We start from the raw sequence: 50,791 nt of genomic DNA on the forward strand, positions 1-50,791 counted from the left end.
GATTGCTATTTTCAACATGTAGTGGGGGAAGGATAACAGAATAGAAAAAAGGTATAAGAGAGGAGAGGAAAGTATGAGAAAGGAAGGAAGGAAGAAAGGAATGAAAGAAGGGCGGGAAGAAAGAAAAAAGTGAAGAGAAAGGAAAAAAGGAAGAGGGGAGGGGAGGATAGTAAAGAAAGGAAGAGAAGAAAGAAGCATGAGGGGGAAAAAAGGAAGAGCAAGCAAATAAAAGCGAAGATGTATGAGAAAAAGCAAGAGAAGAAGGAAAGGGAGATGGACAAGGCATATGAGGCAAAAGGAAGAAGAAAAGAAAAAGCCACAAAGAAAATGCAAATATATATGGGAGTATGTTGTCAAAGGCTTTGATGGCCGGAATCACTGGTTTGCTATGAATTTTCTGGGCAGTACAGCCCTGTTCCAGAAGCATTTTCTCTTGATGTTTCGCCCACATCTATGGCAGGCACTATTTATTTATTTTAATTATTTTGAATGTTTTTACCCTGCCCTTCTCAACCTCAACTCAGGGCAGCTTCCAACTGGCAACAATTCGATGCCGCATAATAAAATACAAAACACCAATAATTATAATAGTTAAAAGCATAAAAACATAAAACATTAAAACAATATACTTAGAGTCCACTGAGTTATTACCAGTCTGGTGGTCATTTAACTAGCTGTATACTATGATTGAGTACTCTGTTTAACTTATCCATAATCCATTTCCAAGCCATTGTCAACATTGTCAATTGTCATTTCTGCTTAATTACCCGAAGGCTTGGTCCCACATCCACGTTTTTATCTTCTTTCTAAAGGTGAGGAGGGATGATGATGACCTAATTTCCCCGGGGAGTGAATTCCACAGGCGGGGGGCCACCACCGAGAAGGCCCTGTCCCTCATCTCCACCAAACGTGTTTGAGACAGAGGCGGGGCCGAGAGCAGAGCCTGCCCAGAAGATCTTAAACTCCAAGGTGGGATGTAGGAGATACTTTCGGACAGGTACGCTGGACCAGAGCTGTATATTGTTTTGAGGATGTGTACCTCACAATCTCTGAGGATACCTAGAATAATAGAATCATACAGTTGGAAGAGACCTCATGGGCCATCCAGTCCAACCCCCTGCCAAGAAGCAGGAATATTGCATTCAAAGCACCCCCCAACTGATGGCCATCCAGCCTGTTTAAAAGCCTCCAAAGATGAGGGCAAAATGTCAGGAGAGAATGCTTCCAGAAAATTGCCATACAGCCCGGAAAACTCACAGCAATCCAATATACACAAGTAGGTTTTTTTAATTTCAGAAATTGATTGTGAAAAAAGCATTTTATTGCCATTGTTATTAGCATTATTAAAGAATCAGTCGTAGAAATAAAAAAAAACTTTACTTCAGCTGCGGATGAACTATACAAAAACCAAGTCTGAGTTCCTTAGAAACAAGGAGAAACCAGTCATCCTGGCTACAGACACAAATATATAACTCGGCTGCTTTTTCTGGGATTGTTTCACTGATTGATGTATCAAAGCACATTAATAGCTAGACAGAAGTGAACTTAAATGTACAGACTTTCTGTATTTTTGAAGGGCCAAACAGAGAAAGCTGGGGGTGAAGTCTCCATATCTTCCTTTGTGGCCTAAGTCTAAGAGAACAGTTCATTGTTCCACAAAGCCGGTCCCGCCTCTTGCCTGTCCAGTTGGAAGTTAGTATTCTTTAAACAAAAATACGCTACAGAGAGTGCGGAGTTGTGCTCCTTCCCAGCAGTTCCTACGCCGGAAACTAGTTTCTTTACGCTAAAACCGGCACAGGGAGCTTACGCAGATTGCGGAGGCGGTTGTGTTTCTTCCGGGGTTCGATGATTCGAGAATAGGCAGAAAGGTGGCGTTAGCCTGGACTTTGTCAGCGTATCTTAGGGGCAACTTGGCGAAAGTGCCGTTGAATGCGCAATTAGCGCACAATTGGCTATTCAGAGACGCGCTTTACGCAAGAGTGGGCTGGGCTGATAACGTAAAGTGAGGCGAGCTCGGGCGGCGGCGGCCATTTTGTGTCAGCAGGCCGGAGAAGAAAGACAGGGGAGGTTCTCCTCAGCGGCGCCTGGCTCGAGTCGGCCCGGAATTTGACCCCAAGCGCCTCTCGAGTCAAGGAAATAAAGCTCCGAAGGCTGCTTCTGAAAGGATTTAGACAGAAGCTGCTTGTTGGTTCCTTCGAGGCCGGCCTGTTGTCCTTTTCTCAACCCCCGCGCCGGCGACTGACTCTCGGCCTTCGAGGATGCGAGGCTTCGGGGACCGAGGCCGCGACCGAGACCGCGGCGGGTGAGTGGATGAGGCCTAGCAAAGGACGCCACGCGAAAGCTCCCTTTAGGGGGCCTCCCAGGCTGAACGTTAGGCCTTTCTTGGTCACTATCAAAGCAGAGGGAAATAAGGGGTCGTCTACACTGTCGATTTAATCCAGTTTGCGTCACTATTGCTGTGGAATCCAGGGATTTGTCGCACTCTCCCCCCCCCCCCCGGCTATGTCCCTGGAGAAACTACAGCGCCCAAAGAATAATAATAATAATCATACAAATACAATATATACCATTATTATTATTATTATTATTATTATTATTATTCTTTGGGCGTTGTAGTTTCTCCAGGGAATAATAATAATAATAATGGTATATATTGTATTTGTATGATTATTATTATTATTCTTTGGGCGCTGTAGTTTTATTATTATTATTATTATTATTATTATTCTTTGGGCGTTGTAGTTTCTCCAGGGAATAATAATAATAATAATGGTATATATTGTATTTGTATGATTATTATTATTATTATTCTTTGGGCGTTGTAGTTTCTCCAGGGAATAATAATAATAATAATAATGGTATATATTTATTATTATATAATAATAATAATTATTATTATTATTCCCTGGAGAAACTACAACGCCCAAAGAAGAAGAAGAATAATCATACAAATACAATATACACCATTATTATTATTATTCCCTGGAGAAACTACAATGCCCAAAGAATAATAATAATAATTCTTATTCCCTGGAGAAACTACAATGCCAATTATTATTATTATTATTATTTGGCATTGTAGTTTCTCCAGGGATTTAGCCCTGGAGAGACTAATAATAAAAAACCACACTTTAAACATAAATCATATTAAAAACAGTGCATCAGCAAATATCAAAACAGTTAGAAGGCGCGTTTACAATAAAATTAAACTAGCTTCATCTGCTCTGGCTCAATGTTATGGTATCCAGGGAGTTGTAGTTCTATAAAGGGATTTCCAGCCAAAGAGGGGTTGGTGCCTCTGCAGCTGCTACAATTCTATAGCATTGAGCCCTGGCAGTTGAAGTTTTGTCAAACTCTAAAGTAGGTAGGGAGCCAACTTGGGCCCTCCAGGTGTTTTGGACTCCAACTCCCACCATTCCTAACAGCCTCAGGCCCCTTCCTTTTCCCCCTCAGCCGCTTAAGCAGGAAAGGGCCTGAGGCTGTTAGGAATGGTGGGAGTTGAAGTCCAAAACACCTGGAGGGCCCGAGTTTGCCCACATCCGCTCTACAATGTAAGTCAGTTGAGGTCACACTTACAATAAACTTTATTTATATCCCATCCTCTCTCCCCAAGGTCTCATGGCGGCTCACAATGGACTCTTTTAAGTCACAATACTGTGGACTCTTTTAAGTCACATTATGAATTATGACTTTGAATCTTGTGTTGTGTTAATGTACTGATATGTTTACTATTTTTTCTGCTTTTCTCCTGATTTTAATGTATGGTGTATATTGTATTTGTATGATTATGTTTGTTATGGCATTGAATTATTGCCAATCTGGAAGCCGCTCTGAGTCCCCTTTGGAGTGAGATAGAGTGGGGTAAAAATATAGAAAATTATAAGCAGAAGACATCATGTACAACCTATAATCATAAACCAAAAGTTTGAAAAACGAATCACAATAAAATAAATGTACTTCTAAAGTGCCATCTACACTAGTGGTTCTCAACCTATGGGTCCCCAGGTGTTATGGCCTACAACTCCCAAAAATCCCAGGCAGTTTACCAGCTGTTAGGATTTCTTGGAGTTGAAGGCCAAAACATCTGGGGACCCAGAAGTTGAGAACCACTGATCAACACTGACCATTTAAGGCAGTTTGGATTCTATTTATCTCCTAATATATCAAGTTAGAATTGCAGCCTAGTTGTTTTGGAACTCATAAAATTTCTTTCTGGATCAGAAAAAAATATGTATTGTGACATTCCTGAAAATGGCCTAGCCTTAGGCTGAATCTTTATTCAGCAGGATTTGGAAAATCACAAGACAGTGAATGATACCTTTCTGAATGGGAGCAACGAGATTTTATTATGCTTTTAAGTAATTATTTTATATTGCTTTCATTTATTAACTTTGGTTAGTTATTATAAGTGATGTTATCGTATTATTGGTTTGAATTGGTTTGTGTGTTTTCATTAATGGCATTGAATGTTTGCCACTTTTTTGTGTGGAAACTACCCTGAGTCCACTTGGGGAGATAGAGCAGATTATAAATAAAGTGTTGTTGTTGTTAGATACACAACAAGATTAGTACACAGCAAATAAGATCACTAAGCTGACTTTTATATTTGATCACACGTCAAGACACTTCCCAAGTGTCTAGAACTGTGTAATGTATTGGGGTTTTGTTTTGTTTTTTTGCCGTGTCAGGAGCGACTTGAGAAACTGTAAGTTGCTTTTGACGTGAGAGAATTGGACGTCTGCAAGGACGTTGCCCAGGGGACGCCTGGATGTTTTGATGTTTTATCATCCTTGTTGGGAGGGTTCTCTCATATCCCTGCATGAGGAGCTGGAGCTGATAGAGGGAGCTCATCCGCATTCTCCTGGGGTTTGAACCTGCGACCTATCAGTCTTTAGCCCTGTCAGCACAAGGGTTTAACCCACTGCGCCACCGGGGGCTCCTAATTGTATTGGTGAATAATGTGTACAAATCCAGGTAGGGTGGCCTCCTGACAATTTTGTCAGCGCAGATTGTTTTTAAGTGCAGGCCAAGGTCTTTGGCACTGCACCAGGAAGGGGCATTATTATTATCTGCAATGACCACCTAAATCATTTTCAAACCATTATTTGCTGTGTAGATTATTAAATAAGAAAGCCTAGGTTCCAGTTTGATGCCCCGATGGTGAATGCCCAAACTGATGCCATATGGAAGGGTGCGGAATTAGTAGGGGTTGACACAGCTTGCACTGCTATGGAATTGTGTTAATTGCCACTTTGCAAGGTCTTTAGCCTTCTCTGCCAAAGAGTGCTACCACTCCCCTGAGTCCATAGCATTGAGCCACGGCAGTTATAGCAGTGTCAAACTGCATTAATTCTACAGTGTGGATGCACCCTAAGGGCTTTCTTGGACGCTTTCGTGGGAATGTGTCACCTGGCCACCGCAGCTTCGAACTGCATTAAGTGGTCTGCATAAATAGGGCCTGAACTGACGTGGCCGAGCTGAAGCTGAAATGGGGGAAGGCCCCAGCTCTTTGCCACGAAGCCAGGTTTGATCTCGCTCCTTGGCAGCCGTGGTGGAGGCGCCCTATCTTCATCCGGGGACTTGTTCCCTATGTTCTGCAGCCCCAACCGCTCTAGTAGGCTGAGTCGAATAGAATAACTTGAGTGATCAGGAAATGGCGTCCCGGCATGGAGGGGAGAGGGAGAGAGAGAGAGAGAGAGAGAGCGAGCGGCTGCGGAAGGGACTGTGGGCCTACAGGAAGGGGGGGGGGGAGCCGAAGGCCTCTGGAAGGGAGGACAGAAGAGACTCGCTTTCGTTTTCCCACTCTCAGCTTAGAGGCCCCACCCACATTGGTCGTTCCATGCACACAAATTCCCACAAAAGCATGCAAAAGAAAGTTCTTAATGTACACATGTGCTCAGTGGTTTGTGTCATCACCGTCCTTGCCTCAATCTGGGTTTGTTTGTTTTTGTGGCAGAAAAGACTCAAGACCTTACAAAGCTACACCTCCCAGGATTCCATAGCATTGAGCCATGGCAGTTAAAGTGGGGCTAAACTATGGGTGCATCTACACTGTGGAATTAATGCAGTTTGACACCGCTAATTGCTGTGGCCTAAAGCAGACATAGGCCAACTTCAGCCCTCACGACTGGCTGTTAGGAATTGTGGTAGTTGAAGTCCAAAACACTTGGGAGTGCAGACGTTGGCTCAAGCCTGGCTTGGTGCTATGGAATCCTGGGATGTGTAGTTTTGCAAGGCCTTCAGCCATGACAGTTAAACTGAGTTAAGTTCGCAGTGTAGATCCACACTTTCTCAGTCTAATGGAATACCTTGTAGAACCTGATGCAGTGCTTCTCATCAATGTCTCTTGTAAAAGCAGCAAAGCACAGCTGCAGAAGCAAAGTTACTAATCTTGTTAGAATGGAGGTGTTCTGTTACATCATAAACCAGATTTAGCTAATCTAAGATAATGGGGAAAGCACTTGTGTTTTAATATTATTATTATTATTATTATTATTATTTTCATACCCCACCACCATTTCCCCAAGGGGACTCAGAGCGGTTTACAAAGGGACAAGCCCAGTACAGATAAAAACAAAACACAATAAAATCAATTAGAACGTAACACAATAACAGACACCATCATAAAACAATCTTATGGCTGAGATTCAAATCATGGTTAAGTATTTCATTATGTTTGTGATTTGCTGCTTATGTTTCATGTTAGCAGCAATCCTAATTGGGCATGTTTACTTGTTTTATGTCCTGTTGAAATTAAGGAGATTTATCTTAATAAATATGGTTTAGATTCGTATCCAGTTAGGGATGATTAGTGTTCATCTTACTGCAGTCCTTTAAAATACAACAATTCCAGGGGCAACATCATCAACCACTACAACATCAATTCAAGTATTATTCTGAGAGCTGCTTTTTATATTTATTGAAGTGTGATAATACTTCAGGAAACATGTTTTGAATCAAGTTTTAAACAGAGGCTGGATGGCCATCTGTCAGGGGTGATTTGAATGCAATATTCCTGCTTCTTGGCAGGGGGTTGGACTGGATGGCCCATGAGGTCTCTTCCAACTCTTTGATTCTATGATTCTATAAGTTGATTGTGCTACTGATAACTTACTTTGGTTTTTTAATAACAGCATAGTCTTATAGATATTTATTTTAAATCAAATTCCACTACATTCAGAAAGTTTTACCTTTGGTTATGATCCTGTGCATACTTGGAAATAAGTCCTCAATAATTTCTCAAATTTGTTAATTAAATTAATTGTTTGAGGGGTTTTACAAACAATTATATCATGGTAGCATCTTTATTTTCTGAAGCATAACTTTTTTGTTTACGTAAATAACAATTTATGTTTTGTCTCACATTTGTTGTTAGAGGTATTGCAGGTCAAATGGTTAGAGAGATAGTTTTGTGGTTTTAAGTTCAGTCACTAAATGAAGAAATGTGACATTTTCCACACATTTTTCCTCAGATCAATGCACAATAAAGAAACTAAAATGTCTTTGTCAAAACTTTTTTCTTTGTTTGTAATTCCTAAAGGTTTGGCAGTCCTCTTCCTCCCAAAAAGTTTGGAAACCCTGGGGAACGTCTGCGTAAGAAAAAGTGGGACTTGAGTGAGCTGCCCAAATTTGAGAAAAACTTCTATTCCGAACATCCAGAAGTAGCAAGACTCACTCCAGTATGTTTTCCCGTTCTTCTCTTTGTTACTAATTAAGGGGACTTTTCCTAATTCTGATACTTGCAGTTGAGTGTTGCCAGGTATATGAAAAGTAAATAGAATTATTTCTGCAGTTAGCATTGCCATTCTCTACATTGCACTAGCCATGGTTTCGCCAGTTTATTTTACAAGGTGATTTCTATTCCATTCTTTTTATGGTAGAGTGAATACAGAAAAAAGGTAGTTTGCAAGACCTGTAAGCTTAGTCACTTGAAGTCTGATTTTGACCCAAATTGCCACTGCCTCTACAGTCCGTGCTTGGAATCTGTTTATTATATGTGTGATTCATATTCCAAGATATGATGTGGTTGCATCATGAGCTGTTTTAACTTTTCTAAATCAACATTTTGAATGTGCTCAAATTGTTTTCCATAAGATGATAAACATTGTGTTGATAGAAAAAAACTTTCTAAACCATGGGTCCTCAGACTTTTTAAACAGAGGGCCAGGTCACGGTCCCTCAAATTGTTGAAGGGCCAGATTATAATTTGAAAAAAAAAGAATGAATTCCTATGCACACTGCACATATCTTATTTGTAGTGCAAAAAACACTTAAAAACAATACAATAATTAAAATTAAGAACAATGTTAATAAATATAAACTTATTAGTATTTCAATGGGAAGTTTGGGGCTGCTTTTGGCTGATGAAATAGGGTTGTTGTTGTTGTGTGCTTTCAAGTTGTTTCAGACTTAGGTTGACCCTGAGCGAAGGCCGGGTAAATGACCTTGGAGGGCTGTATCCGGCCCTCGGGCCTTAGTTTGGGGACCCCTGGTCTAAACTGTCATATTTATCATATTTCTACTTTTTAAATGTGACTTGAACTACATTTGTGTCTTAAATATAATAGTTCTAATTTTTTGGTGGCAGTAATTCAGAGAAGTAATTTATAGATAATGACCAAGTGAACCAAGAACTATGATGAATAAATGTGTCATGCTTACTAGTATAGTTTTTTTATTTAATGAATTTATTCATTGGTACGTTCAGTAGAATTTTCAACATGAATTCTAATTCCAGTTTAAGAATGAATTTGATAACTTTGTGAAAAGAAAACTTAACAGTGAGAAAAAATATTTGTATCAGAGCAGTCTGTTTTGAGTAGAACTTTATTATTGTAGAAGGTTTGTGCCTACTTAGAGAGCATAAGAAATATTTGTGCTTCTCGAAATGAAGGGAATCACCTGCTTCTTAATGACTGCCAACATAAAGAAAGACTGTTGTTACTTTTCACAAGGTTTTTCTTGACTTTTTCTCTCATCTAACTAGTATGAGATGGATGAACTGAGAAGAAAGAAAGAGATTACAATTCGAGGATCAGATGGTTGCCCCAAGCCAGTATTTGCCTTCCACCAGTGTAACTTTCCACGTGAGTATTTTGTTGTGTGGCTAAGCTTTAGTGTTGGATGGTAGAAACAAACAAATTGCTTGGGGAAACTACTTTCTGGAACTAATTGGCACATAATTGTTAGAATGAATTGTCACAAGTGCTTTGTATTTTTCTGTCCTAATTTTGTATGTACATTTCTGTTTTAACTTTTAGAATATGTAATGGATGTCCTGATCGACCAACATTTTACAGAGCCCACTCCAATTCAGTGTCAGGGTTTCCCATTGGCTCTTAGTGGTCGTGATATGGTGGGAATTGCACAGACTGGCTCTGGAAAAACCTTGGCAGTATGTATTTTTGTAATTTTTTTGTAGAATAATTTTGTTTACATGTTTCTTTAAAGTGGAAATTGATGACTGTACAGAAGTGTTTATTATAATGTGTTTATAACTGTATTTATGTTTTACATTGGTTGCCTAAGGCTGGAGCGGCCTGGCTGTGAGAGATGTGTTGCCATGGAGACAAGGCAGAAGAGGAGGTGGGAGGAGCTTAGAGAGAAAAAGGTTTTAGAAAGTGACAGTTAAAGTTCAGTCAGGAGAAGAGACTCTGAGAGAGTAGCAGAGTTAGGAAGAGAGACTCTGAGAGAGTAGCAGAGTCAGGAAAGGGACTCTGAGAGAGCAGCAGAGTCAGAGTGAGAGACTCAGAGAGTAGCAGAGTCAGGGAAGAGACTCTGAGGAGTGAAGAAGTGTAGAGTTAGGTTTAGTGTTCGTGAATAGTGAATATTTCTTCAGCTAGGGAGCTGAAGGGGAAAACTCTGTTAGATTGCTTTGGTTGGAAAGAACTAACAGAGGCTTGCTAGGATCGCCAGTCGGTGGAAGACTGGGGATCTGTGATTTGATCCAGTATAGATCAAACAGAGAGTATATTCACAGCAGGGAACACTGGCTAATAAAGCGCTTCACCACAGCAAGAGTTTATAAGTTGTAACATCGAAAGTCTGAATTGTATCACAACCCAGTTACATGTAACCATCAAGTATATGCCAAGCTAAACATCTTCATATTGCAACCATTCGCTTTGTTTAAAAATAAACTTGTTCTCTTTGGTTTTTAAAACTGCCTCATCTCCATCAATTTTACGTTCGGTGCACCCACTCTACCAAAATTACCTCACAACATAAACAGAGACTTTAATACCAGAGCCTTTTACAAATCGTATGGCTTCTCTCTCCCAAACTCAGGCGTTTCCTCACTAGTTGGTAGCGTTTATTTACACTTTGGTGGCAGTTTCATTAGCATTGTCGGAGGTTCTTTACAATGACCTTTAGAGATCTAAGGATTACATACACCACTAGAATCTAAGAATTCTGACCAAAACCAGTTAGTTCAGTCCTTGGGGCTGGGAGGGGGGACATGGGTATAGCATTTTACCACAACCCTGTCCTAGCAAGAGATGGGAATTCTTCAAAGGCAGAAGTCAAAACGGGGCAAAATGCTGTATTGAACTTCAGAGAGTGTATTTGTACATTTTTGCCCAAAGCATAGCAAGTAGGAATGGGGCTTCCTGGGCCATGCTGAACTCATCCCTGCTATGAAGCAAGAAGCAGTTTTACCCCCTTTCAGCTATGGCTAACATGTCATTTGTGAGAGTAAATTCAAAAGCTCATCATTCCTAACTATAAATCCTCCAGAAGCCTGCATGCTGAATTTGTATGTAAATCTTAAATTGTGTATTGACTATGGAACCTCCTATGAAGATTGCCCATATGCCTGAAAGATAGAAGGGTGAAATCCTTCCTGTTTTGTATCCTGTGGCCTTGTGCTGCATGTATTTACCTAAACAATTAAGTCCCACTTTTTATTGAAATTTGTGTCCATGAAAGTATAGACAGGCTGCAGTCCTAGACTTCTACCATATTTTAACTAAGGAAGCATTCACAAACATCCCCATTAATCCTGAGTGGTGCAGTGCAGATTGTATAATATTCATCATTGTTTATGGTTGAATAGTGTCAGTGAACAAAAGACATGTTCATAGTACATATGTTCCTTTGTATATCAGTGTCATATGCATGTACGTGTGACTATACCAGCAGCACCCTAGGCTCTGCTGATAAAACATCTTACTCCTGCTCTGCTGCTTGACTGTTTTAGTCTAATCGGCTGAATGATGATGTTGCTGTTTTGCCTGTGTTCACAGTCTATTTAGTGAAAGAATTAACAAACTTAGTGCAAAATGTATGTAGGACTGAAGATATTGGGAACCATAAACATTAGAACATGGAACGCTTCTCCTTCCTCCCATCTTCCATTAAAGGAGTCCTCTGACAATCGGTTTGATTGCTTTTTGAAATATTTCTCAACCAGGGTCCCCTAGAACTCTTGAGTTTTGACAAGAAGATGTAATGGGAAGGAGGGGAAAAGCTGCATATTCCGGTTGTGAACATTTTATGTAGAAGCTTCCTGAGATCTGGAAATAGTTTCCTCCAGCTTAATAGGGTTGAGAAAAGCTGGCGTGAGTTCTTCTTTAAACTTTATTCATGGACAACTGCAATTATATATCAGTTCTTAAAAAATATCAATAAACTATTGGCTTAAATCAGCTGTCTTATTTATCTCCTCTAATAAATATATATTCTTTTTTATTTTAGTACTTATTGCCAGCAATTGTTCACATCAATCACCAGCCATATTTGGAAAGAGGAGATGGTCCAATTGTGAGTACTTTACTTTTGCTTTCCTTTCTGTGTATACTCTGCTCATCATATTACACACATTAGCCTTGAATCAATTGCCACTCAATATTTTTGATGCCCTTCCTTTGCAGTGCTTGGTTTTAGCTCCTACCCGAGAGTTGGCCCAGCAAGTCCAACAGGTGGCTGATGATTATGGTAAATGTTCAAGACTGAAGAGCACCTGCATATATGGAGGAGCACCCAAGGGTCCCCAAATCAGGGACTTAGAAAGAGGTAATACATTGTAGATTCATATTACATATTATGGCTGTAACATACCAATTATTTCAGCTTTAATACATCATTTAAAAATTTAAAATAAATGATAAGTTAAAGTGGGGTGAAGGCTTTTTCATGCTCCCACTGAAGTTAATAGAATGTCATGTCTGGTTCTTGAAACTAGTTGAAAAGGAGCTGATTTCCTCCAAATTTCCTTTTCTTTAGGGGTAGTGCAGTACCAAGGGAATAAAATCAATTATATTTTGTTTGCAATTGTTTTTAACTATGTATTGACCATACTTTGTATCAGGAGGATGTTCCTGAAACCCCCCCCCCCCAAAGTCTCCCTTGGAGTATGAAAGGATGAACATTGGAAATATCAGATTTTATCCCTAAGTCTCCTCGGAGAGTTCACTGCCATCATCTTTTCCTAAAATTTTGGACCTTTCCTGGCTCCCTGGAAAGCATTTTAGGATGTTTTAAGTTAAAATGCTTAAAACATTTTGATAATATTTATTTAGATACTTGGAGAGCTCCAGAAAAGGTTTAGACATGGTGAAAGGGATTTTCACCATGTCTAAACCTTTTCTGGAGCTCTCCGGGCCTCCTGGAGGCCATTTTGAACATAAGAACACAAACCTCTTCTCCCCCTCCCCATTTGCTTCAGTACCTGTGTTGCAGAGCCTGGGTTAGGGTTTGGGTAAGCAAAAACATTAGGAAAAGTTATGGTTTAGTTTTGGGTTGTATGAATGGCCCCATTAGGAAATGCATTAAGGATGTGTGTGAACTACAATCCCCATCATCCTCTGTCATTGCCCGCAAACTAAATCAGTCATTGAAGTTGGTCACGGTGGATCTCTGTATCAAGTTTGGTCTTGATCTGTTATTGGCTGAAGTCACAGGGCCCTCTGGGTGTGGGTGGACTACAATTCCCACTGTCCAGGTCAATCCCCCAGTACTTAAAGTTATCCACGTTGGGCCTGGGTGCCACATTTGGCCCAGAGCCATCATTTGGGTTGGGGGGGGGCGGGCACAGGCCTATCCAGATGTGGGTGGACTACGGTTCTCATCTTCCTATCTCCCATTCAGTATTTTCTGTTGGTCATTGTGTGGGGGGGGGGGGGCTGTAAGCTTTCATTGTCAATTATTTTGTTTGTTATTAAGTTGAAATCAGGTTATTTTCATATTGCTGGATGTGGTCTGTCCAGATGTAATTTGTTTCTATGTCTTCCCTTTTGACACTGAATATTGAATGTCTGCTATACATGTTGGTAACTGCCCTGAGTCCCTTTGGGGAAATAGAGCGGTCTACAAATAATAATAACAATAACAACAACAATATGGTTAAATTGTTGTTGTGGTAATTCTTAGTTTAGTGGACGGACTCTTCATGGCATTGTGGACCTGTAGGAGTCCCTGAAAGTCACATCGGTTATTGTGAAAAAAACTGAGGAACAGGACATGAAAGTTGCAATACTGATCGTAGCTGGCTGCTTTGTTCAGCTATTTGTTATGATTTTTAACCTGAAAAGTCTAAAAACGATTAAAATATTTGCTTTTTCTCTTTCCCAAATGTTGCTTGGAAGGTGTTGAAATTTGCATTGCTACACCTGGACGTCTAATTGATTTCTTGGAAGCAGGGAAAACTAACCTTCGTCGATGTACATACCTTGTACTGGACGAGGCTGACAGAATGCTAGATATGGGTTTTGAACCTCAAATTCGTAAAATAGTTGATCAAATACGGGTAAGTAAAGCATTGCTGTATTAATTTCTATTGGAGTCTCATTTTAAAGAGCATCACCCAAATAATACAATTTTCCTCTCAGCCTGACAGACAGACTCTAATGTGGAGTGCCACTTGGCCAAAGGAGGTGCGCCAGTTGGCTGAGGATTTCTTGCATGACTATGTCCAGATCAACGTGGGCAATCTGGAATTGAGCGCCAATCATAATATCCTGCAAATAGTGGATGTATGCATGGAAAGCGAGAAGGATCATAAGTATGGATGCTCTTACATTCTGCTCAGTTTGCTTGCAAATTAATCCCTTTTAAGTGTAGCACTGTGTGGTGAGATTTGATAGTGTCAGATACAACTTGGTATTCATTTTACTTGTTTTCTTTCCTAATTATGTGCATTTAAGGCACACAGGGAAGAACAGTGGCCCATATACAGTGTTCATTAAAACTAGAAATTGAAAATAATGCATTGCATCAATTTACTAGATATAATTCTTACATGCCATTTAAATGTTGTGCATAATTACTCTACATACCCCTAGTTTTTTTTAAAAAAAAAATCAAAAACCTGCATTGACTTATTCCACAAGTCAGTATCTTAACCCGTATCAAAAAAGAAATAATCCCTTCTCTGAGTAGAGTCATAAAAGGCAAGAGCTCAGTCTGCCGCCTGCCCAGATCCACAGCTTTTTCAATACATTAAGATGTTTTGGTGCAAATTTCATAAGTACAGTAATTACTACATAATGTTACCGTGTATTGAACTGCTTTTTCTGTCGATTTGTTGTAAAACATGATGTTTTGGTGCTTAATTTGTAAAATCATAAAGTAATTTGACATTTAATAGGCTTTTCCTTAATCCCTCATTATCCAACATTTTCGCTTATCCAACGTTCTGCCAGCCCATTTATGTTGGATATGCGAGACTCTACTGTAATTGAATAGTATTAAAGCCAGTATCATATTGGGGCAAACTGTGTGTGTAATGTATTTCAATGTGAACAATATTCTTTGCATTTTTGTAGGGAGGCAACAAGAAAACAGTTCCAAAGTGCCTGTTTTCCAAATGTCTGGCTTGGATGAGGGATTTGCATCAGTCAACATCTCTATGATACTGACTGAAGTAAAACAGAATATCCATGAATGTGTTAACATTTCAAGAGTGACTTTATCTCTCAACATTTAAAGTTATTTTTTGTATTCAATCTGTCCTTTTGTATAATTCCCCCCTCCCAAAAAGACTAATACAACTGATGGAAGAAATCATGGCTGAAAAAGAGAACAAGACAATTATTTTTGTGGAAACCAAAAGAAGATGTGATGATCTCACTCGAAGAATGCGTAGAGATGGGTAGGTTTTTCAGCCCTAATTTGAACAGGTCCCTCTTAAGACAACCCAATGGTCACCTTCCACTGAAGATTGACCACAGCCCCCAAGGAGAACCCAGAGAGACCACAGTACCAAGTCCACAAATATTCAAATCCACAAAAGTTGAACTTGCAAATGTGGAAGGATGAGAGTAGTGAAATTTGAGAGCTTACACGGACGAGTTCTTCCAAACACACAAGCTATAATTGTGGTCCAACTAAAGGAGGCTGTAACATTCCATGATTCCTATAGTTTTTGCTGGCATCATCACAGGGACCTTTATCTGATGTAGTCTCTAGCAGTATCTTTTATGACCACATTTCCTCAAAATCTTTAGAATTGTGTTTCTCCCAATGTTTTTTTTTCTGTGTCCAAAAGACATTCCTAATTGGCCATATTTGTTTTTAAAATCATTAAGTTCTTTGTATAATTATTAATTATTGAATCCATGTACTTCAGTGTTGTGTAACATGTTACTGTACCTGGCACTTGTGCCAGGCACAAGCTCAAACTAATGGGAATCTTTTTGTTTTTTGTAGTTGGCCAGCTATGTGCATTCATGGAGATAAGAGTCAACCAGAGCGAGATTGGGTGCTTAATGGTATGTACGATGAAAAAACTAGCTGGCTTCATCGAATGCTTTATCTGTGGATGGTATGATTAACAAACAATGATTGTGACTAAATGCTGAACGTACTTTCAAAACTTTTTTAAACATTAGTTTCACTGTTTACATTGAGGTACTTTGTAATGGAAATATGAAGGGGGGCAAATACAGCTTTGAAAAGTAATATTCAAAGCTATATCTAGATAATAAATTTCAAACATCCATAAAATGAGTCGGTGTGAAATCTTAAGTCTAATTTTTGGACTTTCCAATTTAAACATACAGACTGTGTTTTTCAAATAGTTTTGTGGCTGTTAAGTGTACATCACAACAGATTCTCTTTTTTCAGAATTCCGTTCTGGCAAGGCTCCGATCCTCATTGCCACAGATGTTGCGTCACGTGGTCTAGGTTTGTACACATGGGTTCCTCTGACCTGTTTTCCAGGTCTTTTCTTTAGATTGAGACTTTTGTTCCTAAGAATTATAAAGCGTTGCTTTCCCCAACATGTGAAATGCCTTTTTTAACATTGATCTTTTTTTTTCTTTCATATTCAAAATCTCTTCCTGCTCCTAGTGAACAGGCTTTGGTCTGCAGCAAGGCCTAGGCATGACTAATCGATCGCCAGTGGGGAGAAGAGACGTCCAATTACTCAGCCCAATTGTTTCAACACACCCATCTCCTTTCCCAGCTCCAGCTTTTGTAGCTGGATGACAGGCACTAAGTTGTTGTTTGTAATTACTCAGTGGCAGAGCAGACAGCTTTTTAAAACCCCTTTATCTCCACTAACATCATTACACCTTAACATACTAGATAGATCTACCCTTACTGAAACACTGCTTCACATCTGAACATAATTCGGATTTTTACACTCAAGTGTTCTATCTCACTTTTCCTCCTAGAATGGAACTACTGAGGTTTAATGAAAGCTACAAGGATTTTCTTTCAGTAGTACAAACATAGTTTCTCTTGGATACTTGAGTAAACAAATCTCTTTTAACATTTTTATCCTGGTCACTATGTTCTGCATCTTATATGGTCAGAAATGTCAGATTCTACATTCACTGTAGGTATTAGAGAAATATGGAAGAAGGTAATATGTGGTAATAGAGTCTGTTTGGTAATCCTTAGTTCAGTGGACTGACTCTTCGTAGCATATGTCCCACAGAATCAGTGAAATAGTCCTTTAGGTTGTTCAGAGGGACTTTGGTTCAATACATGAGCTTCTATCACTTTCAGGTATTTTTTAAAAAATATCAAAAGTCAGCTTGTTTGTAGTTCCCCTTAAAAGTGATGACCATATGACAAAAGTTGGTAGTCGTTTCTCACTCAGTGCAAATGTCCCCCATGCCATCCTTTGATTTGTCCCTTTTGGAGAGGTGTTCACATGGATTTCAGTCTCTGTCCTCTGGGGTCATGTCTGGATCTGTGCCAGTAGAACTTGGACCTGTTAGGAGAAGGGGTGAGGCCAGATTTTCTTTAATGAAAGATTTTCCTTGGCAGTATTTTTTTTAAACAGGCTTGCTATGTGCTGGTAGCTTCTTTGTGCATCTTGCCTAGACAATTAAAAATCAGCCCTTTTCTCATATATTTCCCCAAAACAACTCATTTGGATACTATTTAAAGAAAACAGTCTCCCTGTTCTGTCTTCTCCACTTCAATGAGGCTGTGGGGAAAAAGGTACCCGAGTCTGTTTCTTGTTACTAAATGACGTATTGGCTTGTTTTGGGGCCCAGAGTTTGCCACATTGTAAAAAATGTATTAACTCACTGGCAAACCTCTGGACGAATTCCTCCAAGTTCCTGGAAAGTGAAGGCTTCTACCTAAAACATAGAACAGGGGCGCGCACCTTTTTTTGGATGAGTCACCAGGGTTTTTCCTTCCTCTCAAATGAATATTGGACTCAGAAAACTCTTCCAGGTAAGTTGAGTCCCCCATAATGGCTACTTTGTGAGTAATCCTCAGGCAAGAAGAGCTTCCCCTCTGCACTGTTTTTCTTTTTTTAAAAAAAAACTTGGTTACACTTCACTCTGTTAAAGTTAAATCATTAAATTTCTTTTTGTTTGTTTTCTTTAACAGAAACTTTGATATCAGCTGCCGATCACTCAGTGCAGGTCTGGGGACATATCTACATTGGTGGTCAAAGCAGCTCTCTAGATGATGGTGTTTCTTAGTTTTCTGTCCCTCCCAGTTAATGTTCAGTGGTTCAGTCACTTTCTAGGGCACCTCAGTGGATATGCATCCCCCAGTGAGTCAGGTGTATTTCTTATCAGAATGATCAAGAATTGAATCTATTAAACCTCTGAAGAAATACTATGATTGACAATCAGTGCAAGACAGATAGCAAGTAACTTTTTTAAAAGTAATGTTCCCTTCTCCTCCCTTCCCCCATCAGATAGTATATATTATCTGATAAACATCTTTCTAGGGTAATAATTGCCCTGAATTTTTTTTCTTTCTCTTTTTTCTTCCTACCAAAATCCATCACTGATGCCTTCATGTCAGTCTCTGTTTTCTAACAAGACTATGCTTCCTGATACTCATGGTAGCTACTTTGCTAATGGATGTACACGATGGGATGTGCTGAGGCCCCATAGCCTGGTGCTTGTCAGATGCCTGTTAAGCCCTAGCTGTGAAGATGTGAATCCACTCAGTATATTATCCTGCCCTTACATTAACTCTTGCCCTTTGAGATACTTGCATCAAGGAGCCTAGCTGGAGACTCGCGCTGCCCCTGTGAAAATCTGCCTTCTCACTTTTTGGTGTGATTCAGGACTTTGGAGCCTGGAAAGATTGAGGAGCGCCCCCTCGCTGTAATAAGAAACAGACGCAACACCCATTTGCCACTACTGCAACCCACTTGTATTTCCCCCGCCCCATCCTTTTATTGGAAATTGATGCAGTCTGGGCAATAGATGCAGCCTGATCTTTTGGATGTAATTTTAGCACCTTCCTTTTTGACAACTGCCCCCTTTAAGCCCTGTGAGGGGACAGCAAGCGTTGGAGGACCTGAAGCGTTTACCTGAACCCAGGTTCTCAGGCGCTTGGCAGCAAATGGGGCTACAGAGAAGCATCCAAACCAGTTCACAGAGCGAGCGTGTGTGGGGACTTCTCCTCGCTGCCATGGACCCTCGATGCATGCTCCCCGCGCTCCAGTGGTCCCGTGTCAGAGGGCGGAGTTTTCGAAAGGAGGCCGCCAAAAATAAAAGGCAAAGAGACGGGATCGGCTGCAGCGATTTCCCACAGGAGGAGGGAGTGTGCATCGGTCTGGTAACAAAACAGGGAATGTTTCTCATTTTTAAAAGGAAAGTCAATCTGTGTTTTATCTTGGATATATCTAAATATTCTCTGTAAAATGCAGATTTATTTTTTGCTAGTGAAAGTTGTAGCTTTTAATGTAAAATTGCCTTTTCTGGATGTTTGACAAATTGAGTGCGTTGTTATTTACTCTGTGCTTTAGAAATCTCAGATTTTTTTCTTAAAGCTTTGAATATATCTGAGATTATCTTTTCATATTTGAGTTATCTGCAGACAGTATTATGCTAGAAGTCAAACTGAGATCAATACTGTGATCCAACAGTTAGTAAGGTGCACCTTTTAAGAAGGAAGATTTAAACACTCCAGTTGTTTACTGTCCCAAATTGGGAACCTATACCTCTGCTAGAACTGGGATACTTTAAGTGATAAAAGCTAACAAAGATTATTTTAGCTATTACAAAAAATTCTGGGGAAAAATGCCTGTTAAAACTTTGTGGTGATTGGAAGGTAAGTGTTACGAGATTTGAAGACTTCTCCTAACAGAGTTAAAGGCATTTGGCAGTTGTTTTCCTTGCCCATTCCAGTTTGCTGTGTCTGTAAAAAGAGAAGCACATTGTTTATTTTTAAATAGGCTGTTGTGGAGTAAAATTGCCTTTATTCCACAAGTGAGATATTCAGTCATCACTAATGTATGTTTTCTAGATGTGCATGCAGCAAAGGGTGGATGATTTTGAGGAATGGTGAGCTGCTTTGGCTGGTCAGCTTTGGAGCACAAATTTGTGGTCCCCTTGGACATATAAATATATTAGATAATATATCAATTTAGCCTTTTGCTCTGTTGGGAAGAGTCTGTACTGTCATTTTTGCTTTCAACTACTAACTTTTTTCTTTTCTCTTGTTACTGTTACTTGCATTTGTGGTCCCCACCTTCTGTTGGCACATCCTTCCTCCACTACCCTCTCCTGAACCCCTTACTGTGCTTTGGTTGCATCACAAGATGTGGAAGATGTAAAGTTTGTGATAAACTACGACTATCCAAACAGTTCGGAGGATTATGTGCACAGAATTGGCCGTACTGCCCGTAGCACCAACAAGGGCACTGCCTACACATTCTTCACACCAGGAAATCTGAAACAAGCTAGAGAACTAATAAAAGTACTGGAGGAAGCCAATCAGGCCATTAATCCTAAACTGATGCAGCTTGTAGACCATAGAGGTGGTGGTGGTGGCGGAGGTAAGAGATTTTGCTATTTCTGTATTGAATTTAGCTATAGTTGCATTAAATATGTTGTTACCAAGTGATGCTTTCATTGATTGAACCACTTGGAGAATTACACTGATAGATTTACATGCTGACAGTATATGTGTTTTATCTTCCAGAGGTTCAATCAAATCTACTTTTTCTGTCATATTCTAACATAAGTTTGTTTTTCTCTGCATCACCTTTACTTGATGTTATATTGTATTCCTTCCCTGAATCTGTTTTAACTTTTGTTAATCAACCTTGAGACTCAGACTGGAGAAAGACCCAATGTAATTAAATATAGTAGCACATTTCCTTATGTATGGTCATGCCAATGGTTTTAGTGGCAGAGAGACATGTGAATATATCGACCTTGCTTCATAAATACACAGAGGATCATGGAAAGTTGGAAAATCTCAGCTGTTAAATTTCTTTTATAAAACATTGCTATGTGATTTGAAGAGGAGTCCGTCATTTTAGAAGCACAGTTGGATATAGTGGTCCAAATCACACAGGATGTTGTTTCAAACAAGTGACTAAAAGACCAAAGCTTCCCTGGATATTGCAGCTTCTCCTTTCTTGTCTACAATTCTTCACAACAAGCATAAAGGATTTAAGATTATTATTATTTATATCCTGCTTTTTCTCTGAAAAGGAGTCTCAAAGCAACTTACAGTATCATTCTATCCCCTTATATCAGAGAAAGCAGATTTTTATATATTGTCAAAGGCTTTCATGGCCGGAATCACTGGGTTGTTGTCGGTTTTTTCAGGCAATATGGCCATGTTCCATAGCAGAGGTCTTCAAACTTTTTAAACAGAGGGCCAGGTCACAGTCCCTCAAACTGTTGGAGGGCCGGATTATAATTTGAAAAAAACATGAATGAATTCCTATGCACACTGCACATATCTTATTTTAGTTCAAAAACCACTTAAAAACAATACAATAATTAAAATGAAGAACAATGTTAACAAATATAAACTTATAAGTATTTCAATGGGAACTGTGGACCTGCTTTTGGCTGATGAGATAGGATTGTTGTTGTGGTGTGCTTTCAAGTCATTTCAGACTTAGGTTGACTCTGAGCGAGGGCCGGGTAAATTACCTTGGAGGGCCGCATCCGGCCCCCGGGCCTTAGTTTGAGGACCCCTGTTCTAGAGGCATTCTCTCCTGACATTTCTCCTGCATCTATGGCAAGCATCCTCAGAGGCAGTGACCTCAGACCTCACTACCTCTGAGGATGCTTGCCATAGATGCAGCAAAACGTCAGGAGATAATGCCTCTAGAACATGACCATATAGCCCGAAAAAACCTACAACAACCCAGATTTTTATAGATAATGAAATGGGTAACTGAATCATGTGAAAAAGAGTAAATGGCTTGCATGAATAGATAAAATTTGTTTCAGTGTTACAAAGCTTTTGATTTGAGCTCTTTAGCATTATATTAAATCGAGGCCTGTATGTTACCAGGTGGTCGCTCTCGTTACCGTTCGAATAATTCTTCCAACAACCCTAACCTGATGTACCAGGAAGAGTGTGAGCGGAGGCTCCGGGGTGTTAAAGATGGCCGAAGAGACTCTAGCAGCTTCCGGGACCGCGACCGCAGTGACAGTTTTGCCAATGGAGCCAGCAAGGGCTATGGTAGTGCTTATGGGAATGCAAATTCTGCATTTGGGGCACAGCAGGGCCAGTATGGTTATGCCCAGGGAGCTTATGGAACAGCTGCTTATGGCACAAGTGGCTACGGGGCAGAATATGGTACTGCTGGGTATAGTGGAACCAGCACTACCACCACTGGGAGAACCTCACAAAGCACCAGTCAGCAGCAGTATGCAGGGATGGGCCGTTCAGGCCAACAGCCACAGCCTCTCATGTCTCAGCAGTTTCCTCAGCCTCCAGGCACCAACGTAATGGGCTATATGGGACAGAGTGCCAACTACCAATATCCTCCACCTCCACCACCCCCTCCACCTTCACGCAAATGAACCCATTTATTTTAGTGGTTGCCAGTCAAGATTTGCAATTTAAGATCCCTTTCTCCTTTTCCTCCCCACCTTCCCATTGTGATGTTTTCCCTGAGCAGGTTAAATGTAGAGCCACCCAAATTCTACCCATAGAGTCATCCCCAGTCCATATGAATGATTTTGTTTTTAAAATTAGCATTGACTGGAAAAGTTAATTTTTACATATTTTGGCCTTGCATGTTGCAATCTAGAATGATTGTTTTCTTTCTCAAAAGGAAAATATTCTTAGAAGGCAGATACGTCCCAGTCCAATTGTCATTGTGTCTGAGGCTTGTGTATGAGAACTTGCTGCAGAGAGGACAACTTCTCCGTGCTGTAATCATCAAGAAAGCTGGTGCTAAGAGTGCTCCCTTAACAGAATATTAAAGGTGGTGTGATTTTTGCTTACTCTGTTTAACTTTGAGACTTTGTTTTCTACAACAATAATCAAACTGAAGCCTTGGGTTTAGCATAAGTGACACAACATGTGGTTATTCCAAACATCTGCTCTCCAGAAATAATATTAAAAGGAACATTTAATTTGGTTTGCCTTTTTGCAACTCCTAAATGTCTTATCATCCCTTTGGAGAAAAGGATGCAAGAGTGTTGGATATGAGTGTCCCTTTCTGTTGTAATGTACTTTCTCTTTAGGTTTAATCACAATATTGTATTTTTTTAATTAATTGGGTTTCTCTTTGGCTATTAAATTACTAGTAAGGGGATTTCACTTGGGATTACAAAACCAATCTTGCTTCAAGTTTCTTTTGTTGGTTATGTTTGCACTTGAGCAAAATGGGGAGGGAGCGTCTTTTTAAAATACTTTGTATTGGCCAAGTTCAAAATATCAATATACTGATAAAATGTTTCACTTCTTTTGCATAACATCTTAAAGAATTCTTTTAATCTAAATGGAATCTGAACCCTTTTGGAGCTACGTTCATATTCTGGTTTGAGTAGGGCTTTTTTGGCTTTTGAGTTGAATTTCTTCTGCTGTCTTTACACTCAGCTTTTACAGGTAGGTAGTATTGTAGGAACTCTTAGGAAAGAATGGAACTGTAGTGAAACACTTCCATTCAATCTTAAACCCCCCCCCCCCTTCAAGCTAAGCAAGCTTTTAGATGAAGTGGGGATGGGAGAGGGTCAGGATAATTTCTTGAGTATTAAGGGTTATGTCTTGTGAGTCTTAGCAGAAGTGGTCATAATTTGCTTTCACGATGCACCTGCAATGTTCAGAGAGCTTGGCAAGAGATCACTTAAGTACTTTTTGAGAGACAGAATGTTTGGCTGAAGTGTTACCTTTTGTTTTTGTTTTGGTAAATGTATATAGTTTAATCAAATAAGACAGGCCTGTTAATACAATGTGGGTTTGGCTTATAAAAATGTATTTTTGATTTGTGTTCCTCAGACAACTGGGGAACAATAAGTCAGTTGAGTGTCTTCATGCAATATACAGGTAGGTTGTTGGCACAGACTATGGGAAGGAAACGTTTTCCAGGTATTTTTTTTAAAAAAAAAAATCCTCTTGCTTCACTTCTGTAATTGTCAGTTAGCAAAAGGAGAAGCCTGGTAAATTCAATGCTAAAAAAGATCAGAAAAGAACATTCATTTTCTGAACACTTCCTAATCTGTTTCCTCCCTGAAAACTATTGTGGAGCAATTTGCAGTTCATGCAGAATTTAATAACAAGCAAAGGGTATATGGGGAGAATGCATATTTTCCACTGTTCGTAGAGGAATTTCAGGAAAATATTAGCCTTTAGCAATTTTTGCAGCCATAAAAATGTGGTGGGGCCTTGCAGTGCATTATTATAGGTTAACTGCAGCCCAGAAGCATTTCATGCTCAGCCAGGCAAAGTATGAGCCAACCATTGCATGCTCTGGGGCATATACTACTTGCAATCCACCTGGTGCGGCTTGGTTCCACTTACCACCTAAAGAGCCCTGCTGACAATGTGGTAATGTCTGTTATTTCCCTAGTAAGCATTTATAAAAACACCAATCCGTCTTTTCTTTCCTTCCAGATAAGTCATTTTGGATGTTTTACCATTAAAACGTTTTAGATTCTGAACTTCAGAGGCTTCTCTGGGTGGGATCAGTGGTCACTTTCAACCCTTGCTGGTATTTTGAACACATTCCTGTTGTATTAACAAAGACTTGAATGGAGAGATTCATAGCTCTGTGGTGTTCAGGCACAGCATACTAAAAAGCTATGTTACTATTAGTTTGTAAATTGTCCTTTTGATACCATCTTGTTTTCTTTTGTAGGTATGAATAAAACACTGTTGTCAATAAAGTTTGGACTGTTGGTCTTTGTTTTTCTTTTTTTCATTTAAAACATACATCTGTTTGAATGTCAGATATCGGGGTCCTTAGGGGTCCATATGGGGTATTTGTAACGTGGGTTTATAAATGATCTAAAATACTAAGAGCACACAACTCCCATGTTGTGTCAGTTCCACTGGTTGCCAGTTTGTTACCGATCACAGTTCAAAATGCTAAATTTGGCCTATAAAGCCCTAAAAGGCCCTGACCCAATCTACTAGTCCAAACCCATTTCCATCTATGAACCACCGCGGAGATTAAGATCTTCCAGGGAGGCTCTGCTCTCGGTCCCACCAAGGTCACAGGCGCACTTGGCGGGGACAAGAGAGAGCCTTCCCAGTTATTGCCCCTCAGCTATGGAACACCCTCCCTGATGCGATTAGATCAGCCCCTTCCATCCTGTCCTTCAGAAAGATGGTAAAAACTTGGCTGTAGGACCAACCTTTGGGACAGTGCAATAAAGCAACCATAGGAAACAATGGTTTTAAAGTGGAAATAACTGATTTCAGTGTTTATGTTTATAGTTTATTTATGTTCCGGCATTGGATGTTTGCCGTATATATGTTGTGCTCTGCCCTGAGTTCCCTTCGAGGTAAGAAGGGCGGATTATAAATGTTATAAATAAATAAGTAAATAAATTGTGTGTAAGCAGGGAGGGCTGTGTTTGCTGTTTATGCTCAGTTTGTGTGCTTAAGACAAAAACACATTACATTCAAATTGAGAAGGGCCTCTTCAAATTCAGGGAATGGGCATTAAAATGGCAAATTAGGTTGATCTGAGCCGAGTGGCATTTTCATGGCAAAAAAGTTGATCTGTCTTGCTGTTTAAAAATGGGTCAATACTATGCTTGTAATTATATACTGCCTTTGAACAGCAGTAGAAAGAATCATGACGAGACTGCAAAAATACAATTTTACAGTTCTGGTCACTCCTGGACAAAGGAAATTGTAGAGCTACAAAGGAAGCAGAAAAATATTTTTCAGTACAATTTGGAATTGGAGCATTTCACTTATGAAATTTGATTTGGGGAGGGGGGTCAAAGCAAAGCTAGACATTACGGTCCAGACAGTTAAGCATAGTTTAGCAGGATTTCTCTTGTACTGGAACTGTTATTTCCAGTTGTCAGATATTCAGATAAATAAAAGAAAAACTGCGGATAGTGTGAACTTCAGTGCCATGAAATGGTGGTGTCTGTCTACTTTAAAAGTGGATAATTATATACAGGTAGTTCCTGAGTTACAAACATCCAGTTTACAAATGACTCATAGTTAAGAACGGGGTAAGACAACAGAAAGTGAGAGAAATTACCCCTAGGAAGGGAAATTCACTCCTGAAAGAGTTATCACGGGGAAAATGTGTCTTTGCTGAAGCTCTGTCACCAATCCTTGTTTCAACAATAAGTATTTTAAAAAATAAATCCAATTATAGGGACATAAAGTGAGGTGAAATCTGAATAAAGACACAGCAAATCAAACACCACAGGCTTGTTAACCTTTCCTTAGTATCCAAAACTAAAATGGATGCAGTATATTTTTGCCTGGAGTTAAACTTAAAAATGTTCCTGTTCTGATTTACATACAAAACCCATCTTGTTTGTAACTTGGGGACTGCCATTGTTTATAGAGGTAAATGTAATTGATACGTATCGCCTGCAGCATCGAAGGCAGAATGCCACTCTACAGCATTTACTGAAGAACAGGAAATAAAGGGCATCGTTGCACTCCTGTCTTGCTGGTGAGTGTGCCATAGGAAATGATGATCCTCTATGAGCAGAATACTGAGCTGAATAGGCCTTTGGACTGAGTCAGTAATTCTCTTTTGTACAAATCTTGGGTGGTCCTGGTGCTTTTGAACTTTTAAAATCCACAAGCCCTGATCAGCATGACCAGTGGCCCCAAATTGATAAGGAGGAATTCACACATCCTGGGTTTTGCTTATTGCAGGTAGGAAGTCAGATAAAAACTCAAAAGGAAATTAAATTGACTCCTCCCAGCTCATCTTGCCTTTAGTTCTTTTTTCTGTCTGTTCCCCAGAGTAAGCATTTTTCTTTGCTCTATATTTTTTCATAGCTTTGTGGGGTTTTTTTGTTCTCTTGTGTCTCAGATTGGTTGGTTTTGTTTTGTTTTATCTGCTTTTGTTTTCTCTTTTGTATGCATTTTGTACAGCTTTCTTTACTCCCTTTCCTCTGCTATTGCGCAAGTTGGTAGAAAGGCCAAATTGGCCAAGTCTCTTTGTCTCTACCATCAACACAACACTCCTGTGCCCCCCCCCCCCAAAATAAGCCAATAAGCTTTCTGTTTCCAAGAGACTGAGGTAGACAGGAGGCCATTCTTGTGCCAGTGGGGGGGGGGGGGGGGCAGGCTTATCTAGTTTACAGGACAGTCCTATCTATGACAGCCCAATAGGTTCAACAGGTAAGACAGCTATCCAGCAGATCTAACTAGAAGCAATGCTCTGCTTCCAGGGGAATAGGGTTAAAGCCAAGTGCTCTACCAGCTGAAAGGATGGGCTTGAAGTTCTAACTGCTGATACATTTGATTTGACAACCAATTTCAAATTATTGGATTCTTGCACCAGGTTTCCTTTTATGGAGGAAACATGCAATTTGATGTGTATGACTCCAGAGTCTCCTTTGTTTCTTCCCTTGCTTTCTTATGCTTGCCAGAGTAATTGGGAAGATGGGAGAAGAAAAAACTCAAGTAGCCTTCATGGTTTATCGTTGAAGATCATGATTTCCAAATTTACTACACCTTGCTCTGTATGCACCGTGGTGCTTTCCCCAGCAGGGGCTAATGCAGGGTCTTGTGGCTTGACTATCCAGCTTGGAGACTGAATGGAGGACATTAAAGAAATTGGCTATCATTTTAATGTGTTTGTCATCAGATAAAACGTCACAAGGATTTACAAAGTCATTTGAAAAGAGTTGACAAGTTGCAAAACATGCTTCTCTGCAACGTGTCCTCATATCTTTATTTTCTGCAGAAAGGGACAATTTCTCATCCTGGAATGTTCCATTAGTGTTGAAGCAGCAGATGAAGACACCCTTTGAGGAATTCCTCTACTTACCAACCCAGAGAATTATAGTTGGTTCTCCACATTTACAGGTTTAACAATTCATTAATAGGAATATCTAGATCAGCGATTCTCAACCTTCCTAATGCCGCGGACCCTTAATACAGTTTCTCATGTGGTGACTCCCAACCATAAAATTATTTTTGTTGCTACTTCGTAACTAATTTTGCTACTGTTATGAATTGTTAAATGCTCAATACTCCCAGAATCGTTAAATGCCCAATACTCCCAAATCTGAATACTGGTGGGGTTGGGGTGGGATTGATTTTGTCATTTGGGAGTTGTAGTTAACCTACGATCGAAGAGCATTCTGAACTTCACCAACTATGAAATTGAACCAAACTTGGCACACAGAACTTTCATGACCAACAAAAAATACTGGAAGGGTTTGGTGGGCATTGATCTTGAGTTTTGGAGTTGGGAGTTCATCTACATCCAGGGAGCACTGTGGACTCAAACAGTGATGGAACTGGACCAAACTTGGCATGAATACTCAATATGGCCAGGTGTGAACACTGGTGGAGTTTGGGGGAAATAGATCTTGAAAATATACTTTTGGGAGTTGTAGATGGTGGGATTTATATTTTGCCTACAATCAAAGAGCATTCTGAACCCCACTGATAGAATTGGCCCAATCTTTCTACACAGGACCCCCATGACCAACAGAAAGTACTGTTTTCTGATGGTCTTTGGCGACCCCTCTGACACTCCCTCATGATCTCCTATGCCCCCCCCCCCCCCATGGGTCCTGATCTCCACGTTGAGAAACGCTTCTCTAGGTCCTGTGTGGGCAAAAGTTGACCACAAAGTTGCACTGGAGGACCTAAATACTCCTAGATCTTTTGGGTAAAAATAGCTTTCCTCCACACATAGTTTTTCTATTTCTGCTAGGGTTTCACATGCCTAACACCACCAAATACCTTGACTACCATGAAGGTTCGTTGTTGAGAGGAGGTATGTACCCTGTACTTAGGTGACAGCCTATTGTTTTCTTTAGGTTACAATGGTCTGTGAGACTTGTCCCCCTCTATTCTCTACTGATTACTTTTTTTAGTGGAGTGTCTGCAGGCTTTGCTAAGATATGAACTGAATTCCAAGATTGCCGAGCTGGGAGGATTAACACCCCCCTCCCCCAATTTGAGGATTTGTGTGACTTTCTGTCTCAAGACAATGACAAACTCATGATGTGTGATTCCTCTCAATTATCAAGAATGTACCTTTGCAATAAGTAACTAGTGTAGAATTCAACCAGGACAAACAGGGGCGGAGGGAGGGGGGATCAAAGGGTGAGACCATTGATTTACAGTACTGAAAGCTAAGAGTTTTACTTTAGATCAGGAATGGGAATACAGCTCCCAGAATCTGTTCACATTGACAGGGCTATAGCTGTTGGGAATGGTAATTCAAGATCTGGTGGACTGCACAGTTGTTAGTCCTGCACATTTGTTTTCCTGCTGAAGTCATCCAGGCATGCCAGACCTGCCTTCTGATCCTTCATTTCTGCTTCAGTCCAAACATCAATTTTGAGCATTTTTGTTAAGCTTTTTGTTAAGGTTTGACTCAAGTCTGATGTAGCCCAAATAAAATGTCACTTCTGAAATTATTTTCAACTGCATCAGCTTCGGAGCAGTAAAGAGGCATGTAGTTTGCACTATTTTATTTGTTATAAGCAGAATTCAGTCACCAAAAGCACACTTCGGTACAAAAAAATGCAAATATTTAAGTCTTGTTCAACACTAAATAGTCAAGAGGTGTAAGCCAAAAGTATTACTCATCCATGCTTTGCTCTCAAACACAGTCTGAAGTTTGCTAGTCACAGTACAGAGAGGCACTGGTAAGTTGTCTGAATGCGGAGTGGAGTGATATGGCAGAAGAAAAGAAAACACCCCGCAGTCTGGGAGTGGAGTGGAGTCTTCGAGAGCTTGCATTGCTTGTGTGCGCACCATCAGATAGGCATTGGGAGACTCAGCTTCTTTCCTTTTAACACTAGTTTGCGAGAAAAAATAATACACTCAGTATGTGTTCTGTGACCTGGTGCCCATTTCACATTGAAGGTAACTTTTAATAGTTGCAATATACACAAAAATCGCTTCCTTTTATAGCTATATATATAATTCTCTCTCTCTCTCTCTCTCTCCATATATATATATATATATATATATATATATATATATATATACATACATATATACATTTATATATATAGTTCAATGACTATGATCTACACACAAATTAGAATATCAAACCATGAAGCGCCTTGTAGTACCTACAGCAGGAGTGGCTTTGAGCTCACCTTGTGTTTTGGGCACAGCTCCCCAAATCTCTTACCATTATTCATGTTGGTTTGAGCTTCTAGAGTTCAGGACAAAAGCACTGAAATACAGATTGTAGCCTTTAATCTATGGGATAGGATGTTTCTGTTAAAAATGGTTTTGGTTCAATACTTGCTAGAAAAGCACCTTGGAATGCACCCTCAAAACAATGAGCTTTAGTGTGCAAAGTGTACTACTTTTCCATATGGATGCTTAGACATTTGTACTATGTTGTGTGTCTTCATGCTATTTGAGGTTTTTTTTTTTACAAGATTTATTTAGAGATGGGTTGCTTTTGCTTTCTTCTGAGGCTGAGAGAGTGGAACTTCCAAGCATCACCCTGTGGGTTTCCATGGCCGAGTGAGGATCCCAAGTCCCCAGGCCACCTAATAATATATCCTGAATCATGGTTAAAAAGTAATCTAATGCTCACAGCAGTGCTTCTCAACCTTTTTAATTCTGTGACCCCTTAATGCAGTTCTTCATGTTGTGATCCCCAACCATAAAATTACTTTGGTTGCTACTTCATAAATGCTGCTGTTATGAATTGTAATGTAAATATCTGCAGGATGTATTTTCATTCACTGGACCAAATTTGGCACAAATAACCAATATGTTCAAATTTGAATACTGCTCGGGTTGTGGGGATGGATTTTGTCATTGGAGAGTTGTAGTTACTGGGATTTATAGTTAACCTACAATTAAAGAGCATTCTGAACTCCACCAACAATGGAATTGAACCAAACTTGGCACACATCTCCCATGATGAACAGAAAATACTGGAAGGGTTTGGTGGGCATTAACCTTAAGTTTGGGAGTTGTAGTTCACCTACATCCAGAGAGCACTGTGGACTCAAACAATGATAGATCTGGACCAAACTTGGCACTTGGTACAAATGCTCAGTTTGCCCAAATGTGAACATTGATGGAGTTTGGGGAAAATAGACCTTGACAATTGGGAGTTATAGTTGCTAGGATGCACCTACAATCAAAGAGCATTCTGAACCCCACTAATGATAGAATTGGGCCAACCTCCCACACACAACCCCTGTGCCTTGAAGGGACCCGCTGGCGTGAGCTTCCATCCTCACACACTCTCCCTCGCCTATGCATGTGCACCATGCTGCCATGTGCCAAGCATGCCTGCTCTCTCCCCTGCTTGGAGTCTCAGAAACAGCCCTCCCCTTGGCTGAGAGGCCAGCCAGTCACAGCGGAGGCAGGCTTTTGGTGGGAGGATTTGCTGTCATGTTTCCCAAAAGGAAGAGAAGGACAGGGGGAGTGATCTTTAGCCTTCTCTGTCAAAGGGGTTCCTTTTTTTTTTTTTTGGTCAGGAGCATCCTGTTGTGAGAGAATTGGCCGTCTGCAAGGGCTTTGCCCAGGGCACGCCCGGATGATTTTGATGTTTTATCATCCTTGTGGGAGACTTCTCTCATGTCCCCGCATGAGGAGCTGGAGCTGATAGAGGGAGCTCATCCGCCTCTCCCCAGATTTGAACCTGCGACCTGTCGGTCTTTAGTCCTGCCGGCACAGGGGTTTAACCCACTGCACCACCGGGGGCTCCAAAGGGGTTCCTAATAGATAGATAGATAGATAGATAGATAGTCTTTGGCGACCCCTCTGAAACCTCCTTGCAACCTCCCTGATGAGCCCCAACCCCCAAGTTGAGAAACTCTGGCTCATAGTATTTTTAGTGAGGTTGACTCAACTAAAGGTCCAGAAATTACTGAAGAGGCACCCAGAGCTGAGCAAAGTTATAGATGGTGTGCTATGAAATATGTCCTCTGCTCCAAGATAGTATTAGTGTGATCCTAATAACAAAAGACATTGGTTCTATCATAAGTTTGTGAACTAATCAGCTGAATACTAACTTCAATTCTGTTAGTGATATTTACCTTTGGTGACGTAAAGATAAAAAAAATCACAGTAGAAGATGGTTTGTACAACTCCAGAAACGACAGCAATTTGATCGTAGAAGCTTTCTGTGTGGTAACGCCAGATCCAGTTTGCCAGATAGAGAGCACGATAGAGGCCCAAGAAGAAAAGGTAGTGTGTGGTGATCGTCTCTGCTTCTCCCGTTTTGCTAATCATGAAAAGTTGTGGAAGAATAGCCACCGACTCCAGGTAAATTGAGAAAGTCCAGAGGATCTGAAAAGGAAAGAAGCTTGTGGGTAAATGTTAGCAAGCAGAAGATTGCAGGAGTTAAAAAAGGTGATAAATGAATCAAAGTTATGTATGGTAAACATTTGTTTTCAGACACCTTGAGGAGACATGCTGTGATGCATTCCACTTTGCTAAATACAAATCGTTCCCTTACCTCTAAAGGAGTGAAATTGTAGTTCTCTAAAAATGAAAGACCGGTGACTGGGACCAAAAGAAACTCAAGGCGGAAGGAATCGTTCTCACTGTCAAAGGTTTTCCGGAATTTCCCATAGATCAGGTACACAGTAAAATAGGCGCAAATTATGAAAACAACCTGCATAGGGAAATAGGGAAATTGTTAAATACAAAGTAAGTCTTACTGCTAAACCTTCAAGAATGGAAAGTCAGAATTTTTGAAACCAACCTCTTAGAATTCACTAACCTTAAGGACATATGGTAGTCCTTTAGCTGGTTAAAAACCAGGCAGATTTCCTCTCATATTTTATCTAAAATATTCTGGTTTGAGCTCTTTAATGCTCCATATTACGTGTTTACTCGAATCTAATGCTCACCTTTGTTGGCTAAATTACCTTTTGAAAATTAGGTACGCATTAGATTCACATAATATGGTAATCTTAGTGCTGAGCCAAAGCAAAAGGGGAAGCTACCTTAGGAGCACCTGGACGTCCTACTTGAGGGACGTCATCACTAATTTCATTGCCATGGCTCAATGCTATGCAATGAAGGGATTTGTAGTTTGGTGAGGCATCAGCACTCTTTGGCAGGCCCCATGATCCCAAACAACAGCTCCCATAACATTGAACCAGGGCAGTTAAAGTAGATTCATTCTACAGCATAGATGCACCCCAAGATATTCTTTTCCATTGCTGAAAGCTTTGGTGTTTTAACACTTTTGTTTTGAAAGAAGGAATTATAAGCAAGAGCCATTGTAATGTGCACTTTTTTTTTTGGCCAAATGATAAAGAGTGCATTTTTTTGCCACTACGCATTACATTCGCCAGCAAATCCTCTCTTTTTTTGTTTCAAGGTTTTAATTTTTTTTAAAAAAAGACTGGTATATGCAACCACATTTTAATTATATCTATTCTAGCATGAGTCACTCATAGAGCCAATCTAGTGTAATGTTTTACACCAGGAGTCCTCAAACTTTTTAAACAGACGGCCAGGTCACAATCCCTCAAACTGTTGGAGGGCAGATTATAATTTGAAACCAACATGAACGAATTCCTATGCACACTGCACATATCTTATTTGTAGTGCAAAAAACACTTAAAATAATACAATAATTAAAATGAAGAACAATTTTAACAAATACAAACTTATTCGTATTTCAATGGGAAGTGTGGGCCTGCTTTTGGCTGATAAGATAGGATTGTTGTTGTTGTTGTTGTTGTTGTTGTTGTTGTTGTGTGCTTTCAAGTTGTTTCAGACTTAGGTTGACCCTGAGCGAGGGCTGGGTAAATGACCTTGGAGGGCCCTATCCGGTCCATGGGCCTTAGTTTGGGGACCCCTGGTTTACACATTGAACTACAGCTCTGGGGACCAGAGTTCAATTCCTCCCTCAGTTACAGAAATCCATTAGGATACCTTGGGTGAGTCACACACTCTCAGCCCCACAAACCCTGTGATACATTCAGCTTATGTTTTGCATAAGTTGGCAATAACTTGTAAGCACACAACTGCAGGAAGTTTATCAACTACGTTTCTTCTCATCCTCCCCCAGTCCTCCTGTTTCTCTACTACAAAAGTGACTTGGCAAGATTGCTGAATAGAGCATTGTGTTGGATCAGACTCATTGGACTTGTGTCACTCTGTTCCTGGTGTATTTAAAAGCTGCTTCAGCAGAGATTTATATCCTTTTTCTGTACCTGAAGTAGTCCATCATTTGCAAAGCGACAAAGAGCTTAAATCTCTAGTGGTGCCTCATGTTACATGAAGCCCAAAACCTGAACATCTCTCTACTTTCAAACCACCATCATGTAAGCTTTGTTGGAGGACAAGTGTCTTCTTCAGGCCCAAAGAAGATGCTTGAGGAAGGGAAATAGGAAAATAGTTTGTACGTTTGGAAGTAGGAAAATAGACCTGGTAGCTCTTTACTTTTAAGCCTTGCATGGTCTGGGGCCGATGTATCTGAGGGACCGCCTCACCCCCTACCAACCCCAGAGATCCCTCCGTTCTGAGGACCAAGATCTATTGGAAGTCCCCAGTGTCAAAACCTTGCGTCTAACAGCAACCAGACGCAGAGCCTTCACAGCAGTGGCACCATCACTCTGGAATACTCTGCCACCTGAAGTCCATGCCTTATGAGACTTACCAGCTTTCTGCAGGGCATGTAAGACATACCTGTTTCGACAGGCTTTTAATGTTTGATATTGTTGTTTTTAAATTGTTTTAAATTGCTTTTAAATTTTGTTAGATTTTAGCTATTCTTGTAAGCCGCTCCGAACCCCAGGGGAGTGGCGGCATATAAGATTAAATAATAATAATAATAATAATAATAATAATAATAATAATGATGATGACAACCATGTCCATAAAAATGTCTAGCACCAGCATTGAGCCATGTTATCCCCTTCCTAGAAGAAAAATGGTGAAAAAATATGTACTTGGCTGTTTCCTATCTCCTTATCTAAGTGGGAGCTGCAGTGGACTAAGCTCTAAAGCTAGAAACAAATAATATTAGTGTGGTCCTAATATCTAAAGGTATTGATTCTATTTCCATTGCTTCTGCTTTACTACAAATGTGAGGTAGTTGTTGAGAAGTACAAGTGCAAATAATAGCTGGAGCAGCAGAAGTGTGTAAATCGCTAATATTTTATTTTATTTAGCATTACTGAGCAAAAATGTACATACAGCAAGGGTATGAAGGACCGGCTACTACCCTTTTGCTGTACTATCCAGTGGAGACTTGAAGGAACAGCAAAAAGTGAAAGGCCTATCATCTTTGTAATTGTGTGGATGATTTCACTTCTCAGTTCATTCTGCCACTTCCAGCTCCACTCTTTCTTTTGTAAACAAAGGAGGGCAGCTATTAGATTCACCAATTGTTCCCTGGATAATATCCAGGGCATGCAATGACCTCCAGAAATCTCAGCCAGTTTAGTAGCTGTTAGGAACTGTGGGAACTGAAGTCCAAAACACCTGGAGGCCCAAAGGTTGGGAACCACTGTTTGGGAGTTGCTGAGAAATTGTGTGAAACAGAGCTTGGAATAGTTCCTCTTAACAACTGTAAGAACACCCCCTTCCACATTGATATATTGGTTGGAGGTTCTTGGAATAGTAGTCCAAAATGTCCCTTTCCCAGTCTTTTAATGGTAGTGAAAACAGGTTGGTCCACCTGTGAACCAACCTGTTTTCAAGTATCCACGCACATGAAAGGGAAAGGTTACTCATCAAAAATTCCAGGTGAGATACAAATATTCCATCTCAAAGAAATACCTGTCAAATATGAGGAGGTCATTGCATGCCCTGGGTATTGTCCAGGGGCCAATTGGCCAATCTAATAGCTACATTCCCTCGTTTTCAAAAGGAAGAGTGGAGCTGGAAGTGGCAGAATGAACTGAGAAGTGGGATCATTCACACAATTACAAAGACTATAGGCCTTTCGTTTTTTTGCATCCTGCCATATTGATGCTTTGTGTAAAGGAAGCAGCAACAGCTTTCCTAGCAGACTATTGGAGGAGAGCAGTTCTCCATCCGATTCTCCAAAGAAAACTGGCCATGTCTTTTAATAGCTGCCACGAAGACATTAAAATAGCTGAACTGCTTTCTGGTTATCTTTAATTAACTCAAATGGAGAGCACAAGAAAGGAACACGGTCCTTTGTCTTTGCTTACCTTCATGACCGTATTGTAGATGGAAACGAAGTTTGTAAAGAGGTCAAGGTAACGGGTTGTGAAAACCAGTGCAAAGAGGATCTGGCTCTTTCCTGAAATGCCTGCAAGACCATAAGACAAAGCAAATAAGAAGCAGATAAAAGGCAAAAATATTGGATTTCAGGCAAAGCAATGGAGATTTCCTAGTTAGTTGTGGAAGGCAGAAAGACAAATTCCAGGGCTGCCATCAAAGAAGATTATGGATCCTCTAGTATCATGAAAACAACTCAATAAAAAGCCTCTTTCTGTCAAGCAAAGAACCCATGTCAGATAGGGAATAAAAAGGTATTGCTTTGCTCTCTGTTCATATGATAGTAGACAGCAGATTATTTGAAGTACCAGGGTCATTATGTGAAGAAAGTTGCAACACAAGGGGTCATAGGTTGCTTCAGGGGGGACACCCCAAAATGTCAACAGTTAATCTCTCTGTTACGCTGTTTATTAATCAGGACATGATTTGGTCTTGCCATTGTCTGCCTCAAGGATTACTCTTTATCACTTGCTTTTTAGTCTCAACATGGTTTTATGAAGAAGCAGGCTACACAGAAACTATTTTATGCACAGAGAAAGAAATTTCATTATCTGCAGGTGAAATTCTCCTCCCAGTCCAAACTTAAACACTTTCCATTGTCCTGGGATATGCACACCGAGATATGAAACACGGTGAAATGATTGTATTGCTGTGACTGCCACATCACAGTACCACTCCTAAACACATCCCTGATTCCACCCACTGCGATGCAATGCAGTGGGACGGGCTTTTGGGGAGGAAACAAGAAGTGAAAGGACTCATTTCAAGAGAGGCCAGGGAAAGACTTCTGCAGAAAGGAAAGGAAAGGAAAGGAAAGGAAAAGGGGAGGGCTGAAAGCATGAAAGCTAGCATAAAACCTGAAGTGTTGGTAGTGAGCAAGTTACAGGGAGAGATTCAAAGGATATTGTCAGGATTATATTGCTTAAAAACCAGTATGATTGAGATTAAGAATCTTCATTCCGTGTTCTTTTTAATACTCCAACAAACAAAGCAGAAATGCACATGGTCCTCCCTTGATGGCACTTCTGACATTTCCTCTTTCTGTTCACAGTACCCAAATCTGTTCTGTCCCAGTTCAGAATTCTGCTGTGTGAAATCCTGGGTTTTTTTTTTCATATCTGGAGCGACTTGAGAAACTGCAAGTTGCTTCTGATGTGAGAGAATTGGCCATCTGCAAGGATGTTGCCCAGGGGACGCCCAGATATTTTACCATCCTATTGGAGGCTTCTCTCATGTCCCTGCATGAGAAGCTGGAGCTGACAGATGGGAGCTCACCCCACTCCTCGGATTTGAACCACCAACCTTCGGTCAGCAGTCCTGCCTGCACAAGGGTTTAACCCATTGAGCCACCAGGGGCTCCTTGTCTATGAGTACATCTACACTGTAGAATTAATGCAGTTTGGCACTACTTTAGCTGCCATGGCTCAATGCTATGGAATAGTGGAAGTTGTCGTTTTATGATGAATCAGCACTCTTTCATAGAGAAGGTTAAACACCTTGCAAAACTATAAATTTCAGGATTCTATATTATTGAGCCACAGCAGTAAAAGTAGTGTCAAACTGTCTTAATTCTACAGTGTATATGCATTATATTCATACTGTTTACTAGTACTTTCATGTAACTGTGTATCAGAATGTGGGGCTACTGTGAGGATTATGAGACATTGAAGAGATCAATTGTTTACTTTAACTCTTCCTATATAAAACAGGGTTTAGCAGAACCTAGATTTGTCTAATTATCCTTCTATACTGCTCCCCAAACTAGCTCTATTATTGGGCAAAAAGAGGCAGCCACCTCAAATGGCAGATGTATAGAGCAGGAGGTAACCTGGAGATATCCTGTTGTCCTTAGGTGTGGTGGAGAACACTGGCCTATCATCAGTGTCAAAGTAATAGTCAGTTACCAGCCCAGTTTCCTTCTGAACATGAAACAAAGAATGGGGAATTGTGATTTTGTTTTTCATGTAAATTGTCAAGATCTTCCGAGTTTCTTCTAAATTAATTAGTGAAGAGATAGGTTTTTTTTTCCCCTGCTCCACGGAGGACGTATTTACTCAGTTCAGAATATCAGGTAGGTTACAGAAGGAAGGAATGCACAGATCACCACACAATTCAGTTAAAAGGAAATCACAAAGATCATGGTCTGGGTATTTTAATAGGTGGGTTTGGGAATCCATGTGAATTGCAAAAAGGACTGTCCCTACATCATACAAGTGTCATGAGAAAGGAGCTCACATAGGAAGTGATGTCCAACCAAAATGATGTCTTCGCACACCCAGCGAAGACAGCATGAACTATGCTGACTCCATTGTAGCATTATAAAATCCTATTGTCTTACCAACTTAATTGCTAAGGCAAACTGCCTTCTTAGTTGGTAGACTTGGATGATCCAAGCAGGCTGAGACTAATCCAGTGTTTCTCAACCTGGGGGTCAGGAACACTGGAGGGAGGTTGTGAGGTGGTGTCAGAGGGGACACCAAAGACAATCAGAAAATACAGTATTTTCTGTTGATCATGGGAGTTCTGTATGGGAAGTTTGGCCCAATTCTATCATTGGTGGGGTTTGGAATCTTCTTTGATTATAGGTGAACTATAAATCCCAGCACTACAACTCCCAAATGTCAAGGTCTATTTTCCCCAACTCCACCAGTGTTCACATTTGGGTATATTGAGTATTCATGCCAAGTTTGATCCAAGTCCATCATTGACTGAGTCTGCAGTGTTCTCTGGATGTAGGCAAACTACAACTCCAAAACTCAAGATCAATGCCCACCAAACTCTTCCAGTATTTTCTGTTGGTCGTGAGAGTTCTGTGTGCCAAGTTTAGTTCAATTCCATTGTTTGTGGAGTTCAGAATGCTCTTTAATGGTAGGTTAATTATAAATCCCAGCAACTACAACTCCCAAATAAAAAATTGACCCCCCCCCCCCAAAACCCCCAGTATTCAAATTTGGGCGGATTGGGTATTTGTGCCAAATTTGGTCCAGTTATTGAAAATACATCCTGCATACCAGCTATTTACATTACTGTTCATAACAGTAGCAAAATTACAGTTATAAAGTAGCAACAAAAATAATTTTATGTTTGGAGGTCCTCACAACACGAGGAACTGTATTAAAGGGTCGTGGAATCAGGAAGGCTGAGAACTACCGGACTAAACTGAGTTTTTGTACTTTGGAGACAGGTCTCACCACGGTTTGTCTGCATTGTTGTTTCTCTTCTTTCATAGTTATCACATCAGCACCTTGTCCGCACTATTGTTAAGGTAGAAGAACAAAAACTTACCAGCACAAGACTTTGATCTCCAGATCTTCGTCAGCAACATGATCATCGCTAAGAGATGAGAGACATCTCCCAGGATCCGAAATATATTCATGGTATCCCAAGAGTGTCCTGAAGTGTATCTGAAGAAAAATGATCTTGAGAAGGAAGATGCCTACAGAGGTTCTTGGAGCTAAATGTTCTTCTTCTTTCACCCGTTGGCTCAATGGCTCTTTTCCATTCAGTGTTCTTTTCTCGTCGTGAAGAAATAACCTTTTTCTTCTTGCTCTTGATGAAACTGCACTTATAAAATCAGACAACTTCAGCAATACTTGGCAATGAGTTTCCCAAATAAACGTTTGGAATACTAGCACTGCCCTCTGTTGAAACCAGAGAAACTTCTATTTTTCTGATGCCCGTCTTCTGTCGGATATTGCTGACCAAGCTCCCTTTCTGGAGTGATCCGGTCTTCTTGATAAGTTACTGAAAGCAAGCTGCAGTCTAAACTGAGCTTTGTAGTCCCATTACCAGCAGTAGGTGACGTGGCGTGGATGCCGCTTGCATAGAGAGGGTGGAGGGAGAGGCGGGAGCAACTAGTTAAACTTTCTTCAGCATCTCTCTAGCTTCTCAAGTTACAACTGAGAAAGTCCTTAAAGGGGAAAAGACAGCAAGGAGGTGGATTCCCTTTGCCAAGTTCAAGGGGGGAAGGATTAAAATGGCTCCAGAATTTAGAAAAGGCCCACTGGATGGGAGATTATCTTCCAGAGCTCCAGTTCAGGGCTGTTTTCCCTAACCCAAAGGGATCTCAATATTCTGTGCAATGTGTTTTGTATGCAATGCCAAGAGAATCAAAGTACTGGACTCGAAGGGGTTGCCTTATTCATTTTAATGGTGTTTTCCTTACAGTTTTTTTTTACTGTGTTGTCACCTGGTATTTTTGCTGACTCAAGTCACTTTGGAGAAGAAAGGATTTAAAAAATACTGTACTTTCTGAAAGGCAGGTTTTAACAAAAACAAATTGGAGGAAACCCTGATCCTACCTTAACTGTGCTCCATTGAATCTGGATTGGATCAAGAGTCAGCCACTTGTACAGTTTATGAGTTTACTCTACTACCCCAAAATCATGGCAAACAAATGAAATATATAAGAAGAAGTGAGTTGGATTTAGTTCCCTCTTTAGGTACGAATGATTAAGTGGACATTAAGTTATCACTGTGAGTGTAACACACTGTTGCACTCCAGGCCTGGAAACATCACTGCATCATGCAAGAGTTCAGTAATATAAGCAAATGGTTTGTTGTAAAACATATTAAAAACATATTAAAAGCAATGGAGGGCGAAAGGGAGAAGCGTGCCAAGAGGAAGGCGCATCAAGCCAACCCCAACCGAGACTGCCTTCCACCTGGAAACCAATGCCCTCACTGCGGAAGAAGATGCAGAGCAAGAATAGGGCTCCACAGCCACATACGGACCCACAAGAATGTTGGAAGACAATCATCCTCGGAAAGCGAGGGATCGCCGTAAAAGCATATAAAAATCAGGAATAAGAAAGGAAGATATATAATCCAAAAAGGTTTCACAAAAGGTAATAAATAACCAAACACTAATCCAAATGTCTCATAAAGTTCCAGAGGTGGCAAAATCTAGGAACAGCCAGAAATCACAGGTACAGCCTAAGTCCATGATCAAGAAGGTATAACTAATAAAACTTGAACAGGAGCACATAAATAGGAACATAGAAAGCTTCCAGGATATTAAATCCAAAATCAAAGCTTAACTTGAACATGAACAAGAGAACTCGGGCTTAGCTTCTCATTCTAACGCAGCATTGTCTGAACTGACCCTAAGGTAAACAACTTGTTGTTTAATAGACACCCATGAAATCATTCTGTTTCCCATGAATTTCCTTCACAACTTTCCCACATAATCTCTCTGAACAACGCAATCTATTTTCAGCTGTAATTTGTAAATGAAGACTTTTGTTGATCTCCATAGCTACAAGTGGATTCCCATGAGAACTCTCTTTATCACCCAGCTCTTCACTCGATTCCTTATCTGCTGTTGCTACTTCTGACTCCCCTAAATGCCCTTGAGGCCCTGCACTTTCCGAGCCAGTTTTCTCACAGAGAGAACCATCACTTCCCAGACTTGAATTTCCCAGACTTGAGAGCCCATCAACTTTGTGCCACAGGAAAGCTCATAATCCTCTCTAAATCATCAGGTAAACCATCGGCCTCTGGCTGATCTACAACACACTCTTGTGTTAATGTGCTCATTCCTATGCATATATTTATGCATACGTGTATTATTAATTAGTTTTTTTATCCCAGTCTTCAGAAAAGGAACTTATGGTGGCATAGTTCTTTCTCTGCGAGTTATTTCCTCATAATGTCTGCACCATTATGCAGAGTGAGCTGTTCACCTCAAAGGCAGACTTGGGATACCATGAGAGGGCAACAAATATTAATGATGTTTTATTTTTATATCTTGATGGCAAGGGAAGGGAGAGCCATGTAAGGGATTTTCTCTCCCATGTTTCAAAATAGTCTGACTTGCTTTAAATCAGGCATGGGCAAACTTGGGTCCTCCAGGTGTTTTAGACTTCAACTCCCACAATTCCTTAAGCTTAACTGCTGAGGGGGAGGAATTGTGGGAGTTGAAGTCCAAAACACCTGGAGGGTCCAAGTTGGCCCATGCCTGCTTTAGATACTATGCATCTTGATGTGGCTGGATATGTATTGACACTTGGCTCCATGTCACTGAGGCAAAGGCTTAGTACCTTGGATAGCTCCTTCCAGTTTAGACTAAAATTCAGAGCCTGTTTCAGTGTTCCCCTGACTCAGTGAAAAACGGTAGACTCTCAGTGAACCAGAACTCAGACAACCAGAACTCTCAACAACCATAAAAAGAAATCAAAGAAATAAGACTTTAAATAAAAATTAAAAGAAAATATAGGTTTAGCAGAAATGTTGTATTAGGTTTGTCTTTATTTCTCTTAATTTGCTTTTGAATACTCCATTTCAATATTAATATCAAGGCAATGCAGAGTTTATAGTAGGTGTAGTATGGGATATAGTATTAGTTAGGCCTATGTTAATCTATATAAATAAAAATGTAATGTTTGTGGTGCGACTAAGGGAGGGAAAGGAAAGGGCCTGAGGCTGTTAGGAAGTGTGGGAGTTGAAGTCCAAAACACCTGGAGGGCTAAAGTTTGCCCATGCCTGGTTTAAACTCTAGTTTGCTAGTCAAACTGAATGACTATGTTGCAGAAGATGGCATATCTACAAAGCGAGTCACCAAAATCTGCTGTAAAGACTACACAGACTCCTAGCTTGGCTGCTATTCCCGATTAATACCTTTTCCTGTCTTGACCACTATTTCATCTGTGACATACTGGAGCCTCAGCTTTCACCAGGACAAAGTGGGAGAGATAGATAGAAGAATGAGCAATCGAAAGGTTTTGAATTATGACACCCATGTGCCTGCAGTGGGATGTGGGTGAAGAAAGGCTTGGGGAGGGAAAGGGAGGCGAGGCTTCCTAATATGGAAAGGCTGAAAAAAAGAAAGCACTTGGCACATGAGGTGGGAACAATTAAAAATAAACGTTCTCCTCCCCCTCCTCCTTTGCAGGAAAACAAGCTTGAAAACCCTCACTCCAGGTGTCCCCCATCCTCCTAAAATAACCCAAGATGTTTCTCTTGTCTCTCTCTCTTTTCTATCTGATGCTGTCCCCTAACCAACCAATGTCTTTGGTTACCTTAGTGATGGCAAGCAGTGTCTCTGGGGTGATGAGAAACAAAAATACTTTGAAAATTAAAAGCGACGCTTCATTATCTGTCATTTGTCTCAAGCTTTCCGACTTGAGAAGCTTGTTTATTTTCTCTCCACACTTCTTCCACCCCAAACATGTTCCCATAAAATGTTTTCCATTCAGGTCTCTTTGTTGCCACGTCTTCTGTGTCCCCAAGAGGCAGTAGCAAGGGCAAGAAGAAGACAATGATCACTGTTTCAGAAATGCCAAAGTACATTTAGAGCTTGAAAGCAACTTGTCACAAAAGTACTCACTGTTTATTTTATTTATTTATGGTGTCAGAAGCAAATTGAAGGAACAGTTATAATGTATTTGAAAAAAACAAAGTTAATAACTTGGCATTATACTAAATGTCCTTTGACCAGAAGCTGCCCACTTGGAGTGCCTCTGGTGTTGCTGTGAGAAGGCCCTCCATTGTGCATGTGACAGGGCTCAGACTACATTGTAGTAAGTGGTCTGTAATTTACTCTTCTCCACACTTGCATGTCGTGGACTCCACTTTATAGCCCCATTTCTGCATCTCATGGTGCCAGAATGCAGTTTGTTCGTTGCCTTCCAAGTTGCCCAATTTTCTGTGTGTTCAGGGCAGAATTTCTCATTTGGTATCAGCCACTGAATGAGGTTCCAGGTTTTAACATGCCACTTTTGAGCTGTTGCTTGCAGAGGTGTTCCTGCGAGTATCTCTGTAGGTCTTAGAAAACTATTTCTTGATTTAAGGCATTGGTTTGCTGGCTGATATCCAAACAGAGGGTGTGCCGGAGGTGCCACTGCCTTGGTCCTTTCATTACAGGCTGATACTTCCCAATGAATGCCAGGTGGTGCAATACTGGCTAAACAGTGTAATTTCTCCAGCGGTGGTGCACAAAGATATTCTGGTTTTTGAGAGTTTTTTTGTCATGTCAGGAGCGACTTGAAAAACTGCATGTCGCTTCTGGTGTGAGAGAATTGGCCGCTTGAAAGGACGTTATGCAAGGGCTGCCTGGATGTTTTTGATGTTTTACCATCCTTGTGGGATGCTTCTCTCATGTCCCTGCATAGGGAGCTGGAGCTGATAGAGGGAGCTCATCCGCACTCTCCCCAGATTCGAACCTGCGACCTGTTGGTCTTCAGTCCTGCCAGCACAAGGGTTTAACCCATTGTGCCATTGGGGACTCCTAGGTAGATATCCTGTGATAATGTGGCATGTCTCATTAAGGGCTAGCCACATCCACTGGTGAGATGTATCTCACACTGAGCATTCAGCAGCAGAGTAGCAAATCTCAAGTGCAGATGTCTTCACTGTGTCTGGTTGTGATCCCCAGGTTGTGCTAGTCAGCTTTCGTATGATGTTATATCTAACACCCATGTTTTGTTTGATATTCAAGAAGTGCTTCTTATAAGTCAGAGCATGGTCCAGAGTAACTCCCAAGTATTTGGGTGTGTTCCAGTGGGATTCCTTCCAAGGTAATCCACAGAGCTCAAGATCAGGCATGTAGCCGGGGGGGGGGGGGGGCGGCTCAGGGGGCTTCAGCCCCCCCCCCTCCGAAATTCTCATGGTGGTTCGCGAAAAGGCCTTACTGGTGAATTATTTAAACTGTTATGTTTATTCATATCATGATCTGATCACCATACTCAATATATCCCATATGCATGGGGGTATTGGGGTAATGATACAAAAGGTTTGCTAGGCTAGACCCTCTTTCACTCAGACTCAGCCCCCCCCCGAAACTCACCCCCCCGAAACCCCCCCTGAAAATGTTTTAGCCCCCCCCCCCCCAAAACGAAATCCTGGCTACGGGCCTGCTCAAGATGCTTGTCTGTTCTTAAAATGAAAAGCACACATCTCCATTTTAGATAGATTAGGAATCAGCTGGTTTTCCCTGTAATAGGCAGGTATTTTCTGTTGCTCGTGGGAGTTCTGTGTGCCAAGTTTGGTTCATCATTGGTGGAGTTCAGAATGCTCTTTGATTGTAGGTAAACTATAAATCCCAGCAACGACAACACCCAAATGACAAAGTCAATCCTCCCCCCGACCCTACCAATAGTCACATTTGGGCGTATTGGGTATTTGTGCCAAATTTGGCCCAGTGAATGAAAACACATCCTGCATATCAGTCACATATTGACATTACAATTCCTAACAGTAGCAAAATTACAGTTATGTAGTAGCAACAAAATAATTTTATGTTTGGGGGGTCACCATCAACATGAGGAACTGTATTAAGTGGTTGTAGCATTAAAAAGGTTGAGAAACACTGCTCTAAAGCATATTACTGATTTCGTAAAATGGAGTCTGAGATCTAAACAAGCCCAGATCTGATCACATGGTCTGCAGCCCCTCCCACAAAACAGAGTTAATGAAAACTGCATACCAATACACACATAATACATTACAGTAAGCAATCTGAATTATATACATAACAAATAACTAGCGGAGGCTTGAAGAAAGTTGCTATTTTGAACAAAAAGTAGCAAGATGCAGGTTAATTAAGACATTTTATTTTATTTTAATCTTTTGGGTCTTGTTCCAAGGAGAGGCTCGCCCTCCCACATGCCCACAACATTGGCAGCAGGAAAAGTTGGTGGAATGGGGCTATTTTGGGGAACATTTCCCTAGCAACGACTGCTGCCACAGTCTGTAGTGGTTCATCCATATGTGCTAAAATATTCAATGCTCCTTAATAAAGAGAGCAGCTGGTAAAACAAGGTAGGTGGTAGGCAGAGTGCGCTATCCAGATGCCATGCCCACTGACTTCAGTCTGCGATTCATAGGGTTTGCTATGACTGAAGAATATTGATGGAAAAAGTGAACAATGTCTTTAAGCAGAAAGGTGTGAAAGGTCTCCGTTCTACATTCATCGCCCGTGATTCTATCTCAGAAAATAAGTCAAATACTTATGACAGAAAATGAAGTGTCTAATGCAGTCTTAATTTCTTCTCAGATACAAGGAAAATCTTTACTACAGATGTCTTGTCGCTGAATTTGTTCCTACAAGATACAGTATGCTCCAAACCAGTAGAATAAACATGTTTATTAATTATTTAGGCCAATTCATGAAGGACAAGATCTTCAAACTTCTACCCTATGTTTGCAGCTCCTTTTCAACGTTCTTTTCAGCTCCTTTCCACACAATCTGAAATAACTATATTTGTATAGTCAGTCTGAATCTGAGTGGTTGGCACTGCTAGTTGACCGTGTTGGAGCATGTAAAAAATCAGTTGGTGAGTGTGTTAACTGAAAAATGCAAAGCATGAAGCTGATTGGTTAGGCTACACTCAGGATGCTAGCGGAGCCTGGGAATTTGGCAACAGTTACATGCTTAGGTTTTCTGTAAAGAAGCTTGCCAAGATAAGTTAGTATTATTTTCTGCTTCTGAGCTGCTGGAAGAAGATCTTTCACATGGACACTCAAAGACAATTTGAATCATGGGAGTTGTATCTTGGCAAAATCTTTAACCTCCTCTGCCAAAGAGTGCTGGTGCTTCACCAAACTGCAACTTCCAGGAATACATAGCATTGAGCCATGGTGGTGTCACACTGTATTAATTCTACTGTGTAGATCAGTGGTTCCCAACCTTTTTTTGACCAGGGACCAGTTGACCTCACTTGCCTAGTTTCCAACAGATCTCACAACTTCTGAGGATGCCTGCCATAAATGTGGGTGAAACGTCAGGAGAGAATGCTTCTGGAACATGGCCTTACAGCTCAGAAAACTCACAGCAACCCAGAGATTTCTGGCCATGAAAGCTGTCGACAACACATTTGAACACTGTGTTCTTGAGTGGAGTCAGCCCAAACATTTCATACATGAAAGGTATCAAACAACCTTAGATTGATAAAGTTTATATTGACTTGTATCGCTCTAATATTGTCATCTCCAATGAACCCAATACATTCATTTGACTACAAATCATCAACTGCAGAACAAGAATGAAGACTTGACCATGATACGAATCACTTTGCCTTGCTGACCCATGCAATAAAAGATTAGTAGATTCGCTCTATATATCTCTGACATACTCAATATGCATGGAAAGTATATATAGGTGAAAAAGACAAGGGTGAAAGAGATACCTGGTGTTTTTAATGCTTCATACAGTCAAAACAAAAATGACCCTCTTTATGCCAGATTTATTTTTACTGATTGTTTTTTTAAATCATAGAATCACAGAGTTGGTAGAGACCTTGTGGGCCGTCCAGTCCAACCTCCTGCCAAGAAGCAGGAAAATTGCATTCAAAGCACCCCCGACAGATGGCCATCCAGCCTCTGTTTAAAAGCCCCCAAAGAAGGAGCCTCCACCACACTCTGGGGCAGAGATCTATGAAAATCTAAAGTCATCTTAGAATTAAACAGTGGATCAGAACTAAAACAACAACTGCCTGGATAAAACACACAGTTTCTTAGCAACAGATAATGTATTCAGTTCCAAAACAAAACAGGCAGATGTGAGTGTTACTAGAGCCATAATTCCAAAATGAAGAACTATATATACCTGGGATTGGTGCACCGGATTATATTGGTGCTTTGGGCCTTATCAAATCACTTCTTCATGTTATATTATTCCATTGGAGAAACACTCCAGCCAGCTTTGTGAGAGTCGCTGATTAGCCATGCTCTCCATCACACTCTTGCCACATTTGTGCTTTAACAGTATCATTTGTATGGGGCTTTAGCATTTAATAGCCTTGCAGCTTCAAAGCCTGGCTGCTTCCTGCCTGGGGGAAATCCTTTGTTGGGAGTTGATCAGTTGGCCTGATTGTTCCTTGTCTGGAATTCCCCTGTTTTTTGAGTGTTGCTCTTTATTCACTGTCCTGATTTTAGAGTTTTTTTAAATACTGGTAGCCAGGTTTTGTTTATTTTCATGGTTTCCTCCTTTCCGTTGAAATTATCCACATACTAGTGGATTTCAGTGGATCTCTATGTAGACTGACATGTTAGTTGTTAAAGTGGTCCAGCATTTCAGTGTTCTCAAATAATATGCTGTGTCCAGTGCTTGGAGAGCATTGTATGATAAGGCTGAGACACAAGGGGGACCCAATGCCTTGCCATTACAGTAAACGCCACAGTATGATAACACTATTTGACTCTCCCAGCTGCAGTTTTGTTTGGCCAAAGGCAAAGGTTCTTTCTTGAACTCAAATGCAATAAGCCTGAGAGTACTGTACCAAGTTTTATTGAAAAGCAGGCAAGGCATCAAAGAAAGAACATACGAACCTTGCAAATTCATTCCCCAATCAGCTGGAACAACAGTGAGGCCAAACCTACTGCACTGATTGTGGTCTGTAGTAAATTACAGTATCGCTGTGTCAATTAATTAGCTACTTTTCTTTCCTTTGGTGTCTTACCACCCAGGTGTATGAAAATTAAACAATTATTCCACAATTTAATTATTGAAATCAAAATATAGTCATGACTTTTGTACCTTTTAGTTGGGCCAATGAAAACATAATAGATACAGCAAATGAATAGACAGTGCCCAAAGAGGGTGGATGGCGGCCAAACTTACTAATTGGGGGGGGGGGGGAATTATCTCATACACCAAATCCATACCTTCCAATTAATTCTACCTTTGAAATATATCCAGCAAAAATAGTCCCTAAAAAAAACTTTAACCCTTAAGGCAGCGTTTCTCAACCTGGGGGTTGGGACCCCTGGGGGTCACGAGGGAGTGTCAGAGGGGTCGCCAAAGACCATCAGAAAACACAGTATTTTCTGTTGATCATGGAGATTCTGTGTGGGAAGTTTGGCCCAATTCTATCATTGGTGGTGTTCAGAATGCTCTTTGATTGTAGGTGAACTATAAATCACAGCAACTTCAATTCCCAAACGTCAAGTTTTTTCACCCCAAATTCCACCAGTGTTCACATTTGGACATACTCAGGAATTTTTCCAGCATATATGGCAAATAAGGGAATAAGGGAATACTATATATATAAAAGGGACACCCTGGTGGTGCTGCGGGTTAAACCACTGAGCTGCTGAACTTGCTGACAGAAAGGTTGGTGGTTCGAATCTGGCAAGTGGGGTGAGCTCCTGCTATTATAAGTAGTAAATTAAAATAGTAAAGGTGGCACAGAGGGTTAAACTGCTAAGCTGCAGAACTTGCTGACTGGAAGGTCGGCAGTTTGAATCCGCAGGACAAAGTGAGCTCCCATTGTTAGCCCCAGCTTCTGCCAAACTAGCAGTTCGAAAACATGCAAATGTGAGTAAATCAATAGGTACCACTTCGTTGGCTCTGAAGGCAGTCATGCTGGCCACATGACCTTGGAGGTGTCTACGGACAACACTAGCTCTTCACCTTTGAAATGAAGATGAGCACCATCCCCCAGAGTCAGACACGACTAGATTTAATGTCAGGGCTATGAGCAGGGTAGAAATAATGCAAATAAATAAATAAATAAATTTACCTTTTACATGCATGCATACAGACAGACATACATACTTACATATATATGATTGTATCACAGCTGTTTTCATTATTTGAAAAAATATATCAGTCAATCTTTACTTAAAGCTTTCAAGTTAATTTACAAAACCAGCATTCAGAACAACAGTAAAACCATGAATAATGAACAAAGGTCACAGCAGAGTAGAACACAATGGCAGCATACAGGCAACATCTGAAAAGTAAAAAAAAAAATGTAAACAAAAATGCTTGTGTAAATAAAGATGTAAAGTGGGTTTAGTTGACACAAAATAAATGTGTGAAAAACGCAAGATTCCACCTCCTTTGCTTTAATTTCAGTACAATATCAAGAGAGAGCCTAGTCTCTTCCCACTATTTCCTCTTTCCACCATTGTTTCCTTAACTTGAATACACCTTTGTATATAAATGCTTTCACACAATATTGGAATGGCCTTGATTGACCAGAACAAAGACAGGAAGATCTACTACTTCCTATATGACTATTGCTTTAAAAAACCTGAAACACCTGGCTCTGTGTTTACAAAGGCATCTTGAACCACCATCTTTTTTCCGATAGAGTTACAAGCTGGATAGATGCAGGGAACGCCGTGATGTAGAGTATCTGGATTTCAGTAAGGACTTCAACAAGGTCCCCATGACCTTCTGGCAAACAGACTAGTCCAATGTGGGCTAGGCAAAACTATGGTTAGGTGGATCTGTAATTGGTTAAGCAAACGAACCCAAAGGGTGTTCACCAAAGTTTCCTCTTCATCCTGGAAAGAAGTGACAAGTGGAGTGCCTCAGGGTTATGTCCTGGGCCCAGACCTATTCAACATTAATGACTTAAGTGAAGGATTAGAAGGCATGACCATCAAGTTTGCAGACAACACCAAATTGGGAGGGATAGCCAATATTCCAGAAGCCAGGAGCAGAATTCAAAACGATCTGAACAGATTGGAGAGATGATTGGCCAAAACTAACAAAATGAAATTCAACAGGGACAAATGCAAGATACTCCACTTAGGCAGAAAAAAGGAAATGCAAAGATAAAGAATGCGGAGCACCTGGCTCAAGAGCAGTACATGTGAAAAAGATCTTGGAGTCTTTGTGGACAACAAGTTAAACAATGTCATGCGGCAGCAACAATGTCATGCAGTGGCAAAAAAGCCAATGGGATTTTGGCCTGCATCAATAGGAGTATAGTGTCTAGATCCAGGGAAGTCATGCTACCTCTATATTCTGCTTTGGTCAGACCACATCTGGAATCACATTGTGTCCAATTCTGGGCATCGCAATTGAAGGGAGATGTTGACAGGCTGGAATGTGTCCAGAGGAGGGTGA

The 50,791-nt window shown here is 40.6% G+C and overlaps 2 protein-coding genes across 3 annotated transcripts; one reads left to right on the plus strand and one right to left on the minus strand.

Annotated features, from left to right (window-relative positions):
• Positions 1-2,010: 2,010 nt before the first annotated feature.
• Positions 2,011-24,512, plus strand: DDX17 (DEAD-box helicase 17). Of its 2 annotated transcripts, XM_060777046.2 has the most exons (14): positions 2,012-2,302; positions 7,541-7,679; positions 8,987-9,086; positions 9,261-9,394; positions 11,698-11,763; positions 11,874-12,015; positions 13,587-13,747; positions 13,830-14,002; positions 14,981-15,091; positions 15,649-15,710; positions 16,066-16,125; positions 19,970-20,206; positions 21,688-21,858; positions 22,457-24,512. In XM_060777046.2, exons 1-14 carry the CDS (start codon positions 2,259-2,261, stop codon positions 22,468-22,470), a joined length of 1,614 nt encoding a protein of 537 aa, XP_060633029.1. In that variant the 5' UTR covers positions 2,012-2,258; the 3' UTR covers positions 22,471-24,512. The 2 variants fall into 2 exon arrangements, with proteins under 2 accessions (XP_060633028.1, XP_060633029.1); XM_060777045.2 differs by having other exon boundaries at positions 2,011-2,302; positions 21,688-24,512.
• A 4,743-nt stretch (positions 24,513-29,255) lies between these two features.
• On the minus strand, positions 29,256-39,835 carry KDELR3 (KDEL endoplasmic reticulum protein retention receptor 3). Its single transcript, XM_060777044.2, has 5 exons — positions 39,277-39,835; positions 35,922-36,022; positions 32,240-32,398; positions 31,818-32,070; positions 29,256-29,599 (listed from the first exon to the last, which is right to left on the minus strand). The coding sequence occupies exons 1-5, from the start codon at positions 39,365-39,367 to the stop codon at positions 29,559-29,561; spliced, it is 645 nt and encodes a 214-aa protein (XP_060633027.2). The 5' UTR covers positions 39,368-39,835; the 3' UTR covers positions 29,256-29,558.
• Between the last annotated feature and the right edge of the window lie 10,956 nt (positions 39,836-50,791).

The sequence above is a fragment of the Anolis sagrei genome, chromosome 5 (assembly GCF_037176765.1).
Source record: "Anolis sagrei isolate rAnoSag1 chromosome 5, rAnoSag1.mat, whole genome shotgun sequence".
NCBI classification, from domain to species: Eukaryota; Metazoa; Chordata; class Lepidosauria; order Squamata; family Dactyloidae; genus Anolis; species Anolis sagrei.

What these genes read in the sequence shown, in the direction of transcription:
- DDX17 (XM_060777045.2), top strand. Translation starts at nt 2,259, where the DNA reads ATGCGAGGCTTCGGGGACCGAGGCCGCGACCGAGACCGCGGCGG. An exon ending in CGCGACCGAGACCGCGGCGG is followed by an intron (nt 2,303 to 7,540) that starts GTGAGTGGATGA and finishes TAATTCCTAAAG; the next exon opens with GTTTGGCAGTCCTCTTCCTC. An exon ending in CGAAGAATGCGTAGAGATGG is followed by an intron (nt 15,092 to 15,648) that starts GTAGGTTTTTCA and finishes TGTTTTTTGTAG; the next exon opens with TTGGCCAGCTATGTGCATTC.
- KDELR3 (XM_060777044.2), bottom strand. Translation starts at nt 39,367, where the DNA reads ATGAATATATTTCGGATCCTGGGAGATGTCTCTCATCTCTTAGCGATG. An exon ending in TCTACAATACGGTCATGAAG is followed by an intron (nt 32,399 to 35,921) that starts GTAAGCAAAGAC and finishes TTCCCTATGCAG; the next exon opens with GTTGTTTTCATAATTTGCGC. An exon ending in ACAATTTCACTCCTTTAGAG is followed by an intron (nt 32,071 to 32,239) that starts GTAAGGGAACGA and finishes TTTCCTTTTCAG; the next exon opens with ATCCTCTGGACTTTCTCAAT.